Source organism: Beta vulgaris, chromosome 3 (genome assembly GCF_026745355.1).
Source record: "Beta vulgaris subsp. vulgaris cultivar EL10 chromosome 3, EL10.2, whole genome shotgun sequence".
NCBI lineage: Eukaryota > Viridiplantae > Streptophyta > Magnoliopsida > Caryophyllales > Amaranthaceae > Beta > Beta vulgaris.
In genome coordinates this window covers 45,537,977-45,610,065 of record NC_079204.1, presented here as the reverse complement: position 1 = coordinate 45,610,065, position 72,089 = coordinate 45,537,977, and the positions used below count along the sequence as shown (strand labels likewise).

The window sequence follows — 72,089 nt, the reverse complement described above, 5'->3', positions numbered from 1 at the left end:
AGGAAACGAAGGTAGTAACTACACAAACATCATATATCATATAGGCTATAGCACAAACCTTCATATATGTTCTGTTGGAATAGTTAAGAGATTTATCATAATATGGCATATGACCGATAAATCAAACATCCCTTATTTATTGCTATCGGTTGTCCCTTATTTGTTAGGGTATTCAGTATTGCCATTGCCATAATATCAGGACCGCAGTCGGCAAAAGAAATTAAAGACGGTGAAAGGAAATTTGCGTCCGTTGAAATGTAGGGCTTCTATGTTCCAATTTTTGCCAACGACTGCCACGTCCTTGTAAACAAGATGAGAGATTCTTAGTGTACTTTCACGTAATTACTCCATCCGTCCCAAAATATAGTTCCCATTTCTATTTTGGGTATCTTAAAATATAGTTCCTATTTCCATATTTAGTTCCACATTTTTTTGTAATTTGTCTATAAAGTGTTCCCATTATTTATTTGCTTCTTGAAATTTATTTTTTCCTTTATTTATTCAACCAAAATATTACAATTAATGCTCTTTCACTATTATTCTCCACTCTCTTTCCTAAAATCATCTTTCCCCATACAACATTTATTTAAATAAATAAAAAATCTTTACTATCTCTCTTATATTCTACTTACATAAATTACCCTAAAAAAAGGGAAATAGGAACTATATTTTAAAACGGAGGGAGTATTTCTTAAGCAACGTCGTCCAAGTTCCAACAACTACGAACGGTCCTAGTTTATAAGAGAAAATCAGTGCAAACATCAAACATTATTTCACGTGTTGTATACTTGTATGTCAAATGCTTATTAGTTGGTAGTGTTGGTACATACAAAGATTTTTTTTTGAAAATTTGGCAAAACAATCTTATATAAACAATTTTTTTTTTTGTCAGAATCAACCTTTAATTTTTTTTTTGTAAAGACAAACCTTAAATCTGAAAAACTTTGCCAGAAGAAACTTAATGACGTCATTCCAGCATTTAGGCTAACTCAACCCGACTCATCAATGGTTGAGATGAGTTCGAGCTCGAGTCTAGCCAGCTCAACTTTACTTGTCAAAGTATTGAGTTGATATAAAGTTTCGAGTTTGAGTCGAGCGTTGACCAACTTTTCATCAGGCAAATTCGAATTGCTTACGAGTTGCTCAATTCAATTAGCAACTATATCTATATCATCCTCCTTCCATTTCATAATATAGTGTTTGTTTGCATTTTACACAATCTCCAAAATATATATTTGACCTTCAATATCTTTAATTTCGTATTAAAAAAATATTAAAAGTTGATATTATGAAAGTACATATTGAGGCGAACCTAATAAAATCTTGAGAAGGTATTGGGTCAGACGCGTCCAACCATAATATTTGGTCGGACGACTTTTCAGTTGGTTTCAAATTTTTTTAGTTGGTTTCAAATTTTTTCAGTTGGGTTCAATTTTTGTTCAGAATACCAAATGAAAGAAAAACAACACAAGCTGAAAGAATTTACACACCAACTGAAAGAACATAGAAGACCAAATGAAAGAAAAACAACACAAGTTGAAAGAATTTACACACCAACTGAAAGACCACAGAAGACCAAATGAAAGAAAAACAACATAAGGTGAAAGAATTTACACACCAACTGAAAGAATACAATAATCAACTGAAAACATCAAAAAATAAACAAACCTGTATAATTAACTCCAGACGCCGAAATCAAGTTACTACTACCACCTCCAACACCACCATTCCCATTCCCATTCCCATTCATCCCAGCCTTATCAACCATCAAATTAAACCCGCCACTCGACAGCGAAGAAGCAACCTTACTCCTACCTTTCCTTCCTCTACCGGCACCAGAAGGAGACTGATCAAATGCCACTGAATTTTCGAACTGCCATGAGTGTTGATGCCATTGATGGGCGGTATGCGTGCTCGCTCCAGGTCTTCCTAGGTAATGTTAAGGTGTGGAGTTCAGCGCATGTTTCTAAGTTCTTTACATCTGATGCTTGTGTGTCCGAGTTTACGAAAATGGGGGATCTACGGTTGATTGGGATGAATGAACAAATTGGTTAAAGATTATAACTTCCAACAACAAGATGAGAAGTAAAAACGTCTGATAAAGGACGACGAAATGGAGAAGAACGTACAGCACGATAATGGGGTCCCACAGGTCGAGAAGAAGTTAAAAGAATCAGCCCGTCCGACGGAAAGTATTGGATCAGACGGTCTGACCCAATACTTTCACAAAAATCTTATATGAATATGTTTTTTGTATATGTTAATGGGAATATTTGGTAAAAAGTTTTGAAGCTTGACCTCAAAAAGAGAGAAACAAGTACTACATTATGGGATAGAGGGGAGCATAAATTTAGTTGAGTAATATTTTTTTTCTAGCGGTAGATATAACTATGTAGTGTACTAACTGAAAGGAATGCGAGATCTTATTTGGGTATAGACTATGGAGGGAAGAAAAGAATAGGAGTAAACATCTGTAGATCTATCACATGTCGAGACCCTATTAACTTCAAATAAAAAAAGTAATACTCCGTAACAAAATCATATTTAATTAGTAAACATCAATTAATCAGCAAAGACTATATTTAATTAAATAAAGCTCTATTTCACTTAGCATAAATCAATAAACAATAATAAGAGAAAAAACATTATCAATCAACAAAAAAGTTAGTTTCAAGCTATAAAAACCAAATTTGACCACAATAAATGAAATTTTTGTTAAGCACTAGAAAAAATCAAGTGAAATAAACAGAGTTCTAGTAATTTAGCAAATGATGAAACATCCAATGGGACACATGTCACTTTCTTATTGGACAAAAAATCGTCAATTTTATTTCCGAGATACATAAATTTTGTACAATAAGTGGCATTTTCGTTAATAAAATATTGATATTAAGTCGTAGTGGTCAAATATTAAGTCGTGATTTTTTTTATAGAAAAAGTTATAAAACAGAAAATCACGACTTAATATCAAACCCATACAAGCTACAACTAAATATTAAGGAAATTTTGTAAGAAACAACCTTTATAAGCCACTTTTTGTCAAAAACAACCATTTAAATATTTTTTTGTCCGGAAAAACCTTCAATTATTTTTTTTGTCACATTAGATCCGTTGTCGTCACTCCGGCATTAACTTTATTTTCCTGGCATGACTCGGTTAATGAGTGAAAAAATGTCTCACATACCATTTTGCTCCGATTATTCAGCACTCGAAACGATTTTTCCTCCATTTTATACCTGATTAAAGTGAGTCTGGCCGGTAAATCTCCTGGGTTGCGCAGATTTTTTGGGCCCGACCCAATTGTTTGGGGTTCGGGATGGGTTTTTGGGCAACCTAAATATAAATTTCCAGTTCAAATTTTGGTATGGTCCCGTTTTGGTTTGAAAGCCCGTTGTTTTTGGCCTTAAAAATTTGGCTTTGGACACAAAAAATTGGCTCGGTCTGGCTAGACTAATGGGCAAAATTTCTTTTTGGTGCGGTCCGACCTGTGTCGCCATTTGATTACCTCTATTCCCTTTGTGCTCCCTATAAACACCCTTTTTTCTAGTTCCTTTAAGGCTGGTGGTAGGTAAAATTTTTTTAAAAAAGATTGTAATATTAGCCGGAGTGACGTCAATGAGTTTAACGTGACTAAAAACTTTTGTTTAAGAGGTGTCTTGGCAAAAAAAAAAAAAAAAAAAATAATTACAAAAAATGACTTACAAAAGATTATTTTGTATAAATTTTCCTAATATTAATGATATTAATTTACGAAAATGCTACTAGATTTGCGCAGTTTATACAAGATGAACTGGCGCTCCATGCCTTGTAGTTATTGGACCACTTTAGAATGCCGATCTTTTGAGGAGGATAAGCATAAGCTTCCCCAGCGAGTAGTTGATGTTGATGGAATTGAATCTTCTCCCACACAAACGGGGTTAAAAGCAAAAGAAGTTAACAGAAAGGTCCACTCTCTCACCCCATGGAGTAGCCTTGTAACAGTTGAACTCCACACTACACTCCAATGAGAAAGCCCACCTCGGCACCTCCTTTCATCAAATTATTACTCTTATAATCAAACCTTCAAAAACCCCTTAATATTCTCTTCACTAAAGTCTGTATATGATCAAATCATTTCTTCTTCTTTCTTAGCTTTTATTTTTCTCTTAAAAAATGGATCTTGAAGAGTGGGATCTTCTCTCTGATGAAGGATTAATTGATCTTCATGAAGATGGTGGGAATAACCTCTTCTCCCCTAAATCAATTCCAAATACTACAACTTTAATTGATATGAACTATTTTCAGAAGATTTCTGATCCAATTCCTGTGCCAATTCAGTTTGATCAAAAGATTGAAAAAATCCCAGAAAAGTTACCAATTGAAACACCAAAATCTGATGTTCAGCAGATCAAAGAAGCTGATCATCAGGAAAGTGTTTCCAAAGTTTTCTTCAAAAAATTGAAGGAAAATGAATTTGTCGACATGAAAATGGACTCACCCAAGTCTTTAAACAAGGGAATTTTGCCTCAAATTGATGTGGGTACTTACAAATTTGAGGAAAAAGAAAAGGAAACAGAGCAAAAACAAGAATTACCCATCAACAAAGAAGAGAAGCTCTCAAAGAATTCAATCATGGAGGAAGTTTCTGGAAATTGGGATGATGATCATAACAATGAAGGTTTGAATGTTTGGAAATGGGCAATGACTGGAATTGGTGCTCTTTTCTCCTTTGGTTTTGCTGCTGCTACTGTTTCTCTTATTGTTTTAGGTAACCGTCATAAGGAAAATTGCAACGATCCGAAGAAGAAAGAGCTTCACTTCCAACTTTATACACATGAGAAGGTTTTTTTCTTGATCTTTGTACTTTATTATGTTTGCTGAATTTCAAGTTCTGATTTTTTAATTTTTGATCCAAGATTGTGCTTTTCTATAGTTTATGCTTGGAGTTTCTTATTGTAGGCAACTTATGTGAAATTGATCTGAGAAGTAGTTTTTGCTATTTATGATTTGCATGTGAATTTTCATTCTTATGCACATGTGATCTAAGAACTACTCTTGGATCGGGAATTGTTTCCTAAACTATGTTGATCGGACTTTGGTACTCGCTTGGGACAGGACTCGGCTACTTTATAGTTATATCTATGATTATAAGTGTTGAAGGATTCATATCCATAGTAATTGAGGTAAAATGAAGAGTCGAGCTGAAATTGTCCAAAAATGCAAGTCATTCAATACAATATTGGATCCTACTTGTGGATACCAATGCAACTTTAATTAGAATATGTGACGAATGATGATACCCCTAACATTGGCTCTGTTGTTTTTGACACGGTATTCGTTCATTTCAGCTCATTTTAATTCAGCCCAACTCAAAAGAATAGGACCTTAGGTGGTTTGATATATGTGGAATGTGGGTATCCGGGCTCTTGTTAATCCATTGCTTAATAATCACTATTTCGTCGTTGTTGATGTTTCATCATTGTACCATTTTTGATATCGGAGTACTATTTTCAGGTGAATTGATGTAAACTATTTTGATTTCAGAGATTGAAGCAAGCAGTGCGCCGTGCCACAAAGCTAAACGAAGCCATTACTGTAATGAGGGGTGCTCCCGTAACTCGGGCTCATATTACCATTGGAGGTTATCATGAAGGTCTTTAAAGGGTTCCTCCGCAAGACCCTGTTATGTTGTGTGTTTCTGGAATCAGACAGTAAATAGTATTTTGCTTATATTTAGTACTCTTTCAGCTTGATCCGATCCAATTATATTTTCTATAAAGGATCTTTCTGATGTACATAAAATCTAAATTCTGTTTGAAGTACTATATCATATAGATTCTGAATCTTTCTTGTAATGTAACATTAGATTCATTGTGGATTTATTATACAGCCATGTCGGAGTCGGACACCCGACTAAAGTAGCAAGTAGGTACCAGAAGTTGAAGGGAACGTGGTCCATACTCCATAATATTGCATGACATTATTGTGCTTATTTTCTATTCATACAGAAATATTGTTCATAAATAAATTTTACTTGTGTTTTGGAATTAGCTATGATTCAATCTTCACGGTTGTTGGTTCGCTGAGATTGATTGTGACTTCTCTTCATCTTTCTTGTTTAATCTATAGATATTTTGTTTGTCGAGTTATTCTGAATTTCATAAATTTTCTTACTTCAAACGAGAATTTACTGACCAGTATATGCTGCTAATTATGTTTTTTTATTGGCCATGATGATTAATTCTTGTAATGGTGCTTGTACGCAACTTCTGTGTTCTTACACTATTCATGGTGCTCATTTGGTATTCTTTTGTAAACACTAAAGAATGTTTCTTCCCCGGGGTTACTTGGTCTCAACCATTAATCTAATTTATGAATTAATGATGAATAAAGGGTTATCAAACAAGTCTAAAAGGATAGGAAATCAAACTCTATTATAATAAAAGTTTGGATTATTTTGGGAAGGTACCCTAAATTTGGATTATTCTAGAATAACCTAAAGTTCGAATTATTTTGAGCGGACCGGTCATAGTTGGGATTATTTCTGTCAATTTTTCCTAAAAAGATTACATCATGACATCTACATGTATGAATAGTCCTCATAATGAGCTTTTTGGTGAGGTATTATAGAGCTTGTCTTGGCAACCAACCGTTTGAGTCTCTTAGGGGACTCAAACGGGGGTAATTTGGTCATTTTAAGCCTTGGAAATTTCACTCGCGTGTTGTTTGGTACCAATGCTAGGTTAGATTGGTACCATTGTCCGAAAATTTTGATACCAAAGTAAGGTCTTGGTACCAATCCTGATAACAATGTGATACCAATACCAGGTTATAATGGTACCATTGTGTAACTTTTTGAGTGTTTGAGTCTTTTTTGAACTCAAACAGTTAGTTACCAAGGCTTTCTCGGTATTATAACCCCAAATTTGATATAATATGGATGTTATGAGCAATTCATCAAAATCGAGCTCAAATCAGACTCCACTATGTAGGCAATAACTTCATTGATACACTATGCATGTTGCCTATAAGTGAGTGTTTTAAGATGTGACTTGTAGGATACAGTGAGAATGACTCAAATGGAGTGGAGCAATTTGGATATTGTGCGATCATAATACACATCTAAGTCAAAGAAATCAATAAAATGACTAGTAGATAATAGTTATTATATTGGTGTTGGACATTTAGGAAGGATTGTTTTAGGAAGATTAGGGTAGTAGAGTTGCTCATTTTGAGATAGATGCATGGGAACACAAGAATTCAAGTAGAAAGTAGTGAAATGGTTTGTTCAAACAACTTGAAGGCATTAAAGTAAAAATCTATTTTTGAAAGGTAGATATTCAAAGAAGGGATAATAAAAAGATAGTCAAGACCCAAGAACAAGTATTTCACTTTATATTATAGTACCTCCACTTCTATTTAATTGGAACACTTTCGAACTAACGCTTATCAATGCACAATTTACACTATTAATATTTTTGAAATATTTTGGTACAATTATAAAAATTAGATATTAATAAAATACACATTGAGACGAATATAACAATATTTCACATAATTATATTTTTTCATACATATAAAACACAAAAACTAATTTTAACCGTAAATAATGCTAAAATTAAAGTGTTAGCAATAAAATGAGAGCAATGAAGTAATTTATTAAAAAGTTAGGTTGATTGTCAACCCAAATAGTGCCCAAAGATCAAAGTATAGTAGTAGACAACATGGAAAAATAAAATCACCTTGCCCTCCTTTCAATACATCGTATTGTATTAAACACTTGTGACTTGTGACTTGTGATATAAGATTATTAGTTCATTACAACTTGGACCAAGTCGAGGCAAAATGGATTTTTTTTTTTTTGATAGGGAAACTTGGAGCTTTATGTTGTTTTATATCCTTCTTGTTATCCACTTACAAAATACAAGAATTCAGTACATAAGTTATCTTACATCTAATTGACATATCTACATAGTTCTTTATAAATTTTGATGACTCCGTCAAAGGATTGTCAACAACAACGGGAGTCATCATTTGCAACCACATCGGCAACCTCTTTCATGCTTGCGCCTTTAACCTTGGCACAACAATGGTTTACACCACCGAGGCTACAACTGTACACCACAGTATTCTTCTAGCCTTCCAAGATGACATCAAAGACATCAAGGGTGTTTGGCATTAGAGTTTTGGAACAAAAAGAGAATTTTGAATCACTTTTAAAGTGACTAGTCACAAACTCTAAAAGGGGTGTTTGGTAGAAGAGATGGAGCGTTTTTTTTAGAGGATTAGGTAAAGTATGTTCAATGACTTTTTTGCTTCTAATAATAATACTACCCATACGTATTAAAATGTTTATAAATGTCATTTCACACAAACAGATGACAATAAGCTTTTAAGAATCAATTAATTGTTACCAAACACATATATAAAAACAGTTGTCAAATCAGCAGTTAAATCTGCTGCACAAAAAGTTAAAACTCTAACAACTAATTCTAAACTCTAACAGCTAAACTCTAAACTCCATTTGCCAAACAGGACCATCATCATCGAAGGCGATAATCTTCTAGTTACCAATGCAGTCAGCAATTTTTGGTCCCTCCTTGACAAATGGCTCACTTAGTCCATGACATTCGTCATCTCCTCCAACACTTCAAAGTTGGTAGTTTAGACATATCTTCAGGAAAATAAACAAACCAGCTGATTCGATAACAAATGTTGGTCATTTAAATTTCACTTCTTTTGACATTCATCCTTGTGATAATTATACTCCACAGCTCCGCTTGGTTAGTGGTAATGGTAATGGAATTTAGTGTAAATTTGTAAAGAAGTTCTATTGCCAATGACCACGGAAATGAAACTTTATCACAAAACATGTGTTTCCCTTTATAAATTTTCATTACCACCCAATACCACATTCCTAATGGTAATGGATAGTAATGAGATTTTAGGAAGAAAATGGATATCTTGGAATGAAGTGGCATTACCATAGGTAATGATAATGGATTATTTTCAGTACAAATTTACACTATAATGCATTACCATTCGCACCATCTATGGCCTCTTACCAAACGGATTAAATACTATCCTTGTAACTAATGCTTAGGAGTTCCCTTCGTGAGAAACGTATCCTAATGTTTTTTCTCCATACCCTAAAAAAAGCATAATTCTTTATCCGATTCTGTTATATAAAACCCTTAGGGTTATGCATAAAAACTACCAAAATTATCATTTAATACTAATTTATATTTTCAAAGGAATCTATTCAAATGATTAGGAATTATTAATTGTTCACCTATAGGCTATAATGCTCATTAAACCCAGTAAAACTAGATTCCAATTTGGTTTGACAACAACTCACAATATGATGAGCATAAGTCTTGTTTAAAATTAATTCACCAAACCGATTTCATAGGTAATCCAATTAAACAAATCTTAATGCATGAGCATAAGTCTTGTTTAAAATAGATTAATCAAAAGTCAAATACTATAGATACAGAGGATTATTTAAAAAAAAAGGGTTCCAATTTGGCAATTCATAATGCAGCAAATTCCATCAAAGGTTAGACACTAGTAAAATCTGACATGCAAGTATTCCACCACTGATAGAGAGGATTAATCTAAGAATTTTATGAAATTTAAGAATACATTAGTAGAATTTTTGCTTATGCGGTAGAATTGCTGTGATTTCCCCATATCCAGCAATAAATCACGCCAAAAGAAAAGGTAAAATAGAAAATACGTCTATTGTTGCGGTTCCCAGCCAAAACCGCAGCAATAAATGTCAACGAGAAAAAATTTCAAATTTGATTGACTTTTTGACCATTTTTATTGCTGCGGTTTCGACTTGAAACCTTTAATCTATTACTGCGATTCTTCCAAAAAACCATAGCAATAGACTTTAAGATTTAATAAAACACGTACACCCGGAACCCAGTGGTAGTTAGGTTCTCTCACATTTTACTTCTTCACTCTCTCAGCCGTTTTTCTCCCACACCTTCTATCATCTCATTCTCCTCTCATTCTCTCATTTCTCATCTCTCATCTTGTCGGTCTTCATCGTCTCGCCGGTCGTAATAGTGAATCCTCGCAACCAAAATCGTCTTGCTTAGCATCGATCTCGCTCAGCATCACCGAAATTGTCTCGCTCATCTCGCCGGTCTTCATCGATCTCGCCGGTCGTTCTTGGCTCGTCTTCGCCTAGATGTTGATGTTAGTCGCCGGTCTTCATCTTCAATCTTGTTTGTTTTTCGTTTTTATTTCTTACTTTTTTAATTTTTGTTTCTTAGTTTTCTCTTAGATTTATTATTTCCGTTTGTTATTCTTAGTTCTTTTTCCGTTTGTTTTATGATCTTTTATTTGTAAATTGTAATTTGTCGCCTAAATCTCTATGTAAGTTTCTCTCATTTTTCTCTTTTTTCTAGCTTCCAATTGTATCCGAATGATGTTTTCATGTTTTTTTTTTAATTTAATTCCTGTTTAATCTGTTGGAATAGAGTCACTGAATGTTGAATGTTGATGATCGATCATAGTTAGGGTTATCCTCATATGTAATTTTTAAAATGTAATAATTCAAGAATGATTTCAGGCAAAAGGGGATAAAACAGGTAATAGTTAAATTAATTCGAGTACCTAAAGGCTTGGATGAGGAATAAAAAAAATTGTTTTTGGTTTGATAATTGGGTCTATGCGTCTCCATTGGCTGATTTGTTCTGGAGGTACATCATGATGAATCTCTTAAGGTTAGTGATTTTATCTCGCAGGACAAGCAGTGGATGTTGGATAGGTTTGGTAATTTAGTCTCTTTGAAAGTAGTGCAGGAAATTAAAAATTTGTTTCTTCCTACCTCCTATATGGATGATAATTTGGTTTGGAGGCTGACTCCCCATGGTCTTTACTCGATCCAGTCTGGAGCTAAGTTAGTTCAAGGTTATGGTAACACTAGGGGAAAAAAACGGAAGGGCTGCGGTGCAAGGGCTGCGTTTTTTTAAATACGCAGCCCTTAATAGTGAAGGGCTACGGTTAGCCAAAAAAACTGCAGCCCTTCGTATATGAAGGGCTGCGGTTAATGCAAAAATCGTAGCCCTTCAAGCTGCGGTTAATGCAAAAACCGCAGCCCTATAAGTAATAAAGGGCTGCGGTTTTTGAGCTAACCGCAACCCTTTATGGGCTTTACTTTAAATTTTATTTGAAAGGAAGGAAAAGTGGGCTTAAATGTCAACCTTCACGCCACTCTCTCTCCTCATTTCACGCCACTCTCCTCATTTCACGCCTACCTATCTTCTCTCTCCTCATTTCACTCTCCTCATTTCACTCCTATCTTCTCTCCTCATTTTGCCCTATCTTCTGTCTCCTCTCATGTTCACGCCTCATCTTCTCTCTTCCTCCTCTCATCTTCTCTGTTAAAAGGGCCGATCGTTTTGCTTCGTCGGCATACCGGTCTTTCTTCTTCCGTCAACCTTCGAACGCCAAGCGAACGAAGACCCTTAGACATTTCATGATCTTCACGCGTCAAATGGGTCTGTTTTTTGGAGTTTGATAATGGAGAAACTCAATAACGTTTACAGGTTCACCCATTATCTGATACAAAAAAAATGGCAAGGAGTAAAGAAAGTAGTCTGCAGATCTACTCTCTCTCTCTCCCTTCTCTTATCTCCTCCTCGTTTCACCGGCGTTCGTCCCCACCGGCGTTCGTTCTCCACTGGCGCCGTCGTGTTGGCCGTCGTTAATGTTGGCAGTCCATACCATCTTCCGCACCAACATTTCATAAGTTAGGGTTTCAAGATCTAATGTCATTTTCTCATTTTTTTTAAATTTTTTTTATTAATTCTATGTATCTCTAATGTATTTCTGTATATCTATTTCTTTTTTACTTTTCGTTTTTTTTTCATTTTTCTTTATTAGCTCTATTTTCATTATTTATATATATTTTGTAATTAAGGTTTGTAAAATATTATTTTTATTGAATATATGATGGTTCGAGGTTCAAGATACTTAGAAATTTGATTATGAGAGGTTGATGTCATAATGAAGTTGTTTTTGTTATTATATATAAATGTCAGTCTGTGATTTTGTTATAATTTTATCAGTTTGGAATTAATTTTGTGTCAATTTGACATAATAATGCAAAAAAAATATTTTTTTTATTTTGGGGTCCAAAAGGGCTGTGGTTTTGGGCTAAAATCACAGCCGTTCTATGTCAAAAGGTTTGTGGTTTAGGCCCAAAACCGCAGCCCTTTACTTTTGCCGAAGGGCTGCTGGCCAACAACGCAGCCCTTCCTTATTTTTCCACTAGTGTAACTACTACACCCCAAAAGTAAAATATAATTGGATCTGGAAGAGTAATATCCCTCCCAAAGTAATATTTTTTATTTCGAAGATTTGTTTAGCTAGTGATCACCCTACGAATGATCGTCTTGAGAAAAGTGATGTTTTTTATCCCCCAAGAGTGTGTGTTTTGTAATTTCCACAAAGAAAATGATTATCATATGTTCTGTGATTGTCCTTTGTTGAGTTAAGTTAATAACAAGGATCTAAAGTTTTGAGTTTTTCACCGTTAAGGACCTGTAATTTTTTTTTTCACCTTTAAGGACCTATGATTAAAAATCCGGCCAATTAACCTTACTCTAACTCACCTGAAGTAAAGCATTTCCTTTTTCCTTTTATTTTGCATTTTTATTACCTACTTTTATTACTTGCAATTTTCTCTCTCTCCTCTAATTTTCACCTCTTCCTCTCTCCACTGACTACTCTCCAAAAAAAAATCCCTCAATGTACAGCCACCACACAAGATCATTCCTACTATTACAAACACAACCGCCATTGTAGCTAATATATCCGAAAAAATTTCACAAACACAAAAACATCATTTCTAGTTAATTCCTTCAATCACAAACACAAAACAAAGGAAGTTAGAGAAATGCAGTTATGCAGATAAAAACAAAAATATATAAACCTTTTACTCTCTCTACTATAGCTGAAAAATCTGACTATTTATGAAAATCTGAATCAAATTTTGTGAATTCGAAATTTTCGCATACGATTTATTTTGGATTTTAGTCAAACTTTATCGATAACTTTTCCGTTTTTGGTTAATTGTTGGGAAATTTTCGCATACGATTTATTTTGGGATTTTTAGTCGAACTTTATTGAAATTTGTGTATTTTTGGGTGAGATATTTACAATGGAGTGTGTTTTCATCTATTGTACATGATATCAAATTGTTGAGAAATTAATTGAATTGTATTCATTGGTGATAGATTGCTTTAAATTATGATATTTCATAGTCTCAATTGATATATTTGGAGACTACCTGAATGGTGGCCAACTGGCCATTATGATGCGCAATCTAAAAAAGCGATGAACTCAATTTCTTTGATATATAGTTATGAATTATGATGTTTTTACCCTTTTCGACTTGAAAATAGATAGGTTATATTTGTTATATACAAGAATCGTTTGTCGAGGGGTTGGGTTTATAAGGTAGTTTGGGTTAGGTGTGATGCGCTTTGTGGTAATTTGACTTGCTATGAGTGGTGATGGAGTCACGGAGGTGGTGCCCTGATGGAGTAGTTTTGATGCTCCAGGAAATGAAGTAATTAGGAGGAAGAAGAAAAGTAATCTGACAAACAAGTTAAAAATGAAGAATTTATTCATTTATGAATTTGTGGATATAAACTAATCTGTTTATTTATTGTTTAACTCAAAAACCCAACTTCTTAACTCAAATTAGTTAAATTTTGGTCGGAAAAGGTAGATGAGGTCCCAAATAGTGAAAAAAAAAGTTACAGGTCCTTAACGGTGAAAAGCTCAAAAAACTTTAGGTCCTTGTTATTAGCTTAACTCGTCCTTTGTTCATAATGTTTTTGCTAAACTTCAGGAGTCTTGTTCGTGGTTGTCTATGCCTTGTTTTGATAGCCAACGGAGTTTAAGTGAGAATATTGCGGGGATGAGAGATACTTGTAGGTCTGAGGATATTTGCAAAAATATTTATAGTTTGGTGGCATATTTGGTTTACCAGGACCATGATATCTTTTAATGAAGAAGTTCTGGTTCCATCTAAGGTTTCAATGTCTGTTATTCAATTCTATAAGGACTGAAATCATGCTCGTAAAATGGAAGACCGCCTGGCTATTTCCCTTAAGCCTAGGGATCAGAAGATTCCTAGAGAGGTTTGGCACTAAGCCCAATAGTGATGATTTTAAGCTTAATTTTGATGGTTCTAAGTTAGATACTGGTGAGACTTCCTTTGGATTTCTTATTCGTGACTCAAATGGAGATATTTCCATTATGGGAGCTGGGAGCCTTCATCATTCTGCGTCTATCCTAGTTGCAGAAGCGTGGGGTTTAAGGGAAGGAATTAAGGCAGCTATTTCGTTAGATTTTACTCGTCTTAGTGTGAAGGGAGATAATCCGGTGGTTATTAACTCACTTAGACAAGTTTGGATGATCCCTTGGGAAATTATTATTTTAATCTTGGATGTAGGAATTGATCTTATGGTGCTGGATTTCTTCTCTATGAATCATTGTTTCTGCGAAGCTAATTAAGCGGCGGATTTTCTAGCACACAAGGGTCACTCGGTTCGTACTCCACATTGCTGGTTTGAGCTTTATGATCCTGCGTTCCTTTCTATCATCCATAATTTTTCTTTAGGTTAGTCCTATGTTAGGGGATAGCCTAATTTTTCTCTCCTTATAAAAAAAAAGACGAATTTATAATTTTAAAAGTTGCCTAATGTTATTCGAGTTGATTTATGATTGCCAGCATTAATTTTTTTTTTAACTTATGTTTTGTTGCGGGTCCTACCCAAAACCGCAGCAATAGGCTTTATTTTTTTAATTAAAAAACATACCTTTTGTTGCGGTTTTGGCTAAGAACCACAACAACAGTTTGGCTTATTGCTGCAGGTAAAATCGCAATAATAGGTTAATTACCTATTGTTGCGCCCTTAATTGTTGCACGGCCAAAACCGCCGTAAGCCCGCAATAGGCTACTTAATGACCACAACAATAAGCATTTATTCTACTATGATAGAAGATGAAGTGGAGTAATATAAATCAAATACTTAATTTGCAAGAATGTGTGGAGAAAGAAAAATCTGGAAAAAACAAGATATTTGTTCTTCTTACTTGCTTCATCTTGGATGCTGGGAATTTTACGGTAGGGGAATTAAACAATATGGTGGAAAAGATGATTATTTTGTGAATTGGGTAGAAGAAAATTTGAAGGCTTAATATTGTAAGCCATAGAAAGTTGTAAAGTGAATTTCAATGGTTTTTATTGTTACGCGTTATACTAGTTTATAACTAGTTATTAGGCCTGGGCTATGCCCCGGGTAAGAAAATTTTCATTTATTAATATTGTACTTTGATATAATAGCACTAAATACTTGGTCTAGTGGTTAAAACTTTAGTGCTAAACTTGGGTCACGGGATCAAAACCTATACTATGCAATTTCTAATTTTTTTATTGTACATGCATTACATGATCTAAAACTCCCTAGGGAGAGCGCCACGTGGCACCATTCCTGGTTTCCGCACGCCTTTTAATATATTAGTATAGATTATAGGTATTCCCTTCTCTTCATAGATTCTATGTTCTCTTTGAAAATATAAGAGTAATTAATGCATATTTACAGCCTAATATATCATAGATTCTATTTTTATTGAAAATAGTAGAATAATTAATGCTTATATGCAGCCCTTAAGGTTGCGTATATCATTTGCCTTCTTTATAAATATACAAGAGTTTATATATGGATCCCGCTAACGGACGCCCCGGGGAGCTAGAACAGAAATATATTGTTCTAGTACTTAATTACTCATATTTATACAAAATAATAGAATAATATATAATTTAATGCAAATCATTTAATTTTTTTCAAAAGGAAAGAAAAAAACATGTAATTCCACTGCAAATAGTATTTGGAAAAAAGCCCATCTAATGCGGTCAAAATCGGGCTTACTGATGCGATTTTGGTCCGCATCAGATGGGTTTGCAGCAGGGGACCAAAAAATCTGATGCGGTTAAAAACCACATTAGTATAGTAAGAAACTTATGCGGTCATGAATAACCGCATCAGATTATGTATTTTGAGATATAAAAAAAAAGTTACGCGCCTAACCACAAAGGAGGGAAACGAAACGAAAAAGAAATGGAAGCTAAAATGACAGAAAATCACCATACTAAATCATCAAACCATTATAATCTCAAATCACTAAATCACCAAACCAATGACAGAATATCACCAAACAAAAAGTAGAGAGTAATTTACAACATCACCAAACCAAAAATTAATAGAAAATGACAACTAAATTACATCATAATTACAAAAAATACAATAAAAATACAAACAAAATTCCAAAATAATTACAAAAACTTATACAACAATATAACCAAAAAAATAGAACAAAACATCGAAATTACAAAATAAAAATAAAGTGAAACCCAAATCTTAAAAAAACTCAAAATAAGAATGACAATAAAAAATCAGAAATAAAATTAAAAACTTAAAATTAATCGAATTAGAAACGAAAATATGAAAGTGGAACGAAAATGAAAATTAGAAACAAAAAAATAAACCCAACCCTAGATCTAGGAACGGTTCGTGGCGGTGGTTGTTGACAGCGACGAGCGACGGGGGATGATGAAATCGAAAACGGTTCGTTGGTGGTGTTTGTGGACGGTTCGTTGATGAGCGTTGAGATCGACGGTGAAAACGAGAGGAGAGACGAGAGCGTTGAGATTTGGTTGTTAATGATGAAAATGATGTTGTTGACGACGAATTTTTGATAAGAGGGAGTTGATGAGAAGAGTTCTAGGGTTTGCGAGAGGAGAGGTCGGGCGTTGTTCCAGTGAAGTGACAGGGGTAAGAGGAGAAGAGTTAGGGTTATGTGTGAGAGAGAGGGGGGGGGGGGGAGGGGGTTGGGTTATGAGAGAGTTATGAGAGAGAGAGGAGGGACGGGTTATTGGTTATGAGAGAGTTATGAGAGAGAGGGGGGACGGGTTATGAGAGATAGGAGAGGTTGGGCCACGCACGGAATATGGGCCACGCAAGGAAGCTAACTTTAAAAAAGTACAAAAATCTAATGCGGTCTACCAAACTGCATCAGATTAGAAAAAACCACGACGGTTTTTTAATCTGATGGGGTTTTTTTAGGACCGCATTAGATTTTTTTTGGCCAAATTTCCCTCCCATTTTTTGGTTGATTTTCGGATGCGGTTTTACAAAAATCGCATCTGATACTAAGTGACGTATAAGGTTTTTTCCACTAGTGAAACATTTAAATGCATTGCATTGGAATTATACATTGTTATATTATTTTATATAAATATGATTAATCAAGTAGAACAATATATTTCTTATCTAACGCTCCCGAGGCGTCCGTTAGCTTTTGCCTTTATATATACTCATTGAAAATTTACGTACTTAACAATCTGGTTTGGACATATTTCTAACATTATGCCAATTGAGTTCATTGTCGAGTATATAGTTGAAATTCATGCTCTTCATCATTGGGATTGACAATCGTCAACATCTGGTCACGTACAAATTTAGTTAAGCTTAATCCTTAAAAAGGATTGACAAATGACAATAGAGGCTTATCCCATTATTTCATTTGTGTTGGTCATTTTTTTCACTTTCTTTCAATTTAGAAAAGCTACTTCAAATTTATAGGTGGACTTTTCTTTAAACACTAAAATAATAATTGAACAAGAAACTGCAGTTTTCTTTCCTATATTAAAGGTCTCTTAAGAGAAAAGTTGAACTGAAAAAATGTTCTAACAGAATTGATTGTAAGATGTTTAAACAGATTCACATTAATAAGGGAATTCTTAAGCTTTTGCTGCATTTGGCCATTGGAGATTGTTTGTCACTCCTACTTGCGAGTAACTTGTTCTAGTGGAAGTTAACTAAGCAAATAGTGCGTTTTATGATGTGGTGGGCCGATGGCTTCCGAATATCTTACTGCTGAACTTACGTGCTTTGTTCGGTGTATTGTGTGATTTGTGCACTTTTCAATCACTTTCACTACTTTGATTTTTAATTTTATTTCAAAAGGTAAAGAAATTTATAGCATTTGCCATACATTATGATACATGGCACATTTTCCATCATTGAGAACCAAGACAACGAAGAAAATGTAGGGGCCGAAATTGGTGGGTGAGAATTTTGACAAATTTTGGAGAAATGATGGAAGGAAGATGTGTTCTAGAAAAAAATGGTTTTCCAAATTTATTGGTAGGTAGAGACTAGAGAGTGAAACATAATTTTCCAGGGTATGAAAATAATTTTTTTAAGATGGAAAATTTATTTCCCCTTTTTTTAGGGGAAAATATATTTCTTTCTAAATAAAGGAATATCACAATTTCTTTTTCCTCTCCTACTTCTCTCCTCCATCATATTCACTCAATATCAAATTTCCTTTTCTCTTTGATTGTTGTTGCGAGAAATCAAATAAACAAAATTTTGCAATTATATGTACCTTGGAAATTAATTTTCCAATGAACACGTGTTCTACTCGTCAACACTGATTGTATTCCAATAGTAATATTTGCCTATTTTTAATTTATTTACCAATATAAATATCCTATGTCGAACAAGTTACTTGCAGGTATATATAAAAAAGGATTTCTAACCTATGTCATAAGGCATAGTTCAAGTTACTAGGCACTAGCAAAAGTCGAAGAGCCAGACCTAAAGCTGATTTAAAAGCATGAAGCCTATTTATTTGAATTTAACATTCAAAGTCCAATTCTAAAGCCAAATTAATTACTCCTAATAATTAATTGTCTTTTGAGCCCATAAATTAATTATTTTTGATTTCAATTTTTTGAAAAGCCAAATTAATTATTCATGATGATTAATTGTATTTATTTATTATTTTAATAATTATTTTTAGAAATAAATATTTTCAAGGATATTAATTAATAAAGGATTTTTAGTTGAAATCAGATTTTATCTTTTTAAATTTAAACTAGTTACTAACCACATTATGTAATTTGTACTAGGACAAATTATGTAATTAGCGTAAGAATACACTTATTATATTCAAAAGATAGCAATTAAGCACGAAAATGTAATCTTTACTAGCAAGAACAAGTATAACTTGACCATCATATCAAGATTCGAACTAACAATGTAAATTGTAGAATTCAAAGACCCAAAAACACAATTGTAAAATTAAACAACCCAAGTACAAGATCATAATTTGTGAATTTAAATTTCTGAATAAAGTTAAAGATATTAAAGGAGAGAGAAGAACTTATAATTAATCCTCGAAAAATCGTTGCTCGAATATGGTTTGGACGCCTCCGACGACACCAACTCTCACTCTTCCTCACTGTACAGTAGTTGTACGTCGATGGATTATTCTTCCTCCACTTCAAAACCCTCAATTTTTGCCCAACAATTCTACTCTCAAACTCCCTTTTTTTAAATCCAAAAATCTCGTCTAACTTCCTTCACCGAATAAGATGCCTATGTATTTGTAGTGGGGTGGTACAAACTTACCATCACAAAATGATAAAATTTCATTCCTATATTCCAACAATTTCTATACATGTCCTCATTTTCTCAGTATCCTACTAAAAGAAACAACCTAATATGATAGAATTTGAGTAAGAGTAGGAGATAGATTCTTTCTTCATGTAGTGTAAAGAAGAAGAGATGGAGTGAGCGCAATTTAGATCCTGCACCGAGGTGTAGGATGAGCATCCTGCACCTCGTGCAAAACTACGTCATTTTGATGGTTTTAAGAGAGCCAAAATTTGGCAGACTTTTGGCAGTATTTTTGAAAGTGGGCCAGCTCTTTCTCTCTCATCACTCACTCATTCCCTCTCTTTCTCTCTCATTTATTTTTCAAGAACCATTTCAATTCTCTCTCTCATTTATTTTGTTCTTCATTTATTTCTCCCTTATTTTCATTCATTTCTATTATAAATTTTTAAATGTTGATATTTGATTTTATATTCTGTTTTGCATTTTTAAAACTTTTTTTAATGTACAAATGCATATGGTTTGATGTACAATAATATACGAGTGTACATTTAGGGATTTTCAGTGATCAAAGTAATGATCATCAGTGTACATTGTGGTTTATCCTTATTTACGTTGGTTGCAGTTCAATTCTCTCTCTCATTTATTTTGTTCTTCATTTATTTCTCCCTTATTTTCATTCATTTCTATTATAAATTTCCAAATGTTGATATTTGATTTTATATTCTGTTTTGCATTTTTAAAACTTTTTTTAATGTACAAATGCATATGGTTTGATGTACAATAATATACGAGTGTACATTTAGGGATTTTCAGTGATCAAAGTAATGACCATCAGTGTACATTGTGGTTTATCCATATTTACGTTGGTTGCAGTTCCTTTTTTTATTATTAGCTCCACCTACAGTTGCATGTACACTTTGTTGACATTCATGTACATCAAGTGGGTTACAATCATGTTGTTATGTGTTTAACCTTTTGTTCTAGTACCCATATTGAGTTTTTTTTTGTTTTATTTTATTTGTGTCTATAAAATATGTTATGCATGCATGTTAGTGAAGCTAATGTATATTTAGTCATACACAATGATCATTAACGCAACTTTAATGTACACAGAACAAAGTCAGCTTTATAAAATAACTTGAACATCCAGTCATAACAACATTGTACATTCAGGCTTAGTAGTTGAACAATCTTGCTAGAAAATTTGTACATTGAGTCATATCCAGTGAACATTCAATCAAACAATAATGTATCCTTATTTTCAGTGATCAAAGTAATGACCATCAGTATATATTGTAATTTATCCTCATTTACGTTGGTCGCGGTACCTTTTTTTATTATTAGCTCCACATACAGTTGCATGTACATGCACGTACCTTGCATGTACACTTTGTTGACATTCATGTACATTAACTGGGTTGTAATCATGTTGTTATATGTTGACCTTTTGTTTTAATACCCATATTGATTTTTTTTTGTGGCACCTGGAGTACTATGAGGTATAGGACTGTAATTGTACATATTAAATTTCATTAGTGAACAAACATCAACACACCAGTGCACAAAGATTGCAAATTACTCACTTGACACCAGCTTTAGGAATTGGGTTACTTTTATTCTATTATGTTTCTTTGTACATTCTTGGCTTCGTGGTTGTTCATTAACAAAATCAAAATGTACAATGACATCCCCCCATAAAATCGTCAATAACACACAATGAACAATAATAGACATCAAAAGTACAATCCTTGTGATATAGTGAACAATGTGATAACACACAATGAACAATAACAGACATTCAAAGTAGATGTTCAGATATTTCTTCAGATTTTTTCCCTTTGTTCTCAAAAGGGTGGCCAATGGTATTTCTTCACTTTGTGTTCTTGCAACCTCAAAAAATATTAGTAACTAGAGGATGAAATTTAAAAAACAAAATCATTAAACATGGAAGGAGGTTGAGTGTGGAAAAGAGAGAAATGGTGAACAATATATGGGGGGAAATGATGGCAGTTGACATCAAATCAGTTATTAAATGGTGAACAGTAAATGTCAAATCATTTACTTTTTGAATTTTCGATTTTGTACATTGGATGTAAGGGGAATGTACATTGACTGTCAAATCAATTACTTTTTGCTTGTTGAATGGTGCGTTTTATTCTTCTTGCCTTGCGTTTTGGACAAGGTGCAGGATGCTCATCCTACACCTTGGTGCACCATCTACGCATTGTGGAGTGAGAGTCCCCATTTTGGATGGTTCACTATATCACAAGGATTGTACTTTGGATGTCTATTATTGTTCATTGTGTGTTATTGACGATTTTATGGGAGGGTGTCATTGTACATTTTGATTTTGTTAATGAACAACCACGAAGCCAAGAATGTACAAAGAAACATAATAGAATAAAAGTAACCCAATTCCTAAAGCTGATGTCAAGTGAGTAATTTGCAATCTTTGTGCACTGGTGTGTTGATGTTTGTTCACTAATGAAATTCAATATGTACAATTACAGTCCTATACCTCATAGTGCTCCAGGTGCCACAAAAAAAAATCAATATGGGTATTAAAACAAAAGGTCAACATATAACAACATGATTATAACCCAGTTAATGTACATGAATGTCAACGAAGTGTACATGCAAGGTACGTGCATGTACATGCAACTGTATGTGGAGCTAATAATAAAAAATGGTACCGCAACCAACGTAAATAAGGATAAATTACAATATACACTGATGGTCATTACTTTGATCACTGAAAATAAGGATACATTATTGTTTGATTGAATGTTCACTGGATATGACTCAATGTATAAATTTTCTAGCAAGATTGTTCAACTACTAAGCCTGAATGTACAATGTTGTTATGACTGGATGTTCAAGTTATTTTATAAAGCTGACTTTGTTCTGTGTACATTAAAGTTGCGTTAATGATCATTGTGTATGACTAAATATACATTAGCTTCACTAACATGCATGCATAACATATTCTATAGACACAAATAAAACAAAACAAAAAAAAAAACTCAATATGGGTACTAGAACAAAAGGTCAACACATAACAACATGATTGTAACCCAGTTGATGTACATGAATGTCAACAAAGTGTACATGCAACTGTAGGTGGAGCTAATAATAAAAAAAGGAACTGCAACCAACGTAAATATAGATAAACCACAATGTACACTGATGGTCATTACTTTGATCACTGAAAATCCCTAAATGTACACTCGTATATTATTGTACATCAAACCATATGCATTTGTACATTAAAAAAAGTTTTAAAAATGCAAAACAGAATATAAAATCAAATATCAACATTTGGAAATTTATAATAGAAATGGATGAAAATAAGGGAGAAATAAATGAAGAACAAAATAAATGAGAGAGAGAATTGAACCGCAACCAACGTAAATAAGGATAAACCACAATGTACACTAATGATCATTACTTCGATCACTGAACATCCCTAAATGTACACTCGTATATTATTGTACATCAAACCATATGCATTTGTACATTAAAAAAAGTTTGAAAAATGCAAAACAGAATATAAAATCAAATATCAACATTTAAAAATTTATAATAGAAATGAATGAAAATAAGGGAGAAATAAATGAAGAACAAAATAAATGAGAGAGAGAATTGAAATGGTTCTTGAAAAACAAATGAGAGAGAACGAGAGAGAATGAGTGAGTGATGAGAGAGAAAGAGCTGGCCCACTTTCAAAAATACTGCCAAAAGTCTGCCAAATTTTGGCTCTCTTAAAACCATCAAAACGACGTAGTTTTGCACGAGGTGCAGGATGTTCATCCTACATCTAGGTGCAGGATCTAAATTGCGGTGATGTATGCTGCGGTTCTTGGTATCCAATTCCTCTTTCTTTTTCTTTTTTTTTTATTCCCTTTTTAATTCCTTCTTTTCTTTACTTCCACGTTGACTAGTTGGGACTTATAGATATCAAGTTGATTAGTTGTCCACTCGGTTAGGTACCTGTGACACATAACATGCTAATTAAGTAAATTTTATATTAAAAATATGTAATTAACACAAAACAATCTAACTTATATTAAAAGTAGTAAAATCATAAAATATATGACAAAGATAAACTATAAAGCTTGTTAGAACAAGAGTTTCGCAAAGGCAGAAATAGATAACTTTTAAGGCTGTGCCGTGATAGGAGATCACTTACTTGAAAGCAATTACGGCCCGACAATGGTAGTTATCGATCTTGGCCGGAATGCTCCCCAAGGTTTACACAACAGCTAAGAATGCCACCACTAGCAAACTGAGGTTTAGAGAATAGCACGAAAACCCAGGAAGAGAGAAGAGAAGAGTGTTTGTTTTTGTGTATATCTGACTGAACAGAAGGCACTGATTTTATAGGGAAAAATCAGGCCAAAAACGGGCAACAATCAAGACAGAATTAATTGGGCGGATAATTAGGGATTGCCATGAATAATGTAACGGTCAAAACGTTACAGAATTCCAACAGCCACACACGCATAGCTCCCGGGTCCAAAACTTTAGTTAAGTTAAGTTTATTCCCCAAAGCCCAAAGCCCAAGGCCCATGGCCCGGTCCGGGCGGGCGGCGCGCGCGCGCGTGATAGCAAGCCCAAAGCAAACATATCATCCAACCACAAAAGCATCTCTAGTCACAACTCAGTAGATGGAAGGAGGGAGGAAGTATATAAACATGAAGAACTTCCCTCCCACAAGCAATGTGGGACAAACAAGAAAATGAGCCAAGGCTTTTCCAAGCCTTAACTCCAACAAAGCTGAAATTAGGGACTAAATATGGGGTGGGTAAAGTAGGAGAGATAAAGGGGTTAAGATGAATAAACAAATAAAAAGAGGTTAAAGTAAGAGAGATAAAGGAAGTAAAATTGAATTAATAATGTAATAGTGGACCATATGATAGGGACATGAGAAGCTAAAAAGGGAAAAAAAATTCCTTATAAGGAATAAAGTAAACGAGGGAAGATCTTTTGGAAACGCACTTAAATGAAAAGCAGAAGATCTATAAAAAACGGAGGGAGTAGTAAATAACACACTCATCATATGCTATTAACAATTTTATTCATAATAACAACCTTTTGCTCCTAGTACACTTCATTCCTAACAATCCAGATGTTGTAAATCACACAGCAGCAAGAGTGGCTGAGAACACTTGCTTTTTAGATTAGCTTCTTTTGCACACCTGAATCCAATGCATCAGTCATCACACCAGCAATTGTATGAGACATGTTGTCAATCTGCAACCATATCTTGATTTGACTCCAAACTGCCTGACTATAATTACATTGAAACATCAAACGATCCTGAGTTTCATCATAGCTTCCACATATGAGACATGTTGGTGAATCACTTACTCTAATCTTGAATAATCTTGTTGTAGTTTCACTAGTGGAAAAAAGCCCATTTGATGCGGTCATAACCGGGCTTACGGATACGGTTTTGGTCCGCATCAGATGGGCCCGTAGTCGCTAAAAAAAAACTGATGCGGTTTAAAACCGCATTAGAATGGTGAGAATTTGATGCAGTTTTAAAGGATGACCGCATCAGATTCTGTGTTTTTTGAAAAATAAAAAAAGTCGCAGCAACAGGAAACAAATCACCAACGAACTACAGGAACGAAAATCCAAAGAAAAAAACAATTCAATTCCTACCGCAATTCATAACTCAAAAAATTTATGCAAACAAATTTAAACTAAAAAAATAACATACTGAAATTACAAAACATAAATGATATAAATTACATAACTGAAAAAAAAATAAAGTAATTAACCAAATCTCAAAACTACGGAGAATAAAACAAAAAACAAGAAACGAAAATCGAAAATTAAATGAAACTAAACCTAGGTCAAGAATAATATGAAATTACACGATAATAATCACCACAAAATTAACAAAATCAACTAAAAAACGAAAAAACCACTTATTGCATGTGTGGGTGGTGGTCGGCGTTTCGTCAAGGATGTCACTTCGCGTTGGCGTTGGCGGTGGAGTTGGTGTTCGAAAACGAGAGATAGAGGAGGACGTGTGGTGGTGGTGTTTGAGCAACGAGCTGAGAGAACAAGAGAAGGAGACGGTGGAGGTGGCGGTGGCGTTGGTGTTTGAGAGCGACAGAGAGGGAGGAGGGAGGAGGGAGGACAGAGGAGGATCAGAGAGAGGGATTATTAGGTTTGAGTGAACGGGCGCCGTGAAATGAGAGATAGAGGGCTTATTAGGGTTGAGTGAAATGGGCCACGAGTTGGCTGCGATTTGTATGGGAAATGGGCCACGCGGATTTTTTTGGGGGTCTTATTAACTTAAAAATCTGATGCGGTTCAAAAACCGCATCAGATTAATAAAAAAAAGCACAGCAGTTTATTAATCTGATGCGGTTTTTTGAGGACCGCATCAAATTTTGTTTGCCAAATCCCTCTTCCATTTTTTTGTTGATTTTCGGATGCGGTTTTACAAAAATCGCACCAGATACTAAGTGACATATAAGGTATTTTTCACTAGTGTTTGGATCTATCTTTCATTGCAAGCCAACTAAAAACATGTGCTTAGGAATTGTGGGCCTATTGCAAACTTGCTTATTGCAGTGAACTCTATCAAGTCACCCACCAGCTTTGAGTAAACCCTGCTAACTAAATAGTGATCCATTTGTCTCAAATTATTCTCTGAAAAAACCATTCTTAACATATTTTTAACCTCGCATACTTTCTTCCAGTACCAACTACTCCCCACTGGAGGTTGTTGGTAATTCCATCCATTATTGTTTCTAACATAAATCTCACTAACCCATTCGATCCATATGTTATTCTTCTTAGAAGCAACAACACAAACATACCTCCCTATATAACAACTATATTCCAGTGACTAATCTGCCTTATCATACTTAGGCAAACAAATCTTTTCCTAAGCTACATAACCTGGCTTCCCACTGTAATATTCCCTGTCCAAAGGAAGGCTCTACAAATACTTTCCACTCCTTTGAGCACATTCCTAGGCATGATAAAAACCTGAGACCAATAGACTTGAATAATTAAGAGAACTGGGTTCACCTGCACCAATCTACCCTGGTAAGCAAGCTTTTTACTACGCCAACTTCTTATTCTAGCAGTATTATTCTCAACTAGGGTCATACAATCCTTCCTTGATATTGTCTTGAAGCTAATTGGCACACCAAGATACTTAAAGGGGAATGAACATACTTTGAAGCCAGTAACATTCACCAACCTTTGAATCTCCTCTTGTCTCATACTAGAGGTGTACATTTCATTTTTGTTTTCATTAACTTAAAGGCCTGACACCTCATAGAAGTGTTTAAAGCCCTGTAACATAGAGTAAACAGAAACAAAATCCCCTTTACTACAAAGAATTATGTCACTAGTAAAACAAAGATGATTCAGTCTAACACCAGAGTATCTTGGATGGAACTTAAACTGAGTTTTATTCCTCACAACCTATAGAGGTCTAGTTAGATACTCCATACACATGACAAATAACAAAGGGGGGGATATGGTCCCCTTATCTAAGCCCTCTCTTGCCTTAAAAAAACCACAACATTGGCAATTAATCATCAAAATAAACCTAGGAGAGCAGACACACTCAAGAATGAGTTCAATGAACTTCCTAGGAAATTTAAGATCCCTTAATATTTCAGCAAGAAAATACCAGTCAATTGAGTCATAGGCCTTTTTCATGTCCATTTTTACAATACAACCAGGACTTGTGCTTTACGTAACACAATTTATGATCAAAACCTGACAAATCATGATGTTATGGACAACAAACCTCCCCTGAATAAATGCATCATCGTTCTTAGAAATGATGACAGGAACAATCATCTTTAATCTGGAACACATGACTTTGGTATACATTTATAGACAGTATTGCAGCAGGCAATAGGTCTAAACTCACTGACACTACTAGGGAATTTAACCTTAGGGATCAAAGCTAAAATGGTAGTGTTTAATTCTTTCTAGAGCTTACCAGAATTGAAGAAGTCTTTGATGGCAACGATGATGTCAGGGCCTACAATAGGCCAAGTGTCTCTAAAGAAACGGGTCCCAAATCCATCAGAACCTGGGGACTTATCTCCTGGGATAGAGAACAAAGCTTGGAAAATTTCATCTTCACTAACAGGCCTTAGTAACAGCTCCTGATGGTCGACAGTAAGCACATGTCCATTGGACAAAATCTCCTCACACACACTACTGCTTCTCACCTTAGCAGAACCCAACAAATAAGTATAATAAGTAATAAAAGCATCTTCCACCTTATTACCCTCCACCCATTCACCATTCATGTCTTTAATCCCATACACATTGTTTTGCAGTCTTCTCTGTCTAATAGCTCTATAAAACAAGCTTGAATTCTCATTACCATCTTTAATCCATGACCATGAGAGTTTTGCTTTTTGTCACAGAAAAGACAAATAACACTCATGAATTCTCGTGTACTCATCAGCAACCATGATCTCTTTCTCTACATCACCAGGATCTTGTTTGAGATGATTTTTACATTCAATCAGCTTCTCATAAGCCTTTGCGTCTGCAGCTTGGATTTCAATAAAACCATGTTTATTGATCATTTTCAAAGTCTTCTATACTTTCTTAAGTTTCAGAACCATACAATACATTACTTTACATGTATCCTACTCTTCCAACACTCCTTTATTATTTTATGTCTATCATAAGGTTGTATTGATTGTTATTTTCTTACCTTACTTAACAACCTCTCCCCCCCCCCCCCCCGCACGTAAAAAAAAAAAGAAATATGACCTGCAATTAGTCACATACTGAAGAGTAACACAAGACAAGGCTTCGATTCGATAGATGGCTCATTGGGATAGATTCGATCAACAATACCCCTGAAAATGTATAGGGGATTTTATCCTCGTGCGGCTCGAGAAAAATAATTCAAAGTTAGGTATATTTAAATTATACTGACCAATCAAATAAGTCCATAAAATCTAAAAATGGATATGGAATCATATCAACTGCTATATGTTTTGCTTTGTTTTTCTTGCTTTTTTTTTTTTCAAATTACACCTGCTTTGTGCATCTAGCTATTATATCTAAGAGTAAAAGCTTAACAAACAATTTAGATCTCATTTGTACTTTGGTTTTCCTCCCTTTCGAATTCTCCTTTTAAATAACAAAATATAAAAAAAAACTAATATGAACCCAGTGCACACTAACTTAGTGTACACCTTATCCATCTATGCGAGTTTTAATGATTACAACTTTTTGTTTTTGCCGCGTTCAGTGTTACATGTTATAGTGTATTTTAAAATGATATAGTGTATTTTAAAATGATATAGTGTATTTTAAAATCATAATGTTTTGCTGAGTTTTTTGACATGATAGTGTTGCATGTTATAGTGTATATTGACATGATATAGTGTATTTTGAAATGATATAGTGTATTTTAAAATGATATAGTGTATTTTAAAATGATATAGTGTATTTTAAAATGATATAGTGTATTTTAAAATCATAGTGTTTTGCTGAGTTTTTTGACATGATAGTGTTGCACGTTATAGTGTATATTGACATGATATAGTGTATTTTAAAATCATAGTGTTTTGCTGAGTTTTTTGACATGATAGTGTTGCATGTTATCGTGTATATTGACATGATATAGTGTATTTTGAAATGATATAGTGTATTTTGGCATGATAGTGTTTTGCTGTGTTTTTTGAGATGATAGTGTTGCATGATATAGTGTGTTTTGACATAATATAGTGTATTTTGAAATGTTATAGTGTAGTTTATTTGTATGTTACACAAAATTATCATAATCGATCGTTATAGTGTTAGACATGATAGTGTATTTTGAAATGATATAGTGTATTTTAAAATGATATAGTGTATGTTTGTTCTGAACATCTGTTTTTGTTCAAATTTTAGGGCGAAAGAATATTATTGAAGAGAGAGAAAATCGCGCGGATTTTGAAAAGCGGGAGTGACTAGTTAGTAGTGGGGCACGTGTCTAGGCCTGGTCCACACTATTTTTAATGTGAACCGGGTCCATACAAGACGGATTGATATTAGTAATAACACGTATCACGAAAAAAAGGTAAGGGATTAATTCGTTGTAAAGATGCAATTCAAGGTTTAAACCTTCGAGCAATTGAGGTCTGAGGCTCCTCCTCTCCCCTCTCTATACTTTTCCTCCACAAAACCCTAATCCTTTATTTCTAATTTGGGGCTACCATCATCATTTTCATGGTTGTAAGCGCTCAATTTTTTTTCTAGTTTTTATTATTTTTGTTATTAATTATCTTACAACACACTCTCTCTCGAGAATTTTCAACCTAATTTTTGAGTTCTTTTTCTCCTTTCATGGGAGTTTGGAGTTTACAGAGTTTGGTTTTATTCTATTCCCATGTGGAAGTTTAAAAAATGGTATGAGAAATTGTTCCTATTGGTTGAAGTTCAAGACCATCAACATCGAGGGTATTGAAAAGTCGGATGCAATCAACATGGTTATATCAAGAATTTTCTTCCCCAAACTATATCAAAATGATAGACTTACCCATCAATAGCTACGTGATTCAGCAAATACAAGGGGGTTGCGCTGTATTGTTAAATCTGGTTTATTACAATCAGGCCCGTTCCCGACATTTTGGAGGCCCTGGGCAAACTAAAAAATATGGGCCCTCCCCAATCTCAACTACTATTCTCCATATTTATTGATTTAAAGAAATTAATGATTAAAGTTATGCTAAATATGACTTTTTTCTAATAGCTCATGAAATCTGGATTCATTTTACCTTACATTTTCTATAAGATACCCACTGGATTGATGGTTATGTTTTTATGTCATGTCTTCCTAAATTAAGTCATATCATGCTTCTTAAATTTATCACGTCATCCTCGTCATCATGTTGTCAGTTGGAGTCTGGGTGGGATTACGAAATTGTGTAAATGCTTTGGTCTTTGGATTACTTCTTTAATATAAATATAGTTTGAATTATAAATCTAGTTCCACTTTTACATTCGCTTTTACAAATGCACTATTTTATTAACATCTAATATATTTAACTATTTTACTTTATCGATTCGTACAATTTATGTAACATAATATATTTTGAAACTAATATACATATAGTTGAAGTGGGGTAAAATCAACAATGTAAATGTAAAAAAATGAACAACTATACAAAGTCGAGGGAGTATGAAATAGCAAAAGGAACATAGTTATTTTATGGGAGAAGGAAAGAAAACTCACCTACTAATATTAGATAGCTATTTAAAAATCATTGAAAACAAAAAAAAAAAAACCAAAAAATTAAAATAGGATTTGAAGCTATTCAAAGTCATTAAAAACAAAAAAAAAAAACCCAAAAAAAAGAAGAAAGAAAGCTGAAAATATCAAAAAAGGTCAAAGATGGGAGTCGAACTTGGGAGGGAGAGCAATGGAGTAACTAATCATTATGACATTCAGTAAACCAAGGAGGCAACACTATGATTTCTAAATTTGATGCGTGTAAATTTATTTTATCCTTAATAACAGATTGGAAATCAGTAATATGGGCCTTTTTTCCCTGGACCCTGGGCGGGCGTCCCTCCTGCCCAGGCTCAGGGACGGGCCTGATTACAATTTACTCGAAAAAGAATTTGATATGTTCTTATCTGATTATATCTTATTTTTCTTTAATACTTATTGTAGATGACATTTGTCTTCAATTAACGAATTTCTCGTTAAAAAAAAAATTGAGGTCTAAGGAGTTCATTGCCCAAGCTAAGCAGACAATTATATAACTCTTTGGGAATGTAATGGGGTTTAACCTTTTAAAATTGCATGTTATACTATGACACTATTTTCTTAACCAGACTTAACCTCTAATCGTAGGTTGCTTATGATACAAATCGTTTTTTTTCAATACCTTCTTACTGCTTAGATCTACTTCATTTCAAGGTGTTGTCTATGTTCATTTTTTGAACAAACTAGTAAACTAATTGCAACTGAGTCGATCAAAAGTTTTAATTAAATGCATTTTATATTAACAAGCACAAGATTATTATCCGCCCATTAGAAGTGGCAGGGTTCATAGCTGAATCAAAAAAAGTAAAGTGACTATGAATCAAAAGTATAGTATGTAAATTGCTGAATCAAAAAATCTAACACTACAAATCTAATATAATAAGTGACTATGAGAAAAATTTGTAGCTCTTGGCCTCAATTATAAGCTCCCTTATAGCTCCGATTGGTGCCAAAATTGTTAGCGCTACCCCAAATATAATGCAAAACTGCAATTACAACAAATAAACAAACATTACTTAGTTAGCCAGAAGAAAAATAGAGAATTGAGGGATAAAAGTAACCAACATTAGAATTTTAAAGTTGGGAAACTGACCCAATTACAGAACCAAGACAAACTGTATTTCTTGGGTTTGCATATAATGAGCCATATTATACAAGGTATCTGCAATAAGTGAAAAGACAAATAATGTTATTATTTGATTGGTTCATCATATAAGCCTAAAATAGTAACATGTAATGAATGATAGAAACTTACGTAATAGGATGTGGGTGCGAAAGCAACTCCCCCCAACACGCTGAGAAGTGAGCCAAAGAACGGGAATGCTATCCCGATAAACATGGTAAGCGCTGCATACAAATTAAAATCCATTATTTACACCAGTAACTTATATGAAGTACTAACTTTGTCAAAAATTATAGTCAAATCATGTATTGCGCAAATTAAATTCTTAGATTTCAAAAGGTAAGACATCTTACCAACATAGGAAGAACGGGTTACAATGCGAAGAGTCCTACTAGGTTTGAATTTCCGTTTCAACACTAGGAAAGATTCAAGCATGTCAAAAACCGGCATTGCGAAGACCTAAAAGATAAGTTATGTGAGAAATTAGTACACTAGCTATAAGAAAATGACACAATTTAATATTTTTTTGGATTGTAATAGTTGAGTTTTTACGCTTTCCAATACACAACTTTAACTATTAATATTTTTAATTATATTTTAGTAAAAATTATATAAATTTGATATTCAGAAAGTATATATCGAGACGAATATAACAAGATCCCACATGATTATATTTCTACTTACAAATAACAATAGATAGTTAAAGGTGTTGAAGATTAATCTAGAAAATTCTAGGTGAGTCATATAAATTCTAAGAAAATATCTAATGTATTCTAGAAAAAATTTTGTATTAAGTGGAAAAATTAAGTGATGTATCTAGATATATTTTGTTAAAATTCTAAGTTAGAAGAATGATGTGGAAAGTCTGGAGATATCAAATTGTAGAAATATCTAGAGATATTTGTAGGTAGAAGTATTAGCATGAGATTATTATAAAACATTGTAAAGTTAAGTATGTAACTAGTATAAATATGTAATAGTTGTATGAGATAAAAGAAGAGCTCAAATGAAAGAGAGCCAAACAAACAAAGTGAGCTCCACACAAGATATTAGGAAAGGTAGAAACAAAGGGTTCTACCAAGGCAAATGAGAGACATGAACTCTCACAAACATACTTGTACAATTAATTATCAATGAAAATGCAATTTTATGATACTATTCGGGTCCATCAAAATTTCCGTGTGCGCCACAAATTCTATCAAAAGGATGGTGAGTGAATAGTGTAAAAATCTCATTTTAGCAATTTGAGAAAGAACGGAAGAAGTATGAGTTAAATACCTGATAACTTCCGATAACATGAATAACAACAAATAGATTGGCAGCAGCAATCAGCCAATCCGGCTTCTCTAGTGAGATTAGAATGTTATCATCAACCGTGTTACCAAACACAAGGTAGCCCACAAAAGCTACTGAAAAATAACATATTGCCACAACTATGTATGCAACAAAAGCTCCTTTCCACATTGGTTTTTTGGATGGTTTTTCAGGAGTAGATGGGATTGTGGCTTGGATTTCTAACACAACATTGTGGCCTGAAAAAGCAAATGCCATAGTTCCTAAGCCGCTCAAAAACCCGAACGTTTGCCCTGGTGTTGTTGAGAATCTATTTCCATATGAAACATCTGGTTCTACTCCCTTGATCGCTGAAGCTATCCAAGCAATTGCTGAATAGCTGAATCATATAAATTTCACCCATGTCAACACATATATCCAATGTTATTATGTTAATACAAATTAAATAGCAATGCAAGTATCAAAACCAACTTTTAAAAAATTAGAAATTAATCTCAACTTCCTCTTAATATGCCTAAATTCTCTTCACCTCATTCATAGAAGTCATATATGTTAGAGATAAAGTAAGATACTAAAAGATATGATAAATATCTGTTGGATATAGTAGTAGTTAGGATATAATATTATCTTACGCAAATATTATCTTATGATTTATTTCCAATAAGTATTAGATAAGTATTAAAAATAATATACGTTCTGGAGATTGTTTCCGGATAAGAGTTCCTATGTACTCATTGTTCATTATTGAACACACAGAGACAATCTAATTTTAATATAAAAGTAGACCTAGTCAATTAAACTAGTCACCGAAAAAACTTAACCTACTCACTATTGGGCTAATTGTCTTTTTAATATTGGACTTACCATTATCTAATTATAATTTAAAATTAGGCGGTCTCTTACAGGACAAACTCATTTGGCTTATTCTCTAGTTTTAAAATTTTTGTTTTGTTTTATCTCAAATTTATACTACCCCTGTCTCACGATACATGCACCAGTTCTCATTTGAGCATTATTCATCAACCAAATTTGACAATCTTTCTCTCAAAATATATGTAAGAAAAACAGTGTCAAGTGGGATCTTGTGAAATTCAACTCAATGCAAGAATTGCAAATATCAACTTTTCATAACTTTTACTTATACACGATTAAAGATATTAATGTCGAAAGAATAACGTTGGAGTGCGTGAAAAAACAAACCATGCATGTATTGTGAAACGGAGGTAATACTAATCAAAACTGAAATTTTCTCATAAAAACTAATTTAATTCGTCAAAACTGTTTTGGTTGCTAGTTCTTTAACAAAGATGATATAGAGCAAGCTAAGTTTAAATGATAGTTTGTTTGAGAGCTACAAATGAAATAATCAGAGTCTAAAGAATTGGAAGGCAGAAGTTACCTTAGGGACATAACAGCAGCAGCACAAGAGACTGTAGTAATAGAGTTAAAGTTGGGTAGGTTGGATAGAAAGAACTGTACAGAAGCGAATATCATTGATGAAGTAGGAAAGCTTAATGGGTGTTCCATTCGGCGAAACAATGTTATAGAATTTCATCAATGATCTTCCTCCGGTCACCATATAAACGATGTCACAACCTGCCTGCACCATTAATTGTTGTGGCACTATAATCCATAGCCCCAATTTTTCACCGAAAGCATATTGACCCAACTCATGATATCTATCGAACCTTTTTCCTGGAACAATCTCGTGCATTTCCACCATTTGCCATAGTGTATAAAATGTTATTGCCCATGATAATACTAATACTGTCACACCAGGACCCCTGAAACAAACATATCATATGATTGTCATTAATAAATAATAGTAGGATATATACTATGTTTAAAATAAAGATAAAATTCTAGGGTTAACGATGGTTATCTTACCCTTTAATTAAAGAAGTTTTAGTGTTGATAAAATTCAATTATATGTAAACATAAGAGAGTTTCGAGATTGTTCAAGTAATGAAGTCCTTGTAACAAGTTCACATTAAGAACACAAATCAAAATAAAAACCCTAGCCTCCTCCTTTCCCCTCTCTTCTAAAAAAACCCTAATTTTTTTCTTCTAGTTTGGGGCTGCCATCATCCTTTCGATGGTGGTAAGCCCTCAATTTTTCTTTTTTCTTCTAGTTTTCATTGTTTTTGTTATTAATAATATTCTATTCTCTCTCTTTTTCAGAGTTTTCTACCCAATTTTTGGGTTCTTTCTCTCCTTTTATGGGAGTTTGGAGTTTGGTTTTATTCTATTCCCACGTGAAAGTTTAAAAATTGGTATGAGAAATTGTTCCTATTGGTTGAAGTTCAAGACCATCAACATGGAAATATTCGAAATTCAGATGCGGTTAACCTGGTTTAATCAAGAATTTTCTTCCCCAAACTATGTCAGAATGATAGACTTCCCCATCAATAGCTGTGTGATACAGCAAAAACAAAGGGATGCGATGTATTGCTCGATCTGGTTCAGTATAGTTTATTGTAAGACGAATTTGATTTAATCTTATCTGATTATGTCTTGTTTTTCTTTAATTGTAAATGCCGTCATTAATAAAATTTCTCTTTCAAGATTTTAAGAATGACAATAACTATCCAACATGATTCAAACTTTTCACGACAAACAACTAACTTTTAACTTCTATGATAACCCCAAAAAGTAAATCTACACAGGTTGAAATAATATGAATCAAGCTTCTCGACAACAACCCAAATATGAATCAAATTTTTTAAGAACAACAATCAACTTTTGACAGTGATAACAAGTAACAACGTTACCAATTGGAAAAAAAAAGTACCAATATGAGTCAAGCTTCTGAAAACGACAACTATCCCATAAAAACCAAACTTTTAACCATGAAAACCATGTATAAAAAAACTACAATAACCCATTAAGAGTACATAAAATCATTAAGAATAATCATGCTTTTAAACAACGACAACAAGGAATATGGGCGAAAATAGAGAAGTGTTTTTACCATCCAAGTTGAGACATGGCATATGGAAGACCAAGAATACCAGCCCCAACCATACAAGTGATGTTATGAATAGCAGAATACCACCACTTTGCTTTCCGGCTCGATGTCACGGGAAGCCAATCATTGATACTCTTTGCATAATCCGATACTTCTTGCTGACTTTCACAATCTACTACTTCGTTCTGTAATTCAGTCATGTTTTCACTTCTTTTCTTCTCTTCACCCTACGATTAAATTTATGATTTTTTCTCTGATCTCTGTATATGAATGGAGGAATAAAATTATGTTTCGTCTGTTCGTTGGGCATCCGGTATATATAGAGTTTCATGAATCCGAATACTTTTATAAGTTTAACTCACGTAACTTCACCGAACTACAATAGGATAAGAATTCTTATTTCACGTAATTGGACGTAGTGTTGTGAATTGGATAAAATTGGTTTTAGTATTTGCTCGGGTTAATGCATTGTTTATCAGGATAACTGATTTAGATTTTTTTAAACGGGGTTTTAGGTTAGTAATAGGTAAAGGTTTGCAAGCGGGTTATATAGGTCTGGTTATATTCAGGTCAACATTGAGTTGGGGTTGGATCAGGTCTATCTAGGTCCTACTCGGGTCTCGAGGGTGGAGTCAGGATTTTTTTGCCTCGACACCCGCTCCAGCTCCATCCATCCACCCATGTAATATATATATATATATATATAATTATATATATTATATATATATATATATATATATATATATATATATATATATATCACACTAGAGCTATTTCGGGCGGGATGACCCGCTAAGACCGCCCAGGCCGGCCTTGTAACACCCCGATAATTCCCTCTTTTCCAAAAATACTTTTCAAATATAAAACTTAGAGAATCATCAAAACATTATCGCCCGTGTGATAACGTATCAGCTTATTCAGAATTTTGCAGCGGAAAACATATAACTGAATTTGAGAATTGAAATATAATATGTAACGAAGTAACTTTAAAACCAAAGAACATTGTTAACTTTAACTTCAAACCAAACTTAAATGTAAATGTATCTATAGGAGGTCAATTTTTCTAAAGGGTTTCTCAACACTACCTTCTGAACCTCACAGTCTATATTGGCCTTGTAGAGGCTTAACCAGCTCATCCCAAGAATAACATCTATGTCTCCCAAATTAAACTCTATTAAATCAAACGGAAATACACAGTCTCCCATCTTTAGAGGCAAACTTTTAAACAATTTGGTACACCTTATGATCTCCCCAGTACGTATACTGATAGGTAAGTCAATTTCTTCATAATCTACTAACCCCATACGCTTAAGGACAGATGAAGACACAAAAGAATAAGTCACCCCCGAATCAAACAATGTTTTAACAAGGACAGAGTTACTAGAACAAGTGCCAGAAACTACATCAGCAGATCTTTCAGCTTCATTGCGACTCATCACATACAATTTACCTGCAGATAGTGATGGCCACTCGTGCGGGTTGGGCGGGCCGGACCATGGGCCGTAGTGGGCTGGGTTGAGATTTTACGGTCCAAGACCGGACCGTGAAATTCATGGGTTCGCGGGCTGAAAAATCTTGGCCCACACCGGTCTGTTACCTGTTTTAACGGTACATGGGTATGGTGGGCTGGACCGGGCTGACGGACCGGCATGAGAATTTTTTTTTCAAAATTATTTAATCATTGAAGTAAGAACATTCCCAACACGTGCCCAAAATAAATTTTTGCTCACTCGAATAAATAAATATTGACCTTTTATTCCTCTAAAAGAGTATTATTAAATAATTGTTGTAACTATAACATTATATTTTTTCTAAAAACAAAGGTACAATAAAATAAAACTAATCACAGTTGGCCAACTATCCAACATCATTATATTATATTACTATTTTTTTCTTTAACATACATACATAAATTGTGATCTAAGGTGCAACATTATCATTCTTGTCCTTAGATTCCTTGTACCATTCAGACGTGAAGATCTCATCTTCAAACTCATCTATGTCTTTAGTGTTAATAGTAGACATATTTCTTAGGTCTTTTGGATCTTATTGTAGGTTGAGGCTCGTCCTCCTCTGGTTATGAATCACTTTCAAACCTGCAGGCAGCATGGTAAATATCGAATATGGTATATCCTCTAGCACGGTCAAACTCCACAATGAGCTCATCATCATTGTCCATACCTACTCTTAGTATATTACGTATAATATATTCTAGGCTGGTGTAATTATTATTGCCAGGTTCATTAATACCACCACCTTCATCATCACTGATTACAATAGGATTTTGAAAGGTTTCTACTCTTTTACCTTGCCGGGCAGACATGGTTAGGGATCTACAACAAATAAACATTATCCAATAGATATATTTAGTACTCTCCCTGAACACAATTCCCAACAATAAACAATAATTTGCTACCACCAACAACACATGCACAAAATATAAACAATTAGTAAGAAAGAAATAATCATGCTAAACTAACTATTTAATGCAGGCATATAATATTTTTATCATATATGCCCTCTTGTACTACTCATTCTCACAATACAACAAATAAACTAAAAGTATTAAAATAATGAATAATAATAATTATAATTTTCGACCAAATAATAAATAAAATAATATAAACGTCGAACTCAACATAAATGAAGTTCCGAAAAAAATCGACAATATAAAAAAATTTCGACTTAAACAAATATTTTCATACCTTATATTTTCAGAAAAAAAAATAATCCGGTCAAAAAAATATTTCAAATCATAAAATAAAAAAAAATTCGGATCTTAATTTTTCCGAATAAAAATCTACTAGTGTTAACTTAAAATAATTATATGTTTCAAAAATTAATTTAAACACAACGAATATATAGGAGCTCAATTCTAAGAAATTCATTTAAATAACTAGCTAGTTAAGCGCCTAGATTTTTTTTTAAATAAATAACCTAAAGCTCTCAGATACCACTTTGTAACATCCCGATAATTGTCTCTTTTCCAAAAATACTTTTCAAATATAAAACTTAGAGAATCATCAAAGCATTATCGCCCGTGTGATAACGTATCGGCTTATTTAGAATTTTGCAGCGGAAGACATATAACTGAACTTTAGAATTGAAATATAATAAATAACGAAGTAACTTTAAAACCAAACAACATTATTAACTTTAACTTCAAACCAAACTTAAATGTAAATGTATCTACCAAAACAATAAAAACATCTACATGCTACACAAGCTCTCCATTCTCAAAACCCCATGATGCATCATCTGCACATCTATAGATGTCAATGCACTAGAAAAAAACTGATCACCAAGAATGGTTCATCACAGGATCAATAAGGCAAAACCATGATCAACACATACAAACAAAGCACGTAGTCAGAAAAGCTGAGTACTACATAATAATAAATAAACATTTCTAACATAATAGTAATAAATATTAAGAAGGGATAAATAACAACATAACAATCTGCAGATAACTTTTACTGAACTAAACTTTAACCACCTTTTTATTACTTTAATGGAATATTCATTGGACCGTATTGTCTAACTAAAAAATAGAATTCACCTAGGAAGAGGAACTACGGGCGCGACTCTGTATTCCATAATGACCCACGATATCGAGGAACCTTTTGACGGGTTCGGGTTGTTGAATTTATAACCAATACTCCAAATAAATTCCAGCAACTTTAAAATACTATAATTCCCTTCGACAATATTTAAAAGTTATTTGTATCATTAAAACTTCAATTACTTATACTCCCTAACATAGTACTATTATGCTAGTCATTAAAATCCATAAAACTCCATTAATAACAACCTTTCTATAATTCCAGCAACTTATAATTTTTTAAAACTCCCTTTAAACATCCTTAAACATGCTTAAATTCATAAGTTCAATCAATTTGATAGTTTATGACATGCTACAATGATTTTCCAATCTTTAATACCCTAAAAATTCATGCTTTGATAATTAAAATCCCAATTTAAACATAATAATCAAATCTGAATTTTTATTCTTTAAATACATAATTATATAATCATGATTCATCATTAAAACAGTAAATTAAAGCTTATAATCATTATTAGTACTAAAACAAATCATAAAAACATAATCTTTAACCAAAACTTGAGGAAGAAGAAAAGTAATCAAACCAACACAAGAAAGAGAACAAGGAAGAGGATCACCGGCCGTGGATCCAGCTCGCCGGCAGCCCAGAAGTGATCGACGATAGTGGCGGTGGTGCAGTTGCGGTATTTCTTGGTGAAGAAGAGAGCATTTCTTGAAAAAGAAGAAAGGAAGAAGGAAGAGGAAAAACACGTGAAAGGAGAGGGAGAATAGCTGGCCGATTTTCTTGAGTGGGAGGGAGAAGAGAGAAAATTTGTGTGGGTAAAATATTTGGGTTTAAGGTATTTATAGGTAAGCTTTTCTTTTGGGCTTAGGAAAAGGCAATTGGATTTTAAGTAGGATTGAATAATGAATAGGATTGATGAATGAACTCCTAACATTACTAGAAGTTCATTTTCCTAGTCTAATTAGTATTTAGGATCCTCAAGCCCATTTAAAATCCTTTTCAAATCCAAATAGTATTTCAAATATTTTTCAAGCCATGCCTTAACAAAATTATTTAAATTCCTTAAATCTTTAAAATATTTCCATTAGTACTTTCAAAATAGTCAACCTTGCTTTTAAATAAATAAATTATTTTAAACTAAATTATATATATAATCCATAAATTTAGGGAGGATTACTGTCTACCCCTCTTAAAAGAAGTTTCGTCCCGAAACTTGACACAAAATTCCCATATTCTGAAAATTTTGATCTAAATTTTCATTTGAGACATACTTGCGTTACTTCTTGAACACACTTTTCTATGCGGAGAATCTATTTATTTTGCACCAATATGTGCCAATCGCCAAAATAAGCATAAAAATGCATAAAAATCTCATTAAAATAGGTAAAAAGCGCGAAATTCTATCGCATTCTACCCCCATTAAAGAAAACGAGTTACCCCCTCATAACTCACCTCAAGGAACAAGTCTGGATATTTCTTCTTCATTTCATCTTCGGCTTCCCACGTTGCCTCTTCAGACTTGTGATTAGACCAAAGTTCTTTCACGATGTGGACGTCTTTATTGCGTGTACTATGCATTTTTCTGTCAAGAATCTTCACAGGTCTTTCCTCATATGTGAGGCTACTATCAATCTATATAGTCTCAAACTCCAAAACATGACGCTCATCAGGGATATATATATCGCTTGAGTTGGGAAATGTGGAACACATCATGCATTTTCTCAACCTCCATTGGCAATGCTAACCTATAGGCTACTTTCCTACTTCGCTCCAAAATCTCATATGGGCCTACATATTGGCCATTAACTTGCCCTTTTTTCCCAAATCTCATGACGTCCTTAGTTGGTGATACTTTCAAAAACACTTTATCACCTACTGCAAACTCATCTTCGCGTCTTTTTGAGTCGGCATAACTCTTTTGCCTATCTTGAGCAGCTTGAATTCTAGCCTGATCAGTTTGACATTTTTAACCGTTTCCTCAATAAACTATGTCCCCAAGACTATATTCTGACTAAAGTCATTCCATCAAATTGGACTCTACACTTCCGTGCATATAGTGCCTCAAAAGGTGTCATCTTAATGCTCGCATGATAGCTATTATTATAGAAAAACTCGATCAGGTCTAATTGGTCCTCCTAAGTACCTTGGAAATCAAATGCACACGCTCTCATCATATCCTTCGTGGTTTGGTTAGTCCTCTCAGTCTGACCATCAGTCGCAGGGTGAAAGGTTGTACTCATCTTTAATGTTGTCCCAAGATTTAATTGGACCTTTTTTCCAAAATTTCGAGAGGAATCGCGAATCACGATCAGAAATAATATCCCTTGGAACCCCATGCAATCTCACCGCATGCCTAATGTACGTCTTTGCAAGTTTCTTCTTTTTCCATGTCTCCTTAATAGTTATAAATACGACGGACTTCGTCAATCGGTGTACAATAACCCAAATTGTATCATTGTCACTCCTCGTCCTAGGCAAAGCAGTCACAAAATCCATAGAAATAGAATCCCACTTCCATCCAGGAACCTCTAAGGATTGAACCTTCCCCCATGGGTCTCTTATGATCTATCTTCACTTTTTGACAGGTTAGTACTTAGACACATATTGGGCTACCTCGCGCTTTATTTTTGGACAAAAATAGAGACCCTTACGGTCTTTGTACTACTTGTCACCACCAGGTTGCACATAATATGGAGTATTATGCCCTCATCTATAAGACATCTCTTAAAGTCATTACACTTTTGTGGTACACACCACCACTCCTTAAACCTCAAACTTCCATCATCATGGATCTTAAAGTCGGCTTCCTTACTTTGCTTTATTTTCTCCTTAATCTTATCTAGGTGCTCATCCCCAACTTGACCCTCTTTGATCTCGTCGAAAACTGACAACCCCAATGATAAAGCGCTCAGTCTTGCCTCACTTCCCCAGGATTTAAAATTTATAGGCTCAACCTTTACATATCTCGACGCAACTCCTCAGGGACAATCAAGGCATTCACGCTATGGCTCGACTTTCTAATCAAGGCATCGACGACAATATTCGCTTTCCCCTCATGATACTAGATGTCTAGGTTATAGTCTTTAATCAACTCAAACCATCTTCTCTGCCTCATTAAGGTCTTTCTGGGTGAAAATGTACTTCAAGATCTTATGGTTGGTAAATATTTTACAGGTTGCCCCATAAAGGAAATGTCTCCAAATCTTCAATGCAAACACTATGGCGGATAAAACTAGATCGTGGGTAGGATAATTAGCCTCATAAGATTTCAACTGACGCGACGCATATGCAATTACCTTCTCATTTGATAAGTGGATTTCTAACGCACTTTATGACCTCATTTTGGTTTATTTTGGTCCTCTTTATTCTCTTTTCTCCCCGCTTTTCTCTTCATTTTCCTTTCTACTTCCTCACTTGATCATTGATTGATCATAGTGACATTTTGCTAGATTTTTGATCTGTTTTGATCGAATTTTCTAGTACATATGCTTTCACCATGTTTTCTCGTGTTTTCATTGCAGGTATGACCCTTTTCGGGGTCGAGTATTGCGAGATATGACTTAAGGGGGCGAACTAGAGAAACCGAGGGAGCTTGAGGGCTTGGAGACACCCGCACACAATGATGCGCCCGCACTAGTTTCAAAGCCATTATTGCATAAAAAATAGAAGAGGATGGTGCTCCCACAACTCGTCCAGGTGTCCCTGCACCAAATTTTTTTAAAAAAAAATTCGAAAAACAGAGGTGCTCCCTCACCAAACCCGACTGGGCGAAAAAAAAAACGAGGTTCCTCGTTTCTTTTTTTCGGTTTCCACCTCTCTTCCTCTCATAATTTCAAAACACTCTCTCACTCACTCACTTTCTCTCTCTTCAAGCTTTCTAGATCCGGCCACCACACACGTTTTCCGGCGACCTCTGACCGACTTTCTCACCAGAATTTTCATCATCAATTTCATCTTTACAACACTCAAGAGGAATAAATTTGGGGATTTAGCAAGGTTTTGATTTCTAGGGTTTGAAATTTGGGGATTTTCATCTCCATGTTGGTAAAACTTCTTCTAATCCTTGTATTTTATCTATAATCTTGTTCTTTAGACTTTTAGTGTGTTTTTCTTTTTGATTGCATGCTTGTTTTTCCTCTGATTTTTTATTATTCATGTAATTTTCCCAATATTGTGTTGAACTCATAAGATTTCATGTTCTTTGTGCTATTTCATATTCTTTTGAATTTTTATGAAGTACATTGTATGATTAGCTAAGTGTTGTTGAGAATTCCGCACAACTTTTGGTCGGTTTGTTGAATTTATGTTGTGAAGCACCTTGTGAGTGTTGGAAAATCTTGGAGTAGCTCTAGTTCACTAGTAGAAAAAGTACGATTTGCAACGTCCCATTTGCGACGCATGAAAGGCAAAACGACGCAAAAACTTAATTTGCGTCGCATGCTATGAAGAGTGTGACGCAAAACATCGACTATATGTGTCGTACCCTATTGATGGAAGACGCATATATCTCATGTGCATCGGACCCTTAAGTCCATCCGACGCACATCGCTGCATCCAGGTGACAAAATTTGAAGCCTATCTGCGTCGCACTTAACTATTGTGCGTTGCAAAAGGCTAATTGTGTCGGACCCCTCGGCCCATCCGACGCAGATCATCCCGAAAAGCCCAACTCACTTTTTTAAACCTAGCACCTTCTAACGCACATCGTTGTATATCTCTCTCACCCTCAAACCCCTCTCTCTCTCTCTCTCTCACACCCTCAAACCCTAAAAGCACAGAAGACTCTCTCTCTCTCTCTCTCTCTCTCTCTCTCTCTCTCTCTCTCTCTCTCACCCTCTCTCTATCTCCTTGTCCTCAGGCGAACAGAGAACCACGAACAACGTTCTAGAACAACGAAGAATGAAATTATCTATTTAATTTGCCACCGCCATGGATGCTTGGCCATGTGCGACGCAAATGCTCTTTATCTGCGTCGCACCTTGCCAAGAATCTGGCGCAGATTGTTGCTGATGAGTGTTGCTTGCAGATCATGTGCGTCGGACGTTGCTTAATGTCCGACGCAAATAGACTATAATTTGCGTCGTATCCTAATCCGAAGCAGAACGTGTTTTATAATTTGCGTCGAGATCTGTGACGTCGGACCGAGGTCCAACGCAAATGGTTGTCCCAGGTCCGACGCAAATCGTTAATTCTGTACTAGTGGTTCTTGCTTGTTAGCAACTTTGTTGCTATTGATTGTGGGATTGTTAACTGGTAAATTATAGGATTAGTTTTTCTTTTTTTCTTTTTATTTTCTTTTGTGTGTGTTTCTTTGTGTGGGGAGTTTGTTTTGTTTTGTGCTTTTGAACCGGACCGTCACTAATTCTTCCCCGTTTGAAAATAAAACAAAAAAAAAAAAGTTGACCACCATGGGAAGGAACAGTAGCGAGGCATCATACTCTCGGTCTAAGAGAGCTAAGACAGGGTCCTCCTCACAAGGACCCTTTTCTAGCTCTAATCCCCGACCCATCTATCCTGCGAAGTTCCCCATTGCACCTCACCAGCAAATCTTCACAAGAATTTTCGAGCGCACACTTCGTCCCACGAAGTTCTACGACTACATTACCTGCGTTAACCTTAACATCGAATCGATGATAAGGGAGATGGCAGATAATCTAGGGCTGTCGAAATTCCTCACCGTCCATGAGCCCACTTATGATCAACTTACTCTTGAATTCTTGAGTACGTTGAACATAAGCCGGCAGCCGGACACGGTGTTTTAAGTATCCAATGTCGTCTTTTCAATCAAGTTAGAACACTCTCATTTGACGAATTCTGTGAAACCTTTGGGATGGATCCTAGTGCCCCTTGTGATGCCCCTTTAGGCACCATTTGGCAGGGGTACAACGAACAGGAATGGTGGGCCAAGATCACCAATGGCACCACTCCGTTTCGGACGAACTCGTCCAAAGCATCGGAGATTATCCATACCGCGCTCCATTACTTCCATAGGATGTTGGTTTATACCATCTTTCCTAAGCAGGAAGTCGGGCAATTGAGAAGAGAAGAGCTTGTGGTTCTTTGGTTGGCCACTGATAGGGCCCACCTTGGATCCTGAATTAATTTTGCCGATCTCTTCCTTAATCGATTGCAAGAGATTCGGGAGGGGACTACGGTATCCGGGGAGATTGTTTGTGGTGGAAGGATCACCCGGATGGCATCTTACCTCGGGTTGGACGAGGACCTGGCTCGCTTGGAAGCTAGAGTGCCTTCTGTTGGTAAGTCCAACCTATTGGATGGTGCAACCCTGCAGCAGAGAAATTTCTGCGGCATTACAGGAAGTTAAACCCTTGTGGGGGAGAGACCATATTGTTAAATGAACAACGAGTTCATCTGGAAACCCCCCACTAACTGTGAAAACCGTTGGCGGGTTCCCCCTTCCAATATCACCCCTCAGGACGTCCTTGATAGGACCTTCATTCAGTCCACCCCTATGGAGGGCATACCATGGGCTCCGATAGTTTTGAGGTCCGACCACCGCATTCCTGAGAGTTAGGTGAACAAACCTTCATCCTCCCAGTCATTCGATATGGGTTCCGTCATGGCGGCCATCGCCCAAATGCAGGCCTCTCAGGAGGCCAATCACCGTGCGGTTACTGCTAACCTTGCCGGTATCCGCTTTGACCTTGACCATGTGTCTAGGGTGGCTTGGCGAACTCACCTCGCCAATGTCCATTCCGGACACGAGCCCCCTTTCCCTAACCATCCCCACTACCCTCCTACCTTCAACCCTTGTGAAGGGCCATTTGAGGAGCCTCTTTTCCGTCCCTACCCCCACTACCCGTCTTACTTCCCTGACGGGTACTCCAGTGGGTATGTTCCTCCAGCCCCCCTCCCGATATGGGTGATGGTGGGTATTAGGTGCTATTCATTAACCCCCTCCCTCTCCCTCCTTTTGCAACTCCGAGCGCAGAGTTTCGCCTAAACTTGGGGCCCTTGCATGCATGCTTATGTATTTGGGAGTTTGAAGTCATCAGTGGTTAGTGATATACGGGTTCTATTGGTTTTCGATGTAATTCGGTGATTGGTCATATCCTGTTGGTCTAGTCTCTCCCCACCCCTGTTTCTTCTCTTTCATCTATACAACGTGTGTTTGATAGTTTGTTTTGGTAGTTTTTCCTTTCTTTGCTTTGCATAAAAAAATTTATAAAAAAAAATATTATTTTTCTTTTTAATATTTGTTTTTCTTCATTTAGGATAACTTGGTTGCATGCATGATTTGTGGCTTAAAGTGTTCGTAACTTGATTAGAAGACCTTCCCTACATTAGAATGATGGTTTTGGAAGCCCTGTTGTGACTTTAAGTGACTCTTGAGAACGATAACTTTTGCTAGAATCTTTTTGAAATTAGGCGAGTTGGATGATTAGATTGCCTTGCCCCTTGTGTGACGAATCCCGAAGTAGGGCCAAGAACCTCATAAGACTCATTCACAACCCTCACCATTGATCGCCTAACTTGTGACTTGCATTTTAGCTCCCCAAGATTGCATAAGACCGAGCCTTTAGAATAATGATTTAGGGCGGTTTTTTTGCTAGAAATAGGAGCTCCAAAGCCAAAAGCTTGTATACCGGCATAATATCCGCTTCTCAACCCACCTGAGCCTTTCTATCCTATTTTTTCTTAACCCTTATAATAAGTCATGGCCAAACTTTTCCCAAAGTGGAGTGCATGTCTAGTTTGTATTGAGTTGAGTTGAGTTGTTTTGATATTGAGTCTTGGTTGAAAGTGAATTAATATGCAAGTATGATTGCAAAAGCTAAAGAAAATTGCGAGAGGAACGGTAAAAGACTCCACTTACCCTTTTTGCACCACATTCCTAAATTATCATCCAACCCTTAACCTAGCCCCGTTATAACCTTAACAAAGTCCCTTTTGACTTCTAGATTGGACTTGGTCAATTTAGTAGTGGCGGGCGAGATTTTGTGCAAGTCATGATGAGGGTCATCAAAATGTGGTAGAGGCGAGCTATTATGGTTGAGCATCCCTATGGAGGAGTCAAACTCGGGACTTGAAAGTGGAGAAGAGTGAGAAATCACTCTTGGAAAGCCCTTTTTCAAACAGACTCGATTGATCGGTGGATTGAGTCCTTAGAGTCACTCTTGTGCTTCCTAATCATATTCCTTCTTGTGTTTGGTTGGTCTCCAAAATCTTGTTACAAACTCATTTAGCTTGCATGTCATGTTTGCGTGTAGAGCATGTAGGTTAGTTTGTTGCATGTTTCCTTTTTCTTTTTACTCCCTTTCTCCTCTTCTTTACTTCCTTCTCACTCTTGGTTTACTTGAGGACAAGGAAAACGCTAAGCTTGAGGGAGTTTGATAAGTGTGTTTCTAACACACTTTATCACCTCCTTTTGGTTTATTTTGGTCCTCTTTATTTTCTTTTCTCCCCTCTTTTCTCCTCATTTCCTTTTCTACTTCCTCACTTGATCATTGATTGATCATAGTGACATTTTGCTAGATTTTCGATATGTTTTGATCGAATTTCTAGTACATATGCTTTCACCATGTTTTCTCATGTTCTCATTACACGTATGACCCTTTTCGGGCCGAGTATTGCGAGATATGCCTTAAGGGGGCGAGCTAGAGAAACCGAAGGAGCTTGAGGTGCGCTTGGAGACACCGACACATAATGGTGCGCCCGCACATGCAAGTGGTGCACCCGCACCTTCAGCAGTTTCAGAGACAAAACACATACCACATTGGTGCACCCACACCCTTACAAAGGTGCGCCCGCACCATTTGACGAGAAATTCCAAGTTTGAGGCAGAAAGGTTAGGTGCGCCCGCACCTCATCTTAGTGCGCCCGCACCCTTAGTTTCCGGAAAGAAAAAAATCGTGGCTTCATTAAAATCGATAGTTTTGTTTTAGTTTGGAACTTATGCTTTATTTTAGATTTTAGAGAGTATTTTTTAGGGTTTATACTAGAGAGAAAAACACTTGAGTTTTACTGAGATTTGAGATTAATTAATCATAGTTTGTGATTCCGATAACATTCAAGGTACTTTTCATTCAATTTAATTTGAAGTTTCAGTTTTTATTTCATTCTTTTCGTGGTTGTTCTTGTTCTTCCTTGTTATTAGTTCTTCATTCTTATAGTCTCATAATTGTTATTTCTATTAGTTTAATTATCTCATAATCATGTTTAGTCTTAGATTAGTCATAGATTATATGTTTAATTGCTTAGAATCCATGATTAGTGAGTAGTTTATTATCTAGGCTTAGGTGAAAGTATGAATTAGGATTTTAAATGTTTTGATGATGTGATTTTGATGTTTTAAAGAAGTTTATGCATTGATCTTGGTGTTTTGAAACCTTGGGATAGATATTAATGATTTACGCTTTGGTATTTTGGAATCAAATGTTCTTAAATCGAATTTTGAACTTTTTAATCATCCCCAAGAATCAACTTAATTTCTAGGCCAAGATATTGGGTAGAAATTAAGGGGATCCTTCATTAGGGATTTTCCGAATTTGTTGAATCTCTTAATCAATTAACTAAAGACCATTCGAGAGAGGATTTAGTTGATTGATTAAGTGGTTACTCTTGAGGACCATTCGAGAAAGGACTCGAGTATTTTAGAGGAAAATTGAACCTTGCATAATCGTCTTCATTGCTTCACAATCGCATTAACAATCATTGTCCGTTCTTATTCATACTAGTAACCTTAACTCTAGTGTCTTCCTATTTGATTTAGTTTTAGTTTTTAGCTAGTCATAGTTGTTACCAAATCTTTTCAAACCGTACCCCCAAATACCCTTCAATTCACTACTACAAAAGAGCCTAAAGAGACCCCCTAAATTCTTATTTAGAGACCACATGAGAGGTGGTCTTTAGCTCACATGTCTCTAAGGATAAATAACCACTTATTGAGGGTGGTTTCTTAATTTGATAGAAGAGACCATTTTCTTAAAACAAGTGGTTATTTATGAATTTAAATATGAAAAAAAGAAGAAGGTTAAAACGCCATATTTTACAGATAGGTGGTCTTTTTTATCTTACAAAGAAATCATTTTTTATATATAGGTGGTCTTTTTAATCATTTTTGAAAACACCACATGAAGGAAAAAGGTGGTCTCTTTAAAGTTTTTTTTTTAAAAAAAAAATCCGACAATATTTCAAGAACACAATTAATCAAGAAAATGCATTTCCATTTTTCCAACATGATGAAATCTTTCTTAAACCGTTTGAATAAGATATTTGAATCATAATTTCAGGAATCATTTATAACAAAAATTCTAGCTTGTGCGGTATTAAAGGATGAAATTGTCTGTTCCATCAGACTAAACCTAAAAAATCTCAACTGAAGTATAATTTATATATTTATGATTTGAATTGCAAAATTTCTAAAGTTGGAAAATTTCTAGTTCTTTGGATCTTCTATTACTACGAATCAAAAGAAGTCGAGCAAAACAAACTCAATACCCGATCCGACAAAAACATAATTCAACAAACCAAAAGAACAAAAATCAACAATTGAAGATTACTGTAAAAAAAAATCAAATACCCTCGTTCGTACATACATACAAAATTCATCCATGAGTTTTACAATCAAGAAAAGAAAAACTAATTACAGATTTTAGGGATTCCACATCTGGGTGTTCCTTCTCATCCCTTATCACCATCGCTTCCTTCAAGCGACGGCCGATGAGTGAAGATCTTCGCCAATTAATTCCCTATGAGTCCATTCTGTGATATTATTTCGAATTATCTGAACAAACAAGACCGATTGCAAGCAGACACATATTGATCACAACTCTAAAAGATCTTGCTAACTTGTGAAACCATCAACTTTAAATTCAAGCTTGTTTTTGAGAGCTTTAAGGTTTGCACTATGCTACTGACTTCATCTAGAATGATGATGTAAAACTGAACCAACGTTTCCGTGTGCAGAAAACAGCGAAAACATGAATGAGAAGGAGGAAACTAAAACAGGAAAATATGTGATGATGATATGGGGTGCGAATGTGCGATCCTCTATTATAAGGAAAACCTTAGCAGGCCCTAGGTTTTCCTTATAATAGAATGCAATATAACCGACCCTCTAACCCAAAAAATATATATGCTAATGTTTTAATTAAGGAAAAATAACTGGTAAAAAAAGAACTAATTTTTAGAAGGAATCAATTTTTTTTAAAAAAAAGATTTAAAAACCAAAATAACCACTTGATAGGAATAAGAGGTTTCTTTCATATTTGAAATTTCTGAGGAGGTGTAAAAAGACCATCTTTTCAAAAAGTGGTCTATTCTATCATAGTATAAGAGACCTCTTCTCTAACAAATTAGGTGTGTTTTGCTAAAAAATCACCCATGTCATCAATGAGGTCTCTTATGGGTGATTCCTTTGCACATATTTGTAGTAGTGATTAGGTAGTCTAGACTTGATAGACTTTAATTATTAGTCCCTTTTTCTATGTGGATCGACCCTTGACTTGCCTTTAATTAGGTAGTCTAGACTTGAACGACACACTAAAAACCTCTTATCACCATTCTGCTATAACACACATCCCAACCATTCTTTCAAGCATCACTATACACCTCAAATCCTTTATTCCCATCAGGCGGGGTCAAAACAGGTGTGGAGGTTAAAGGTTCCTTCAAAATCTAAAAGGTTTCTTCACACTTCTCACTCCACTCAAACTTTGACTCTTTCTTCATGAAGTTGGTCATGGGCCTCGCTATATTCGATAAATCTCTCACAAATCTCCCATAATAGCCATCTAGACCTAGGAAACCTCTAATATCTGACACATTTTTTGGGGTTGGCCACTCACTCACAGCTTGGATCTTAGCAGGATCTACAGAGACCCCTTCCTTAGACACATATGACCCAAAAATGCTACTTTCTCCAAACGGAACTCACACTTAGAGAACTTAGAGAATCATCAAAGCGTTATCGCCCTTGTGATAACGTATAGGCTTATTCAGAATTTTGCAGCGAAACACGTATAATTGAACTTTAGAATTGAAATATGATAAATAACAAAGTAAATTTAAAACCAAACAACATTGTTAACTTTAATTTCAAACCAAACTAAAATGTAAATGTATCTATTAAAACAATAAACATCAATATGCTACACAAGCTCCCCATCCCCGAAACCCCGTGATCCAAAGTGCACACCTGTAGATGTCAATGCACTAGAAAAACTTATCACCAAGAATGGGTCATCACAGGATCAATAAGGCAAAACGATGATCAACACATACAAACAAAGCACGTAGTTAGAAAAGCTGAGTACTACATAATGATAAATAAACATTTTTAACATGATAGTAATAAATATTAAGAAGGGATAAATAACAACTTAACAATATAACTTTTACTGAACTAAACTTTAACAATCTTTTTATTACTTTAATGGAATATTCATGGGACCAAGTTGTCTAACTAAATAACAGCATTCATCTAGGAAGACGAAATATGGGCGCGACTCCGTATTCCATAATGACCCACGATATCGAGGAACCTTTTAAATAAGATAGGAACGGTAGTGATCAATCCAATTTCCAGAAAAAGTCATGGCACGACCACCATATACCCCAACTCCTGATTGTCCAACTTCAGACATGCACCAGTCTAAAGTTCATTAATATCCAAGTTTCACTTTACATGATTTACCAACTATTACTTGTTATGACACACAAACAATACAGATAATATATAATCAAACATTCACAACATTATTCCTTTTTATCTTAGGATTAAATAAGTGATCATACAACTTACAGCCCAAGATTAATTCATTCTTTAATCCAATCCTTCTTATTTGTTGAACCTAGCCAACAACCAGCTTACCTTACAAAGGTAGAAATTATCAACTTACCAAATAAGGCCTACAGTCCTTATAGAGTAGTGAAAATAATAATATAAGGAAACACATGATTCAATCATGATCCAACTTAATAAATATATTAATTCTCCCGTGTGAATTAATAAATAAAGTTCCCGACCAACATGCTTGCATCAATATTCCATATAAACATGATATTAATATCATAATTAAATCTCATACTTAACATGTTCGCAATGCAGGCATAAAACATGTGAAATCCAATTATAATAGCAATCATATATGAACTCACTTAGTTCATATACATGATACTACATAACTTTCCTTCCTAAAATCATGATACTACATCAAACAACACACAGGTATGTACATACCTTGTGTAGAGAAATTGATAGGTCACTTTTAACAACTTTAAAGTCGCCTACAATCTCCGCCTAAAACAACCAAAAGAATTTATAATCAATACTCCAAATAAATTTCAGCAACTTTAAAATACTTTAAATTTCCTTTAAAAATATTTAAAAGTTAATTTTATCATTAAAACTTCAATTACTTATACTCCCTAGCATAGTACTACTATAATTAAAATCCATAAAACTCCATTTTAAACACTCTTTCTAAAATTCCAGCAAGTTATAGTTTATTAAAACTCTCTTTAAACATACTTAAACATGCTTAAATTCATAAGTTTAATCAATTTCATAGTTTATAACATGCTATTATGATTTTTCAATCTTTAACATCCTAACAATCCATGCTTTGTTAATTAAAATCCCAATTTAAACATAATAATCTTTATATTCTTTCAATACATAATTTATATAATCATAGATTCATCATTAAAACAGTTAATTAAAGCTTTTAATCATAGTTAGTACTAAAACAAATCATAAAAACATAATGTTTAATCAAAACTTGAGGAAGAAGAAAAGTAATCAAACCAACACAAGAAAAAGAACAACAAAGAGGAACGCCGGTCGTGGAAGCAGCTCGCCGACAGTTGTAACACCCTTAAATTTTTCTCTTTTAGAAAATACATTTAAATATAAAACACTAGAGAAACTTGAGAGTATTATAGCCATGTAATAACGTTCAAGGCTTTCAGACTAACTACTTACTGAACTTTAACTAATGCAGCAAAAATAACTTAAATAACTTCTCTTTATTAATATAAACTTTATTGTACAACTATGACAATAATGGACATAAAGAAAATAAAACAACTGTACAACTCCTTGACTAATTATGATTCCTCACTGGCTCCCCCACATGAAGTATGCATCATATCAACCTGTAATATCTGCTCGTCAAAATAGGGTCATCACAGGGACAAAGCCATAAAACAAAACAAAACAAAACAAAAGCATGTCAGTAAAAATACTGAGTACATGTATATGCGGAATATTAAACACTTTATTTAATTAAACATTTCAATATTTAATTTCGAAGAACCTTTTTTGGATACTTGATAATATTTTTATAATATATAATATATAATCTTGATAAAAATCTTTTTCCTTACCTAGGTACTCCTAAAGTGTGCACACAATCCAAGTTTAGTATTCTTTATTGAGTTTATTACAAGGGGTTACTACCTTGTCCACATGACTTATACAAAAAGTACATGGGTAAATAATATAATGGCTACCATTCTTACTAATAAACAACAAGTCGTTGTCTGGGTAAATAATATTAATAGCTACCGTTCTTGGTAATAAATAACAAGTCGTTGCCTCTTTACAATTGCGATCATAGAAGATTATGTATCCAATAAAAATCCTTCTGACATAATCCTCCCTTAAAAAGAATAGTACTACTTATAAATTTAGTCATATAAAGACATAAATAAAATAACTTGCTTAAGAGGTAACTTTTGAAAAATAATAATGTTTCAAAAACACTCCTTTTAAAATAATATTTAGACATGAATTTGAATAAATCAAACTCCTTGTAAATTATATGAATATAGATTCAAAGATCAAACTTTATAATAATATTGAACTAAAGGCATGATTCGAGTGCATATTAAAATTAAAAACATTCAAACATGTTTATACATAACACATGTTGTTCAAAATAGCACTTATAAAAACATGGACTTCAATCCAAAATATTTTCCTAAAATATGATACTAAAGTAGCAAAATAACTATTAAAGATCTACATATACACGCACCTTGAAGATTAATAACTAATAAGGGAGAAGAGAAAGGATAGGATAAGAGAGATAGAGTTTAAACTTGAGAAAAAAGATGTATTTCTTAAATTTGGTGTGAAGAATATGATGGGTAGATACCCTTACTTATACTAGTTGGAAAGGTAGAATCGGAATAGGACTAGAAAACTAAAAGATAAATTTAGGGAAAAGATAAATTAAACTTGTCTAGCTAATATTTACGATTATCCAATTCTAAGATTAGGAAACAATATAAATTATCCCATAATACATAATTATAGAAGGTAAAATACTTAAAAGATAAACAAAAATAAAAGAGTAACCAAAACTTTATCAACGCCCTTAACAACGTGAGGTCATGTGCGCCGAAATCAATGTTTTGCTTTTTATATATATATTATTTTATTTTTTGAAATTTATTTAAATTTTTTTCCTTTTTTTTTAATCTTTTCTGATTTTCTTTTAAAAAATATCTTCAACTACTAAACTAACTACTTAGATTATAATTTGTAAATTTAGGTCTAATATTTAATTTGGACTAGAATCTATTTAAAAAACTCATAATATATTATAAAAGTCTATTTAAAACCTTTATAATTGATAATAAACCTTTTTAATAAATAAAATCCTTTTAAAAATTATAATTAATAACTTACTAAAAATACAGAGTATTACAGACTATCCCCCTTAAAAGAAGTTTGGTCCTCGTAACTTGAAGCAAGCAAGCAAGAAATAGAGCAAGTAATTCACATATATACCAATAATTTTCTATTAAAGTAAGTTGGCTCACTTAATAACTCATAAAATATGTCAAAATTAGGTCAAAAATAGTGTTCTAAATTAAAAGTGTGAAACTCTATCACACTCTACCTTCCTTAAAAGGAGTTACGCCCCCCGTAACTCGCTAAGGCTTAAAAGTTGACTTAAAATTATTTACCAACTTTGTAATACAAACAATATAAGAATTGTTGCTAGAAATGGAATAATAAAATCACTAGAGATATAAGACTTTCAAAAATATATTTTAAGCTTTGAAAAAAATTAACCTCTATTTCAAGGTATTAGAAATAATTGCCTTCAATAATAGATCAACATAATAAAGAAAATATTTGAATAAGTCCAAAGGTGTAGTTTATGACAAATTGAAAAGTTTATAAAATTTGAGTAGGAACATTTTCCAAATTCATAAAATAATAAAGAATTACAAATTGATAATAAGTAGCTGGAAAAAAGACTTGAGGCAAATTCAAATATATTATGAAAATGCTATAATATGTGAAAACAGAAGAATCTTATAAAACCTTTCGTAAGCTTTACTCGAAAATACAATATTCAAACAACTTTTTCTCTTTTGTTTGTAAAATACGTTTGCTTTCTCCTCAAAATTTAATCAGCTTCATATAACTCATGAAGGTCCACAATGAATATCATAAAAAAATTATATTTGATCCTACTTTATTACAAATCAAAATCAAATCAATTCATCATTATTCACAAGCAAAACTTGTTAGTATATATACTAACATAACATATACTTGAAGAAAATAGACTTCCTTACTGGCATTTAGGAGTCTCATTACATACAAGCTCCTCATTTCATTTCATTTCATACAAGATAAGAGAGAAAAAAAATTATATAATAGATCAAATTCTAAGAAAATCAGTGTCAAAGTCTCAATTTGATCATGTCTCAAGAAAATCAATTATCATAAACTGAATTTAGAATTATGCTTCGATAAAACAGAGTTCTCTTCAAGAGATAATCACAAGGTTAAAATAAATAGAACAAAATCATCCGACAAAAATATCTTTGCACATCAAATCAGGCAAAATCATAGAAGAATCATCCCGTAAATCCTCAATAAGTGAATGAATGTATGCAGAATTCGAACATCAAAATCAAAATTCACTCAACATAGAAACTATCACAAAACCCTAAAATAGTAAAGAACAGAAATCTGAAAAAATCCAAACACAAAGAGATCAAATCAAAATAGAGAAGATGCAACCAAAGATAATGGTGACCGCAGGGGTGGTTCGTCGGAGTGACAAAGGTTTGGTTTGGGGTGGAGGTTCATCGACGCATGTGGGTGAGGAGAGAGAGAGGGGTACTGTGAGAAAGAGGGGTTTCATGAAAAGAGAGGGAGATGGAGGAGAGAGAGATGGTCAGAGGTTTCATAACCACTGTTAATGGTGGAGGAGGGGATCTGGGTGGTGGTTTATGTAGTGGAGAGAGAAAGTGTTGGTGGTGCTGGGTGGTGGGGGTGATGTGTTGGGTGGTGGGGTGATGTTGAATAGGTGGAGGTGAAAAAGAAAAATAAAAAAAGCATTTTATCTTTTGTAGCAAGTCATTAACCTACTGGGACCAATTTTGTAAAAAATGATGCATAGTTGGGATCGTCCAGAAACTATCCTTAGTTGGGATTGAAAATGGCGGAATGTTCATAGTTGGGACTGTTCATATCACTTTTTCCTATGAACAATTCACCCAACTTTCAAACGCCCAATAAAATAAGGAAATTTTTTACTCCAATCAGAATACTTTCTAAGCACCTTCATGTCGTTGTCTCACATGGATCTACATTTAATACGATCATGCCTCAAAAAAACCCACAAAGAAAGCATACCTCACTAAGACATGAGTTATGAGATTGCTTTTGACAACCTTCACCCCAAAGGCACGATTTTTCCTGTAGGGCCTACACTAAAACCACCTCTTGAAAGTAAGTCTAAAAAGTAGAATCCAAGTCATACTGCAAGTATTATCAAGGTAAAGGATATCTAAAAAACCTCGTACAAGACATGATCGATGATGGGAGACTTCAAATTTCTCCTACTACAAAGACACCCCAGATTTAAGTTCACTTGTCACGCACAATGCGGGAGTAGATTTAGGATTTCATTTTCTGTCTCTTTCTTTTATTTGCCTAATCTTGTAACACCCTGAATTCTAATTAACATTATGAAGATAATTAATTAAATCATTAGTAGTACAACCTAGATAGTTGGCGCATTATCGTCGTACTTTTCAAAAGTACAACATTATTCGCCGTATGCCCGAAAAGGATACCACATTGTTTTTCTTACTCTTGAAATGTGTACCGCATTGGTCAGAGGCGTCCTACAAAACTATATATACTAGTTGCCAAGTTACACAATGATGATAATGCTCATAACTGATATTATAGGTTACACATGATGATGCTATTTCAAGATTTTATGTTTACGCAACAGATTTATGATAATTTTACGATATATTCTCTCCTCCCTGATTACAAATAACATGAGTTAAAAAGGAATTTACGATGTTAGGGTACTATGTTACTGAGCCTCGACTCATGACATTTTGTATTCCGTTTTAGGTACGCATGTGAAGATGGGATGACATAGCCGTGAGAAAATATTATCTTTTAACTATGACGGTTATATAATATAAGATCATTTACAATAGATTATGAAACTTTAGATGTGTTTAAGTTATTCATATATACCAAGATTAGATATAGTCATTATAACATGTTTAGTATTATAAAAGTATGTTTCCTTGTACCTTCTAGATGGGAGGTACGGCAGTGACGCTCCAACTAAACTAGGTCTTCAGTTGCTAATCAGTGAACTAAATAACCTAATAATAATGATTATAGGTAGGGGTGTTACAAGTCTACTATAAGATTTCTCTCTTATTGCATGTAATTATAATTTTCAATTAATAAATGAGTGTTCATTAATTTATTCTTTAACCTTGCATTAAATAAGCATAACGGAAATAATGATTGTCGTCTTAAAAGGAAATAAATTTCTAATTCTCGTGACTTCTCTAAATAAAGGGTAATGAATAAACTAGCATAAAAGAGATATTTCTCCCTTCACCATGACTAATTTCCCAATATTTATATCCCCTAAAACACATAATTTTCCTCTCCTTTTAACCTGCCTCATGTGAAGTGCAGTTGACAATAATTCAATGTAAAGGGCTAGCAAAAAAAAAATAGCAACAACAAACAACAAAAAGAAAAAAAAGAAGGCAAAAGCATAAAGAAAAAAAAGAAATCCAAAAAAAGAGACAAAAAAATGAAGCAAAGAAAAAAAAGAATGCGAAAAAATCGAAAAAAAAGAAGTGTTGCAAATAAGCCCATCAAGCTTTGTCAAATATACTTCTTTCAATGTCTTTAACCTTCAATCCAAAACCTTTAACTTTAAACAAAAGGCCTTGACCTTAATAACAAAAAATCGTTACAAGCTAGATCATACATATGTAATAAACCTTCTCATAAATAACCCATAACCACGTCACATCCCTATAAGCCATAAAAGACACACCAAAGCCACTAGGTCAAAAACCCACAAGGGCGACTTGGGCAAAAGTCAGGGCTACTTCCCATTCATTAGCCTAAACTACGAATGGTCTGATTATACTAAAGATACGTAGGAAATATCACCTTGAGTTACGACCGCTACAAACCAAACTTAACCTACATCAATGTCCATTCCTTTCAAAGACCTCTTTAGAATCAATGTCAAACTCATTGCAAATAGCTCCAAGCAAAATGGAAGGCCACCAAATAATTGCTAAGAGCTACGACTGGCCTGATTCCATCATGAATCTGTAAGCAACCTCTTTTCAGGCCCGACCATTTTAATTCAGAAAAATATTTTGTAAGGCTCACCTTGGCCCATGAGAAAAAGGCGATCGCAAAATCATGAATTTCCAATGCTCAACCCTACCTTTAGAACTAGATTGAGATTTGTCATTAGCCTACCATATTGCATGATACTTCATTACGACTCCGACAATCCTTATTCTTATCCCTTGTCGTTTTCTCAACTACATTATAAACTTCTAAGCCAACCTTAGCATAACCTTTCAACGCTCAGCTATAACCGCTCCTTATCATTCGAGTGTTCCTTTCTTTGGTCTTTATTGTCTTTTTCACCTTAGAACCCTATGTGGAATATTTGCTCGAAACTTCCCCTTAGTATGACGATATATCCTTAAAATCAAGCAATCAAGCCCAAACTGCATCAACTCCATCTTGTTGGGGGGCTTCATCATTGCTCCAAGCAGAAAATTATAGGCTCCAAGTGTAATTTGCTAAATACTTCATTACGAGTCCATACAGAAGATCATAACTCTAGGCATATTTTGATGACAACTTCATTATTAGTTCATAAAAAAAAACCGTGGACTTTAGGCCCACATGACAAAATAATATTTAGGGGCTCATTTAGGCCTATAGCGCACACAACTTAAAGCTTATACAAAGACTCAATCGGTAGCACGTCTTAAATCAGATATAGCTTACATGAGGCTTCCCATGTCTCCTCTTTCAAAAATAATTTTCTAAATGAAAAATTTAGCTTCTATAAGAACAGTAAAGCATCATATCATACCTCTACATTAGTATCATATCTTATTGCATTACAAATCTGCATTTTGTATCATACAAACTCTGTAGCATTACACACACACACACACACACACACACACACAACATGAGATTTAATCTTACAGTAATAGAGGTCACTCTTTAAAGGTCAAGTCATTTTCTATCCATAAACTAACACCCACATCATGGGGTATATGCATGTCCCATTATAGTTTACCTGCATACATGTGGTATTTGCATTTTACAAGTAACAAAATTGCATCCAATGTTAAACAACACTAAGTGGCTCATATTCCGCAAAGACATGCATGCCTCATAAAAGAATTGTTAGAAGGATCATATGCCAATCCACAAGACCTTAACAACGGTAAATACAACTTTACTTCCAAAGAAAATCGACAGTAGCAAATCCAGCAATAGTTCCAACGATATTGATTCCAAGGATATCGACAGTGGCAAATCCAACGTTAGTTCTAAAGATATGGATTCCAAGGATATCAACAGCGGCAAATCTAGCGCTATTTCTGAGGACATCTACGGGCCGAGACAATGAAAAATCTAGCGATAATATGGTTCGTATTACTGAAGACAAAAATAGCGGTCAAGTCTAGCGCTAATTTTTAGATCATCATCACCCCTGTAGTGGGACGAAGCTCTATATCGTCATGAGACGGACATAGTTCATATAGCCCTGGAGCAGAACGAAACTCTATACCGACATGAGCCGGACATAGCTCATGATATCCTTTTCTTTTTGTTTGTTTTTGCTAAGTAATTAATTCAAATAACACCAGAAAACAGTAACTACAACCTAGGCAAACTAATACATGAGCTGCCCAACTAGGTTGGCCCTCTCAAGAATCAGCTGCTTCGAAAAACTATACATCATTTTCATTCACTCAGAATTCTCTCTACCCACTGTTTCTCCCTAGAATTGATTTTCTGAGGCATTACAAACTTTAGCCTGAGTAGCATAGCTTGCTTCATAGGTTTTACTAGAGCTTCTGGTCTCCAAACTACATGATTCCACACAGCTTCATTTCTTGCCCACCATATGTTGTATACCAATCCAATAAATACAGCTGCTATGACTCTTTTCTGAAAACATGTTCTCCTACTCTTCTGGAGCAAGAACCATTGTCTATGTATCAATACTTGTATCGAAGCCAAATGCAACCATGTCTTGACCATCTCAAGGCATTGAATTGAATAGTTGCATTTAAAAAACAAGTGACTATGAGACTCTCCACCTGCATCACACAGTAAGCATTTATTTTCCTCCATGAGTCCTATTTTAACCAGCAAATCTGAGGTCCTCAACCTTTGATGCATTGCAAGCCAACAAATCATTCTATACTTAGGAATAGCCTACCTATTCCATACCAATTTGTCCTACTGAACCACATCACTGACTCCTATCATCTTCTGGTAAGTGCTTGAGATACTCAATCTTGTCAGGCTCTTGAGCTCCTGCCCACTATAATACCTATTCAACTCTGTCTTTACTTTGCAGACCTACTTCCAGTACCAACAACAATCAAGGGGTGGTTCATAGTCCCGCCAAACAGCTTCCTTAATGTAAACTCCATGGACCCACTTCACCCACAAATTATCTTGCTTTGTGACTATTGCCCATACATATTTAGCAATTGTAGCCCTAATCCATATCTTAACCTACCTTATCCCCAATCCCCCAGCTTGTTTAGGAGAGCAAAATTTTTCCCAGGAGATATTTCCAGGTCTAGCACTATAACAACTACCTGTCCACAGAAAGGCCCTACACAACTTCTCAATTTCCTTCAACACATATCTAGGAATTATGAAAATCTGAGCCCAATGCTGGTGAATGCTAATAAGCACATAATTAATAAGATTGAGCCTAGCAGTGTAGGAGAGTTTTCTACTACTCCAAACCTTGATTCTTGAACTCATCTTCTCAATTATTCCATTGCATTCACTAACTGAAATCTTCTTTGAACAAATTGGAACTCCCAGATACTTAAATGGAAGAGTGTTATGAGTGAATCCATACACTCTCTTGATTCTATCAATCACATCTGTATCCACCCCAGCTGTGTAAAACTCTGATTTTTGATCACTTATCTGCAGCCCAGATGAGTCTAAAAATAGTTTTACTGCCTGAAGCATTGTGTAAACAGCTGGGAATTTCCCATCATAGCATAAGATAATATCATCAGAAAAAATCATGTGAGATAGTTTGATATGCTTGCATCTTGGATGATAAGAGAATCTAGGGTGATTATCCAAAGTCCTCAGTATTCTTGTCAAGTAGTCCATGCATATCACAAACAACAAGGGGGACATAGGGTCTCCTTGTCTCAAACTCCTCTTGGAACCAAAAAAAAACCATGCAATGATCCATTAACCATAAGAGAGAACTTAGGTGTACTCACACACTTCATTACTAGGCTAGTGAACTTTACAGGAAATTTCAAAGCCTTTAACATATCTTCAAGGAATAGCCAATCAAATGTGTCATATGCTTTCTTCAAGTCCAATTTCATGATACAACTTGGATTTACCTTCCTCCTTCCATAATGTCTCACCAAATTTTGATAAACCATAATATTATGAGCAATAAATCTATCCTTAACAAAGGCTCCTTGATTTTCAGCCATAATATCAGGGAGAATTAGACTCAATGTATTGCAGGGCATCTTAGTTATGCACTTATACAATGTATTGCAACAAGCTATTGGTCTAAATTCACTTACAGACTTAAGACAAGACACTTTAGGTATGAGAGTTAACATGGTTGTATTCAATTCAGTAAGAAGTTTACCTGAATGAACCACATCTAGGACTGCCTTAGTTATCTCTTCTCCAATAATGTCCCAAGCATCTCTGAAAAAGTAACCACCAAAGCCATCAGGACCAGGGCTTTTGCTGCCTGGTATTGAAAACAAAGCCTGTTTGACCTCCTGAGCAGTATAAGGTCTCTCAAAATTCTGGATGTGTTCCTCAGAAAGCACGTGGCCCTTCTCTATCACTACCTGCTTTACTCTTGTTCTATTGTTCATAGATGTCGCCAGCAAGCTCACATAACAGCCCAGGAAAGCTTCATTAACTTCTATTGCATATACAGTATTCCTGATCCTCCTGGCTTTGATGGATTGATGAAACAAACTGGTGTTCTCATCACCTTCCTTACACCAACTGAGCTTTGCTTTCTGATTCAGAATAGCAATATAGTCTCTGTGAACTCTCCTGTAATTCCCCACAGCTTGAGATTCCAGACTCTGCAATTCAGGATTATGAGGACACTTCTGCAAATCTTCTTGACTTTTAATCATTTCATTATATGCTGCAATGTCTCTACATTGCATATCAGAATATCCCTCAGCATTTAGTTTTTTCAGTGCTTGTTTAATCATTTTCAATTTCTGCACTACCCTAAACATAGGAGTACCTTAAACATCCATCTTCCAGTAATCTGTAATAATAGCATTGAAGCTTGGTGCATGACTCCACATTGTGAAATATTTAAAAGGATGCTTACCCACTACCACCTCTGGATACACCCTAATAGACACAAGACAGTGGTCAAACTGTCCTTCAGGCATAAAATAGGTCATAGCAGAGGGAAAGCACTCCAGCCATTCTTGATTGACCATAGTTCTATCAAGTTTACAAAAGACTCTACTAGGTTGTTGCTATTTGTTATTCCAAGTGTACTTACTTCCTGTACAAGCCATGTCCTGGAAACCACACACAGAAACACATCTCTGTAAGTCTTCAGTTTCTTGAGCTCTAACCATTGTCCCTATTCTTTCATCAGGGTACAAAACACAATTGTAATCACCCAGGCCACTTCCAACCATGGATCTCTCATATTCATAGCCATCTCCTCCAATTCCTTCCATAGTAATTTCCTCTCATTTGCATCATTCTCAGCATAAATGAATGTACAAAAGAAAGAAACTGCTCCACTAACTGGTTGGATCAAACAATGGATATACTGAGCTGAACATTTTAGAATGCTAACAATAAAACTTTTAGGATTCCATGACAACACAATTCTACCACCTTTATTATAAGCTGAGTTCTAGGTGAAACACCAGCCCTTAAACATACTAAGGTAAAGCTCTCCCATGTTATGAGCTTTCACCTTAGTTTCCAGGAGGCCAACCATACCAACTCTTTGCCCATTTAAGAGCAACTTGACATCCTTCTTTTTCTGTTGGCTATTGACCCCCCTCACATTCCATACTAGGATCTTATTCATGATACACAGGAGGGTGGCTACCTCCTGCCTTCTCTTCAACCCCTGACTGACATTGCACCATTCCTATCATTATTGCCCCTTCAGACTTCTCCATTCTCCTTTCATCTTCTGTCTCCTCATCATCCAGAGCTGCAAACTTGTTCTGCCTAGTAGCTTCCCCTTGAGAGCTTAGTCTCCTCTTGGCAGGATTTGTAACCTGCTGGAATTCCTGAGCTTCAGCAGGTTTTGAGCTCTTTCCTGGCACATTTGGCTTCTTGACTCTCCCTTCTTGTCTACCTTCTGGTCTAGCACACTTGCTAGTTTCATGTCCCATCTTCTTACATTTTTCACACACAGAAGGTTTCCACTCATAATGTATTGGAATCACTATCAATTCTCCCCTCTCATTATTGATAAACTTGAGGTTATCTGGAAAACTTTGACTTGTGTTCACCTCCACCATTACCCTGGCATACTGTAATCTGTCCCTATTACTAGTAGCCTGGTCCACCCTAATCATTTTACCTAAAGGTTTAATGATCTTCTCCAGACATGAGCTACCCCAATACTTGAAATCAAGTAGCAATTGGACCCATATAGGTAATACATTCACATTCTCCTTGCATATATCCACCTCAGCAGTCTATTTTTTCAAAATCAAGGGTTTATTATCAAAAAAAGGTGGGTTTCCTGCAAGAATAAGATCACTTTTCTCCATAGAACTAAACCTCACCATGAAAATCCCTTCCTTAACCAATGCCACCTTTTCTACCCCATGGTTACACCAGATTCTTCTAAAAAAACCCTCTAGAACATGGATGGGTGGATTAGCCTCCACCACATAACAGTAAAGCAGAGTTCCAGTAGTCTATTTCATCCTGCACATCTTCTAATCCAATCCTAACCAACTCTAAATCATCACTTTTAGGAGAAAACAAAATAGGAACAGGTTATACAATACCTTCACGTACGTTCTTATCTTGTGATATTCTCTCCCCAGATTTCTGGATTGTCTCAAGCCAATCCGAAAAGTTGTCCCTAAGAAGAGATTGTTGTTGGATAGTCTGTAGTGAGGTTTTCGGAGATAAACACTCACCCAGTTGACCACCATTGTCATCGCCTTCTATTTCCAACTCCTCAATACCCATAACTTCATCTACCGTCTTCATTTTCAAAACTTGTGATTCAGATGGACCCTTCCCTTTCACTACAACAGCTTTCTCCTGGATCACTTTCTGTTTAGCTTTAGATTTTCTTACCATGGCACCTTGCGTATTCTCTACGCAGAGAAAACCTGGAAAGTTATCCAAGAGCAATAATAAGAGAGCACTCAAGAGGGCTATAATATCCATTTCACATATCCTTTCATTTTGAAAACTTATGCTTGTTTTGTAAATGTTTTTCATACACATCTGCATCTATAGACTTATGCTTATTTTGTAGGTACCGATGTTAAAAGAGCGGTTCTACATTGCAGAGCATCTAGAATCATTCTATGTTCTGGCACAAATACTTTGAATTTCGGTTCAACAAACCTAAGTCAAAGTGGGAAATTCTCTAGACACACAATCGTGTCTCCCCATATAAGAACCCAATGATTGAAACATACCATGGTCTTAATCAGTCCAATCCAAGGGGAGAGCAATCCGAAAAGCCAGGCCCAAAAATGTTTTTAAAAGTATAAAGCATATTTATTTATATTAAAGATTAAAAGTCCAATTTTAAAGCCCAATTCATTGTTACGAATGATTATTTGTATTAGCCCATAAATTAATTACTTTGAGCTCAATCCTTTGAAAAGCCCAATTAATTATTCATGATAATTACTTTTATTTACTTTATTATTTTAATAAGTATTTTTAGAAATAAATATTTTTAAGAATTTTATAAAATAAAGGGTTTTAAGTTGAAATCAGAATTTATCTTTTTAGTAGCTTATTTTTGAAAATCTTTTTATCCGAAAAAAGCATGATAATATTACTCAACAATGTCTTCAGCTACAAATTCCATTACAGCTACAAGAGTTTCTTCCAGCCAAACAAATAAATTAAACAAAGATAAACTTTTTATAATAAAGCATGTGCTAGCCGCCTACTTCCTGTTTTTTTAACAAAACTAAAACCAACTTCATCATATTGCTCCAAGAGAGCATTGATATCATGCAAATTATGCCCAAACATAGAATTTTCCTTCTTCCCCTTCCTAAGAGCTTCATATAGCTGCAAGTTATAGGTCTCCACCACAAAGCTTCTGAAGCCTCCTTCCATGGATACTTTCACTCCCTACCTATCTGCTATGGCTTCCCCACTGCAACGTTGCAAGCTCCCTTCCACACATCACAAAGTGACAACAATACATCACACAAGTCATCCTTGAGCATCGCTCCCACCGCCACCCCCTCTTGAAAGGACGCATCTATATTTTACTTCAATCCTCCTGGCATGGGCCTCACCCACTTGCTATTCGTAGGACTTATTGTGGTTCGATTCACTCTTGCCAGCTCCACTACCTTTTTATATTCATTTAAGACACATAAAGTTTGTTCGCTTCTCTTGATCACATCCCAAGCTTTGTTATTGAACAACCAGTCATTTCTATTGAGCCATAAAGACCAACACAACATCCAAAATATCTCCCACCATTATGGATCATTACATCCTTTCATGCGCTGCCAAACTCAATACCGAAAAGAAATAATTTAAGAGTGTTGGAGATTGAGTCTAAGAGTAGATAAATACTACAACCTTTAAGACTCTTTGCAACAAAATAACAAGTGATCCACTGACTCCGGGAACTCACCAATGCCGAGGACAGATAAGGTCCGTGGGATTTGGCGTTTCACGAGATTTTCTCCCACCGCCACCACGTCATTAAGCGCCCTCCAAACAAAATTTCTCACCTTTGGTGGAAGACAAGCATGCCACACTCTCTTCCAAATACCATCCTTCTCCACAATTGAAGAACTAGCTTCCTCACTTCTTTTAAACTTCACTGCAAGATGGTAACACTCTTAATCGAGAAATGCCCGCCTTCATCTCCTTAATGCCCATGCATCTTAGGAATGAAAAGAGGTAAGGATGAGCCCAGAAATTTGTCTCGCTTCCCACATAAGGAAGGTTTGAGTAATAACATGATTATTCCATTGCCTACCTTTCATCAAATCACTCACCAAGTGGATGTTGTCAGCAGCCGAGGGCCTTCGAGTGAGAAGACCATCATTCCTCGATGTAGGTTCCCATGGGTCCTTCCACACACTTATTGTCCTTCCATCACCAATCAATCGCCTCACCCCTTTTTTCAAAATATTTCTTGCTTGAAGTATAGATCTCCAAGTGAAACTAGTTGTGGTGACATCCTAACTTCAAAAAAAGATGAGTTTAGGAGATATTTATTTGTTAGCACTCTTTTTTTTTTATAAAGGTAAGATAAAAAAAATATTAGGCTACCCTCCTCATTTTTTAGCACTCTTGTCATCAAGGAAATCTCGTCATTCAAAATACGCCACCCTTCTTTTGCTAAGAGAGCACAATTAAAAGCTTGCAAAACTCTCAAGCCTATACTGCCATGTCTCTTTGATTTGCACAAGTTCTCCCATGACAACCATAAAATCTTCCTTTAACTCTTTTTTTGACCCCAAAAGAAAGCACGACACATTTTCTCTATCTCTACGATTATACCACATGGATGCTTGAAGAATTGTGTTGTGTACATTGGAATGGCCTGCGCAACAACTTTTATAAGAATTTTTGTACCTGCTTCAGATAAGAATTTTTCCTTCCATCCCTTTAGCTTTTTCCATACCCGATCCTGAATGTTTTTTTTAGAAAAATTCCTTTTGAAATCTCCCAACATATGTAAGGAGGCCTATATAATTGTCATGATCCTCCACAACCTTAAAGTTCAATCTCTCCAGGAGCAAATTTTTCTTTTCAAGATCGATGTTTCGGCTGAAAGATACTTCAAATTTTTCCATATTCAGTTTCCAACCGGAAGCCGCCTCATAGATGGCAAGAACATCAAGGACATTATCCACCTCTTCCTTAGTAGCTCTCGCAAAAAGTAGACTATCATTAGCAAACAACAATTACGAGATGAAACTAACTTTTTTGCCAAATTGTATCCCATGAATAGTCTTACCCTTTTTCTTCTCCGCACACCATATGAAAATAAATAAGAAAGAGGGTATGCTTGCCTCAAACCACAGCTCGATTTAAATATCCAAGTTAGCTGGCCATTTACCAAGATAGAAAAAAACGGGGACTTGACACATTTGATAATAAGATAAAAAAAAACTCCTCGAGAAATTCATCTTCTCCATCTTACTCTTCAAAAATTCCCACTCCACACCTGGTGTACGTAAGCTTTACTCATGTCTAGATAAGAGCCATATCACCTCTCACTCCTTTTTTTTTTCTTTTTTCACAAGCAGTGAAAACATTCATAAGCCATCATAATATTATCAATTATAAGTCTGCATGGGACAAAACCACTCTGAGCTTCACTTATAACATGCGGGAGGACTATCTTCATTCGAGTAGCTAGAGCCTTAGCTATCACTTAATAAAGAACATTACACAAACTTAGGGTGAAAATCCTGGTGAGCTACAAAAATTTTATTTTTCTGTATTAGCACAATATGAGTGTGGTTCATATCATCCACTCCCCCTTGTTTAATAAATTCAAAGCATGTTCTATAATATCCCCCCTAAAATGTGCCAAGATTTTTGAAAAAACATAGCAGACATATCATCGGGCCCAAGATCCCTGGAACGGTGCATTTGAAACAAAGCCTCCTGAATCTCTTTACATGTGAAAGGGACTGAAAGTGCATCAATCATCTGCTGCCCAAGGCTCGAATTCAACTTCTTAATCATCGGATGGACATCCACGTTACCACCTGAGGTAAACAAGTCACAAAAAAAACACACCTCTGCAATGTCTATTTCCTGCTCAAAATTATTCCTAGCTTCATATGAAATCTTAATGACATTATTTTCTTCTCGTCCTTGCCCAGCCTTGGTGTGACATAAACGCGTGTTCCTATCCCCCCTTCCAGCCAGCATTGACGGCTTTTTTGCCTCCAATAAGTCTATTCCCTTTCCTCAAGTTCATCCATCTGAGCATCCAAAGCACGCATCTCCTCCACAACTTCCTCCATTTTCTCTTCTTCCATAAGATCCCTCATCTTATTTTCACACTCCTTTAACTCCCTCGCCGTATTCCCAAAATACTATCCCCCTATTTTTGGAGCCAACGAGTTGTTACTCCTATATTTCTCAATACACCTTCCCTTGTTTTCCAATATTTTCTCACCACCTCACCACAACTCTCCTCTATAAGATAAAATTCTTCAAAACAAAATTTTTCTTTTTGGTTTTTTATTTTTATTCCCCACCGGTCTACTACTAGCATGTAAAAGAATAAGCAAATGATCCGATTTCCACTTCATGAGATGAAAAACAAAAAAGCTTTTGAACATACATCTCCACACTTGGTTGGCTAAGAAACTGTCCAAACGTTCTTGTATATTGTTATCCCCATGCTGATTATTGCTTCATGAAAATCATGACCCACAAAACCCAAATTCGTGAGATTACACCTCTTCACAGCCTCCCTAAACATCCCTGCTTCACCCAACTTGAAACCCTCCTCTTTTTTTCATTTCAGTACAACATTAGATTAAAGTCACCCCACACACCCAAGGAAAACTACTCCAGGAAACCATAAAAGCCTCTTAATTTCCTAATATCTACACCTTCCTGAGAAACATGAACATCAATATGATTTGAGGGCAAAGATAGGGTATCTAGGTCAAGTGTATCAGGCGGAACGCGGAGAGGATTTCCCTCCTTCCATCGTCTCCCCTACTTTGAGCTTCGTGTCGGACAAGAAAATAATCTGAGGATTTCGAAGGGTAACAACCATTTTTAGAGCAGTAAGTACTCCCTAAATCTCGGCAATTCCAGCATAATGTTTTAATCATTGTTTGCAGAGGGCCCTATGGGTGGGTCCCGCCACTCTTATTAAATGTGCAACACTATTAGTTTCTTTGTAAATAGGATTGCAACGTGACTTCTTCACCAGATGGCTCATCTCCTGGTCAATTTCACTTTATGTAGGGGGAAACTCTTCTATAGACTTTTATTTTCTTCCACATGACAAAGCATGACTCCCATTCACCGTTTCGATTAGGGGATTTATCCTCAACCATGTCCTCCCTTACTCTTATCTATCTCCCCCTCCTCCTTTGCCTTTCTTTCTTCACTCATTCCTTTTATTGGTCTTCTTTATCTCCTACCCCTTCCACTTCTTGTTTATCTTGCTGCGTGAGAGCCTCCCTCCCTCTCCCTCATCATGCTTTTATCTCCAGATTGACACCCCCTAGCTTTTCCGAAACCTGCTCCTTCCTCGCCTCTATTTCTTCCAGACTTGGCTTAGCAAAGAAAAGTCTACGCCCCCACCACTTAACTCCATACTCTTCTCCCTTTCATTATTATTGTGAGCTTTCCATGGTGAGGTTCTTGGTTGATAATTTTTAACATTTTTCGAGAGATTTATCTGCATTATTCACTTTACAGTCTCTATCTCCATGGCCTATCTTACCACAAATATATAGCAAAAGAGTGGTAACATACTTCATAGGAACCTTGAGAACTTCCGCTCCCCATGATTTTAATTTTACCTCCCCGTTCAAAGGTTGGCGAACATCAACTACTACTTAAACTCTAATGGATATGTCGATATCCATTTCTTGAGTCTTATCAATTCGAACAAAAGTAACCACATTCTTTGCAAGCATGTGCAGAATATTGTAATTTTCCCTACCTCAAAATAGGAGATTGTAAAATTGATTCCATATTTGCAAGGAATGCAATTAAATCTCGATGGTTTTCCATTCTCCTGAATCTTGCAAAAACAAATAGTGTGTCTGTTAATGTTATTAAAATCGCGATCCGAATCGTAGGATCGTACGATCCTACGATCCAGATGAGGCACATCAATCCGGATCGCTTGCATAATCGCAATCCAACAGGATCGTATCAGGATCGCATCAGGATCGCTAGGATCGCTGGGATCGCGATCCTAATACGATTGTAACGATCCTAGGTTTAGTGGCCAAAATGGACTTTTTTGGTTTTAGAAGTTCAGTAGCCCAAATTCAGCCCAAAACATTCATTTAACAACCCTTACCCAAACATGCGAAATCTCTAATAGTGGCGTCTTCCTCTCTTCCTCCCATTTTCTCTTTCTAGTTTCTACTCTGCAAATCAGCTAATTTGTGGTAAGCTTATTTCTCTTTCTAATTTATTTTCTAATTTCGTGGTGTTAATTTGTCTTAAGTTGATTTAATTTGAAGCTCTCTTTGCTCTGCACTTTGTAATTCGATTATTCGAACTTCGAAGTTAATTTTTGCTTCCTGATTTAACAAAGCTAATTTACGATTTGTGGTTGACTGTTTGTTTGTAATTTCATGCTAAACTCTTCCAAACTCCCAGCTTGCCTTGAACTTTAGGGAAGAAAATATGCTTTTATCGATTTTGCCATTGAAATTATATGATATGAATTTTGCAAAATTATGAAATTAAAGCAATGTGAGGTGTGCTACTGACTGTATTATAGATTTATAGTAGTACTGTAGAGTGTAGATTATTAGTTTCAATGTTTCATTGCATTTGCTTTATTTCATTTTCGTTTTTATTTTCCTTGCCATCTATTTTTTTTATTTTGTTTTCTTTTTTCGTTTCTCTATTTTAATCAGTGTTATTCTTCATTGTTCA

General features: G+C 35.0%; 3 protein-coding genes across 4 annotated transcripts; 1 reads left to right on the top strand and 2 right to left on the bottom strand.

Annotated features, from left to right (window-relative positions):
* Positions 1-3,853: 3,853 nt before the first annotated feature.
* LOC104906713 (uncharacterized) lies at positions 3,854-6,128 on the top strand. Of its 2 annotated transcripts, none has more exons than XM_010695508.4 (2): positions 3,854-4,821; positions 5,494-5,730. In XM_010695508.4, exons 1-2 carry the CDS (start codon positions 4,153-4,155, stop codon positions 5,500-5,502), a joined length of 678 nt encoding a protein of 225 aa, XP_010693810.1. In that variant the 5' UTR covers positions 3,854-4,152; the 3' UTR covers positions 5,503-5,730. The 2 variants fall into 2 exon arrangements, with proteins under 2 accessions (XP_010693810.1, XP_010693808.1); XM_010695506.4 differs by having other exon boundaries at positions 3,870-4,821; positions 5,524-6,128.
* Positions 6,129-31,509: 25,381 nt separating this feature from the next.
* On the bottom strand, positions 31,510-36,622 carry LOC104888898 (lysine histidine transporter 1). Its single transcript, XM_019248374.3, is given in 8 exon segments — positions 31,510-31,730; positions 31,838-31,906; positions 32,000-32,091; positions 32,221-32,326; positions 33,146-33,539; positions 34,560-34,654; positions 34,656-34,944; positions 36,132-36,622. Coding segments are annotated over 8 exon segments (1,341 nt in total). The 5' UTR covers positions 36,329-36,622; the 3' UTR covers positions 31,510-31,631.
* Positions 36,623-38,205: 1,583 nt separating this feature from the next.
* On the bottom strand, positions 38,206-62,384 carry LOC125495712 (uncharacterized). The gene is made up of 2 exons (XM_048640512.1): positions 61,765-62,384; positions 38,206-38,461 (listed from the first exon to the last, which is right to left on the bottom strand). The coding sequence occupies exons 1-2, from the start codon at positions 62,382-62,384 to the stop codon at positions 38,206-38,208; spliced, it is 876 nt and encodes a 291-aa protein (XP_048496469.1).
* Positions 62,385-72,089: the final 9,705 nt, after the last annotated feature.

Excerpts from the sequence above, each read along its gene's own strand:
- LOC104906713 (XM_010695506.4), top strand. The coding sequence starts at position 4,153 with ATGGATCTTGAAGAGTGGGATCTTCTCTCTGATGAAGGATTAATTGAT. Across the intron at positions 4,822-5,523 it reads AACTTTATACACATGAGAAG|AGATTGAAGCAAGCAGTGCG; the intron begins GTTTTTTTCTTG and ends TTTTGATTTCAG.
- LOC125495712 (XM_048640512.1), bottom strand. The coding sequence starts at position 62,384 with ATGGACTACTTGACAAGAATACTGAGGACTTTGGATAATCACCCTAGA. Across the intron at positions 38,462-61,764 it reads GCTGGGGGATTGGGGATAAG|ATCCCTAACCATGTCTGCCC; the intron begins GTAGGTTAAGAT and ends TATTTGTTGTAG.